Raw genomic sequence first — 72,089 nt, forward strand, 5'->3', positions numbered from 1 at the left:
CTGAGCGGCAGACCTGGGGGATTGGCTGGCTGGAGAAATCCACACCCAGCCAGCTCAATCAACCCTCACCTGTGGGGCTGCACTTCTGGAAACCCATGTAGAACAACAGATCCCAGTAGCACACCCTAACACCAAGGTCAGTAATCCAAAGTCACCCACTGAAGAAGCAGCAGACTTTATAAGACAGCACACTTAGAGTACAGCCACACTCACTCAGTTCGCACGTTCACTGAAGTTTGCTTTATATAGCCAACATAAGAGAAATATATTATCTGTAATGCTTCTGCCCCTCCTCTCCTGGGAAAGAACACAGGAAGTTCCACAGATGCAATTTATCACACCCTGATTAGGTAACCTGGCCTCTAAATAATCACCTGTGCAAAATAATGGAGACTGAAAACCACAAGCAGACTATATGTGCTTTTAAATGCAGCAATGTTTAACCCCTTAGTGACCAAGCCTGTTTGCGCCTAAATGACCAAGCCAAATTTTGAAAATCTGACATGTGTCCCTTTAACATAGAATAACTCAGTAAAGGTTTTGCATATCCAAGTGATTCTGACATTGTTTTTTCGCCACATATTTTATTTCATTTAGGCTGGATTCAGACGAACGTATATCGGCTGGGTTTTCATGCCGAGCCGATATACGTCATCTCTCTCTGCAGGGGGGGAGGCTGTAGGAGCCAGGAGCAGTGCTCTGAGCTCCCACCCCCTCTCTGCCTCCTCTCCGCCCCTCTGCACTATTTGCAATGAGGAGAGGTGGGACAGGGGTGGGGCTAATTCTCGTAACTTAGCCCCGCCCCTGTCCCATCTCCTTTCATTGCAAATAGTGCAGAGGGGCAGAGAGGGGGTGGAAAGGAGGCAGAGAGGGGGCGGGAGCTCAGTTCCTGCTCCTGGCTCTTCCATCCTCTCCCCCCCCCCCCTGCAGATGAGGACACCGTATATCGGCTCGGCGTGAAAGCTGAGCTGATGTACGGTCCTCTGAATCCAGCCTTAGATGGTAAAAATAGTACGATAGAATTTGTGTATATTTATTAAAAGCGCCAAAATTGGGAACATTTTTTAAACATTGTCATTTTTTTCACATTTTCAATTGCAATATCTCAAATATGTGCAAATATACTGTACACATTTTTGATCAGATATGTATTTCCATCTGTTTACTTTATTCTGGAAGCACATTTGAAAAACGTTAGTTTTTTTAACCATTTAGGAGACGTACAAATTTGACATTATCAACATTTTGAGGAACAATTTGTTTTCCTACACCAAGCCAAGATTGCAAAGGCTCATAGGTTTCAGAATAATAGATACCCCCACAAATGACCCTTTTTAAAAAACTACACCCCTTAATGTATTCACTGAGGGGAGTCATGAGTACTTTGACCCCATAATTTGTTTTTAGTAGTTAATGCAATTTAGAGGAGAAAAAATAAAATTTCATATTTTTGCAAATATGTCATTATAGAGGCAGGTTTCTTTTCTATTGTGCACATGAAAATGAGAATTTACACCCCAAAATGGATACCCCTGTTTGTTCCGTGTTCAAAAACATACCCAATGTGGCCCTAATCTACTTACAGGACACATGGTTAGGCCTATTATGGAGGGAACACCCGTTCGATTTCAGGGCACAAATGAATATATTCGAAGCCCTATTGCTCACTTGTGCAGGAAAAAATTGACTCCCTAAAAATACCCCCCCCCCCCTTTCCTTTTGGCATTCCCTAAATCTTAGATAAAAGTAATAATGTAAACTGTGTGATATGTCTGATAACAGAGGTAATTACGGAGGCTGGTTGGGATGGGTACATGAGGCAGTAAAACTGCCTTGCTTTTTTGGGGGGTATTTCCTGACCTCAGCGTCAGGGATGGGGTGTAAAGTGGCGCTCTGTGAGGCTTCGCAAGCTCGCTAAGGTGCGGCGGTCTCAAACAGAAGGCGCTCAACAAGCTGCTCCTGGAACTGCAGGAAGGCGAGAGCTCCCGGGGCTTCTTGTAAGTTACGTATTACAGGTAGCGGTCTGAATAACGCCAGGTTCACATGGCCATATGTGGAATATGTGGATCCCAGCTGTGAGCCCGGCCGTGGTGCTGCGTACGGCCGCGTAATGTACTGGGCATCACTGCAATACTCACACAGGTGTCATGCGCAGTACAGATTTTTTTGTTTGTATTTCCCGCGCCGTCGCTTAGCGATGACATGGGTACCAGGTACAATGTAGTTGCGTATGGGCTGCGGGTATATCCACCATCATGGTGCACGATGGGCTCTATGTCATGGATATCCACGGTAAAATAGAACCTGCTGTGCCTGCGTTCTGTTTTCTGCAAGTGGATTACGTAATTCCAACCCACTAATGTGAGCTGAATTCTGTAATACAATGCATTTGATTCATCCGCATTTTAAACACAGGTCAAACACATACAGAATCCGCAATTTCTCTCTGGTTGTGTGAGACCAGCCTTTTTTTCATGTGACTGCGGACCACTCAACGAGGCCACGGGTCACTGCTCCAGGCTCTCGGCAAACTTTGATTGCCAGGAGCAAGGAGATTAAAAATTTCCTGGCTGCCAGCTCCTGTGCATGTGTCTGGTATTTTGTTGGCATGGCATACACAGGAGCCAGGTAAGGTCTGTGGAGGATGACCACATTGGGGTTCAAATGCGGAGGCCTCTGGTAAGAAGTTTCATTTCCTCTCATCGAACGCATCGGTGAGGGGAAATGAAACTTCAACTTTTTAAAAACTTTTATGTGATCGCCATTATCTATTGTATAAAAGCGATCACGCTCCCGTGGACCGGACACCGTGGTCCCCGGTGACATCTCCTGCCTCCCAGCTACTTTCAATAGCCAGGAGATTTCAAACTTGCCGGGGTTCCCAGCCTTCTGCGCATGCGGCTGACGTAATGCCACCTGGCGCACAAATGCAGAAGAGCAGCGTCAGGTCCTGGAGGACCAGATCACCACGGGACATCACAGAGGACCGGGGTGAGTACTCTCAGCTGTCCCTATGGATCCAATCCATTAGGGCGGCTGAATCTTTAACCTTTTAAAAACTTTTTTACACTTCAGTGCGATCAGCACTATCCATTGGATACTTTCTTCAGTGACATCTAGAGTGCTCCCAGTGACAGCTAGTGGCCCCAGTGAAAGTTAGTTTCCCCTGTACCAACTACTTTCTCCAGTGACAGCTAGTTTCCCAGTGTCAGCTAGAGTGCCCCCAATGACAGAGTGCTCCCAGTGACATCTGGTTTTCTCAGTAGAATAAAGTAGAGGTGGCAGCATCAGTAGGTGCAAAAAATCCAAAAGAAGTTTATTCTCCCATCATGATCGACGTTTCGACCAGCAATTTGGTCTTCATCAAGCTTAGAAATGCATACAAACGTACGCATTAAATAGGAAATCATTAAAAGGTTTGCACCAATCACCATTTAAAAAACACACATATAGGTGATCAGTGCAGCTGTTCTTACTAACTACAATCATCATTAAAAGACATACTACATAGAAATAACATACATAACACTTTTGCTTGATCTTCCAATGATCCATCCGTCCAGGCTATGCTCAGCGTCTCTAAAAAGCAAAAGCGATGCGTTCCACAGTTATGTGCATGCGCGGCACCATAGCGACGCATCATAGTGACACGTAATGCAAAATGTTCCCCATTGGTTGAGCACCATACCCTTATTATCGAACGCGAAAAGATGAGAAAATATAATATATAGATCTCCAACAACCATCTTAGATAGCAGTAAACAAAAACCATGTAAATAACCTTACTGGGGCCATTTAGTGGTGTCATATCAGATACATAACACAGTCAGCCTAATGTGAAACAACATACAGCATATCTACATATATAAAGACGAAAGCCCTCACTGACTCACTGACTCACTGATTGACTCACTTACTGACTGACTGACTGACTCGCCACTATTTCTCCAACTTCCCGATGTCGTAGAAACATGAAATTTCGCACAAGCATAGATTATGTCCAAAATAGGAAAAGCTAATGGGTCCCAACTTGATTATTCAATTCTAGCGCAAAAGAATTAGCCTCCAAATTTTACGTACGAATCTAATTCTCTCACTTCCTGATGTCATTTTATATAAAGGAAACGTCGCATGGTTACCGCCACATGGTGTTTCCTGGGTAACGCAAAGAACTATGCAAAATGGTGAATATATTTTTTTCCTCGGTATCTCTAATGTAACCACGACTTCATAAGATTTTCCGTGTAAACACCAGATAAACACCAGTACCAAATTAACTCGGGCAAAGCCGGGTATATCAGCTAGTCCCTTTATAAGGTAAAAAAGGGGGAGGGAAGAGGGTTACCAGAGTATGGTAAAATAACCTCTCTATTTACATATAATCCCGCAGAGTACTATACTCATCAATTTACCTACCAGACTAGTAATTACGGACCCATAAAACATATATCAGACCAAACAATTAGATAAACACAACAAGATCACTTATATTTATTGGCACCAAAAAAAGGGGGGGGAGGGGTTCCTATATAGCGCATCAATGGGGAAAATGTTTTTTTCTTTATTTTCCTTTTTACTTTACACATAGATGAAGTGACCGGAAGGATGGATCTGGTCCCAGCCCTAAAGATGTATAATTGACCTGAGAAACAAGCAAAAAATAAACAAAAAGCAAACAAATATAGAATTACTCTAAAGACAATAAAAGCAAGAGGGTATATATCACATATCCCAATGTGTTTAGCAGCAAGGACCATACAGTATATTGCAAAAATGTAAATACGATTAGAGATTCGGGAGCGATATTCTTGTACTCCCAGTTATGGGATTTATCTCATCACGTGCCCTTGTGGCCTTGCATATGTGGGTGAAACCACGATGGAAGTACAATCGCGCATTATTAGCCCTTTCAGGGTTTCCTAGGGGGCTTTCTCTTTCTGCCATTATGCAACAGCGCCATCTGCTGGCTAGAACCAGTACTGTGGTATGAGAAATGCTGGAGAGGCCTCCTGACAACAGAGCGGCCAGTAATCTACAGTAAGAATACCCTACCGGATGTCTTCCGACATCGAAGCTGTACAGCCCTCAATCAGAATGTCTTTAGACGTCAGACAGTGGATTGGAAAGGGTTAAAAATAAAAGGACCACCCGAACCAATAATAATGTGTTACCCATACCTAGACACTTCAAAGAAAGAAACTATGCCATTTGCCAATTAAAATTTTTCATAATCAATCAATCATGTTCCAATTTTACCTAGAGGAGGTGATAGATTACTGCAACTTAAAAAGAAAGAACTCTACTGGATTTACGAGTTGGATACAGCGACCCCAAAGGGGCTTCATTTAGATTATGATTGTGTCCCTCATATCTGATCTTGTTTTCTCCCGGCATTTCTCTAATCGTATTTCGCCCCCAGTAATGCAAAAGAAAATCAGATATAGCGCAGCATGTGCTTGTTAGAGAGACTCAGGTAGTTTTTCACTCAACTTCATCTGTTGTGCTTGTCAAGGCACAAGGCTTGTATTAAACAGGAGTCCTGCTGCCGCCCCAGCGATGTTGATGCCACCGATTGGATCTGTTATATTGTTAACGGTGGCAGCACTGACCATCACTGAGGTGTCAGATATGTTATACAGAAAACTGCATTTATTTTGACAGGACACAGCCAACCACGGACAATGTGGTCATAATTGGTGAATTATCCACAGAGTGGCCACAGTGACAGCCAGAATTTGTCAATGACAACTAGAGTGTCCCTAGTGTCAACCAAAGTGCCCCAATGACAGCTAGCATGATGCCAGCATTAGCCAGAGTGCCCCCAGTGACAGTGTTCCCAGTGTCAGCAAGAGTGCCCCCAATGACTGCCAGAGTGCACCCAGTGACAACCAGAGTGCCCCCAATGACAACTAGAGTGCACCCAATGACAACCAGAGTGCACCCAGTGACAGCCAGAGTGCCCCCAATGACAACCAGAGTGCACCCAGTGACAGCCAGAATGCCCCCAATGATAACCAGATTGCCTCCACCAACAGCCAGAGTGCGTCAATGGCAACTAGAATGTCCTCAATATCAGCGAAAGTGCCCCAGTGACAGCCAGAGTTTGTCAATGACAATTAGAGTGTCCCCAGTGTCAACCAAAGTGCCCCAATGACAGCTAGCATGATCCCAGCATTAGCCAGAGTGCCCCCAGTGACAGTGTTCCCAGTGTCAGCAAGAGTGCCCCCCAATGACCGCCAGAGTGCCTCCACCGACGGCCAGAGAGCATCAATGGCAACTAGAATGTCCCTAATATCAGCAAAAGTGCCCCAGTGACAGACAGAGTGTTCCCAGCATCAGCCAGAGTGTGTCAATGATAACTAGAGTGTTCCCAGTGTCAACTAAAGTGCCACAATGACAGCCAGCATGATCCCAAATGTTAGCCAGGGTGCCCCCAGTGACAGTCAGTGTTGCCAGCATCTGCCATCAATTATAACTAAAGTGTCCTTAGTGTCAGCCAAAGTGCCCCCAATGACAGTCAGAATGCCCCCAGCATTAGCTAGAGTGCCTCAATGACAACTAGAGTCTCCCCAGTGTCAGCAAAAGTGCCCCACTGACAGCTAGAGTGCCCCCAGTGACAGTCAGAGTGCTCCTAGCATCAGCCATAGTACGTCAAAGACAACTATAGTGTCCCCGGTGTCAGGGAACTGCCCCAATGACCGCCAGTGTCCCTAGCGTCAGCCAAAGAGCCCCGGTGACAGCTATAGTGTCCCCATAATGTTAGTAAGAGAAGCTACAATGACAGCTAGAGTGACCCGAAAAACAGCTAGCGTCCCACTGACAGGCAGAGTGCCCCTAGTAATAGCCATGTTACTCCCGATGAGAGTCTGACTTCCTCAATGACAGCTGCAGTGCCCCTAGTGTCAGGGGCAGAGCGTTCCAATCAGCCATAAGACCACCACTCACAATGATCCCATTCAGCCATAGATTTCCCTGCTCTATGCCCATCCTGTTCTCATGTAGCTTCCTGTTCCTGGGTGAAGTGACCTGTGCTGACTTCTGCAGGAGAGGACTATGGTGTCCCGGACAGTATTTGTTACCTGGGACTGTCCTGCTGAGTCTGGGACCCTTATGAGTTCTGCACCGCACCCTCGGAGGGAGCACAGATTTCATATTGCCTTTCCTTGGGGATTACCTTTCTCCTGCACACAGTGTCGCCCCCTGTGGGTAATACCCTTTATGAGCGGTATCACTTCAGGCTGCATGCCCCATGTATACACACTATCTTCCCACTCTATTATAGACGGCAGCGTGAATTATTTACGTGCCCGTTCTTCCTAATGTCCTCAGGGGGCGAACACGCCATAAAGCGTAATTACACTGACAGGTACAAAATGTTCATGACGATCCCAGCTCATAATCTGCTTACTGGGCGGATGTTAACCCTTCATTACCCATGCCCCGAGAGCGCATATCTCTTACGTAGGGCTCCACCAACAAGTGCAAAGGAAGTACAAAGTGCGGACGCTGGAAGATCGTGCAACGAAAAAAGCCTAAAAATGGTGACATACCCCCCCTCCACGCAGTATGTGCGACCGGTCCGTACACATCAGGGATCCAAAAATATAAAGTCAGTTTGTCTACATTTTTCTGGCCCTTGTTACCATGGCAACAGAAGATAACGCATCCGTTTCTACAAGGATAGTAATTAGTCGCTGCCCCCTGAAAACTGATGTAGACAGCGCGCACTTAGGGCTCATTCACACGGGCGTATACAGATTCGGTTGAAGAAAAACGGACCGATTTCACCTTGTGCGCGGGTTGTATGCACGCCTGTTGCGCGTGCGCAGGTTTTTTTTTAATGCCTGTGTGTCATCCGTTTTTTACACACGCAAAAGAAGAACAAGAAGACCCAATTGATGTCACTTTTTGTTTCACTGTCCCCTGGCAACATGGGCAAAAAAACGCAGAACACGCATCGAACATCCTGCGCTTTTTATGCTCCCATAGATGTTTATAGGCGGTTTTGGTTTGTGAACGCACGCCAAAATGCGAGTATCAGTCTACATAAGAAACGCACATCTGAATGCAATGATTTACTTTAATGGGTCTGTGTGCCGCCCGTAGTCAGTAAACTACACACAGCACATGGACAGAAAACACCTGTGTGATTTTTGCGCACCAGGGCCAGTTCACACGCGTTCGCGACGCGCCTCTTCCGTGATTTAAAAAGCTATTTAGCCTAATGAGGTCACAGTGTTTTTTTCCCCGCGGTTTTGCACAGTGTTTCACGCATCCCTTTGCGTATTTGTTAACCCCCCATAAACTAATTGCGCGAATACGCTGGAAAATAGAGCAGGTGCTATTTTTTTGTGCACGCAAAAAACGCGCTTATTAGAACCAACCCATTGACATCAGTGGGTCTTCTTTCCTGCGTATAGCGTGCGTATATTTTACGTATTTAAAAATATGCGCAAGAAGTCCTAACGGTGCGCCCACACGAGCATTAAAGAAGCTTTGCTTGAAATTCTAGGGCTCAACCTCCCATGGTCATCCCGCCCGTGTGCCGTCTGATGTGCTGAACGACGCACGTTGACGTGCGCTATTCCTGTCTGAAAAGCGGATGAGAATAGGATACGCTGGGATTTTTTACTTGGAATATCAAACATTTGGGTGATTTTTTTGGTCTAAATATCAGACGTGAAAAATGACCGCGTGCGAGTGGTCTGGGCCGGAGGATTGTCACTATGCTTTCGCCTTTAAGTGCGTCGTGGATCCAGATACAGACTCAGCCTTTTGCAGTGGGCAAATCTACATGTGGATTTCCCGAGACGGATTTGCCATGGAATCGGCGTCAAGAAGTGACGTGTAACTCTTATTACAGTATGCGGGTTTGTCATTATGAGTGCAGAATGAATCCAAGATATTATGACTGCGGTGCGGGCTCACACTGATGGTAATGTCGCGGTGCGGGCTCACACTGGTGGGAATGGCATGGTGCAGGCTCACACTGGTGGGAATGGCATGGTGCAGGCTCACACTGATAGTAATGGCATGGTACAGGCTCACACTGATGGTAATGTCGCGGTGCGGGCTCACACTGGTGGGAATGGCATGGTGCAGGCTCACACTGATGGGAATGGCATGGTGCAGGCTCGCACTGATGGTAATGGCATGGTGCGGGCTCACACTGATGGTAATGGTATGGTGCAGGCTCACACTGATGGTAATGGCGCGGTGCGGGCTCACACTGATGGTAATGGCATGGTGCATGCTCACACTGATGGTAATGGCATGGTGCGGGCTCACACTGATGGTAATGGTATGGTGCAGGCTCACACAGATGGTAATGGCGCGGTGCGGGCTCACACTGATGGTAATGGCATGGTGCATGCTCACACTGATGGTAATGGCATGGTGCAGGCTCACACTGATGGTAATGGCGCGGTGTGGGCTCACACTGATGGTAATGGTGCAGTGCGGTCTCACGCTGATAGGAATGGTGCTGTGCGGGCTCACGCTGATGCTAATGGCACTGTGCAGACTCACGCTGACGGTAATGGCATGGTGCGGGCTCACACTGATGGCAATGGCGCAGTGCGGGCATTAACTGATGGGAATGGCGCAGAGCGGGCATTAACTGATAGGAATGGCGCAGTGCGGGCTCACACTGATGGGAATGGCATGGTGCGGGCTCACACTGATGGGAATGGCGCGGTGCGGGCTCACACTGATGGGAATTGCGCGGTGTAGGCTCACACTGATGGGAATGGCGCGGTGCGGGCTCAGACTGATGGGAATGGCGCGGTGTGGGCTCACACTGATGGGAATGGCATGGTGCGGGCTCACACTGATGGTAATGGCATGGTGCAGGCTCACACTGATGGTAATGGCATGGTGCAGGCTCACACTGATGGTAATGGCACGGTGTGGGCTCACACTGATGGTAATGGCGCGGTGCGGGCTCACACTGATGGGAATGGCGCGGTGCGGGCTCACACTGATGGTAATGGCATGGTGCAGGCTCACACTGATGGTAATGATGTGGTGCAGACTCACACTGATGGCAATGGCATGGTGCGGGCTCACACTGTTGGTAATGGCACGGTGCGGGCTCACACTGATGGGAATGGCGCGGAGCGGGCTCACACTGATGGGAATGGCGCAGACTCACACTGATGGTAATGGCATGGTGCAGGCTCACACTGATGGTAATGGTGTGGTGCAGACTCACACTGATGGTAATGGCATGGTGCAGGCTCACACCGATAGTAATGGCGCAGACTCACACTGATGGTAATGGCATGGTGCAGACTCACACTGATGGTAATGGCATGGTGCAGGCTCACACTGTTGGTAATGGCGCGGTGCGGGCTCACACTGATGGGAATGGCGCGGTGCGGGCTCACACTGTTGGGAATGGCGCGATGCGGGCTCACACTGATGGGAATGGCGCGATGCGGGCTCACACTGATGGGAATGGCATGGTGCGAGCTCACACTGATGGTAATGGCATGGTGCAGGCTCACACTAATGGTAATGGCGCAGTGCGGGCTCACACCGATGGTAATGGCGCAGACTCGCACTGATGGTAATGGCATGGCGCAGACCCACACTGATGGTAATGGCATGGTGCAGACTCACACTGATGGTAATGGCATTGTGCGGGCTCACGCTGATGGTAATGCCACGGTGCGGGCTCACATTGATGGTAATGGCATGGTGCAGGCTCACACTGATGGGAATGGCGCGGTGCGGGCTCACGCTGATGCTAATGGCGCTGTGCAGACTCACGCTGAAGGTAATGGCGCTGTGCGGGCTCACACTGATAGTAATGGCGTACTTCGGAGATGCGCATTTGCCTGCGCCAAATCTGTGAAAAAACCCACTGCGTGCATAGAAGTTTAACACAAGACGGGGGGTAAGTATCGGATCACCAACCGCAGAAACCCCACCCTGATCCTGAGAACGGGGGGCTCGTGTACCCCGAATGAATGGAACAGCTGTTGCATTCGTATTTATGAGTCTTGGGTCGGATTGACACGAGCGTATTTGTGAGCAAGAACGCAGAAAATAGAAGCCATTGATTTGATATGCACTTATTCGGCGTGTGGAATACTGTTGCGGAAAAAAAAACTTGCGCGGTGCGGTTTGCCTGCACATTTTCGCAGAGAAAGATCACGTCATGTACTCATTAAACTGCCCAGTGCGACGGCTGAGCGCAGCAGTACGCGGTCTTGCAACTTGCGTGCGCAAAATGTACTGTAAAAATAAAAAAGCGCGTGGAAGCACGCAACGTCCGATGCGCAAAATGAGGTGCAAATACGCATACGCTTGTGTTGAGATAGAGGAGTCCATATCCTTGTTTATCTCCAACAGTCCCATACAGATGAATGGAGCACACACGCACTCATTCTGGGGTACAGGGGACCCCGTTCTCATGAGTGGTGGCAGGTCAAGAGGTCAGTCCCCCAATGCTCATACATCCCCCATCCTGCCTGCTCAGTTGTGTATCTAATCCTGTCATGTGTGATACTGTCTCCTGAGCTGTGTATCTAATCTCGTCACGTTCTGTCCTGGATGAGGTGGCTATCCTTGGTGTCACATGTGAATATTGTTCTGCCCTAATCAAAGATGGCGGGCGTAGAGCACGCCTTATATCACGTGACTCTCGCCGCCGGAAGTGACGTGTAACGTCCGCTCTCGGACACAAGGGGCATTCCCAAGGTGTGATAGGCTGCTGAGCACTCGGCGTCTCCATGGCAGCCCCTCCTCGCTCCGCCTACTCGGCCAAGATGGCGAAGGGACCGATTAACGTATGAGACGGAGGAGGAGCTGCGGGGAGATCGCCGGGAGCAGCATCGGCCGAGGTCTCAGCCCAGCGCAGAAGTCGGAGACCCCGGTATCCTCCATCCTTCCGCCACCTGCGGCCTGATCATAGCCATATCCCCCTTCCTACACGGGAATACGGGCCCCAAACCTCGTCACCTCAGCCCGGGAGGCATCGCAGGCCGTGCCCGGGGCTCTGCTGGCAGGAGGAAGCACACCGCTGGAACTGGTCACCTGACACATATCAATGAGGGGGCACAGCTGGCACTGGATATTTGGTGCAGTTGGCACGCCTTGGCACTGAAGGGGCACAGCTGACTTTGGATATCTGGAGCATCTATCAGTAAGGGGCACAGCTGGCACTGGATGCCTGGCGTACATGTCAGGGAAGGGGCACAGCTGGAGCTGAATACCAGGTGTACCTGTCAGTAAGGAGGCACCGCTGGCACCGGATACCTGGCACAGCTGGCTTCCAATACCAGTCCCACCTGGCAGCTGGCCCTATATACCTCTCAGTGAGGGGCATCAGATACTTGGCACATCTTTTAGTGAGCGTGCAGAGCTGGCATCAGATACTGATCAGTGAGTGGCATAGTTGGCACTGATATCTAGCACATCCGTCAGTGAGTTGGCACTGGTCTACCTGACTTTGAGGGGCACAGCTGGCACCCCTGTTATTGAGGAGGCACCACATACCTGGCACACCTGTTGGTGAGGTGGTACAGCTGGCACTGACTATCTGGTACACCTGACCTGCCAGGATCTTGCTTGTTCTGGCATCACTCGTCGGGTGCCCAGGTGTGACGCCTGGCAGGACCTCTCTGGCAGTTGCCGGGCCGGGCAGGATACTCCCTCAATGCATTGTACGTTTGGCATCACCTGATACCCGCTCTTCACGGCCGCTGCAGACATGACCACCCCGGCTCTGCTCCCTCTGTCTGGGCGCAGGATCCCACCGCTCAGCCTGGGCACGTCGTCCATCCCTCACCACCGCGCCACCCTGAGGCTCTCGGAGAAGTTCATCCTGCTCCTCATCCTCAGTGCCTTCATCACGCTCTGCTTCGGGGCCTTCTTCTTCCTGCCGGACTCCTCCAAGCACAAGCGCTTCGACCTGGGCCTGGAGGACGTGCTCATCCCCCACATAGACTCCGAGAAAGGAGACAAGAACGCCGGCGGCTTCCTGATCCACGGCCTGGGCCACGACGAGCACCGACACAGGTAGGAGCCCATAGCTGGTAGTGGGTGACCCCACTGATGGCGGTGCGAGCAGTAGGGGGCATCATGATGTTCTAGGTCACACAGGCTGGAAAGTGTTTGGTCTGGTCAACCCAGGCAGGGTGATTGGTAGTCATTCCTGACTACCCAGAGAAGGTCACTTACTGAACTCTCATCTGCAGGAGCACCACGACTGCCCTCATACAGTCTAGAACCTTGAGCAAACCCCAACTGCCCTCCTGCAATCTAGAACATTGGGTGAACTCCGTTGCCATCATACAATGTAGAACCTTGAGTGCCCTCCGGCTCTTATACAGAACCTCAAGCGAACCCCTGGTGGCAATCATGTAATCTAGAACCTTGAGTGAACTCCAAATGGCCATCATACAATCAAGAACCTTGTACAGCCCGACGACCCTCATATGATCTAGAACCTTGAGCACCTGACAACCCTCATACAATCCATGCAATATAGAACCTTGAACTAACCCTTACTGACCTCATGCAATCTAGAACTGGGAGCGCCTTGACTGCCCTCATGCAATCTAGAACTGGGAGCGCCTTGACTGCCCTCATGCAATCTAGATCTGGGAGCGTCTTGACACCCCTCATGCAATCCATGCAATATAAAACCTTGAACAAACCCCGACTGCCCTCATACAGTCTAGAACCTTGAGCAAACCCCGACTGCCCTCCTGCAATCTAGAACATTGGGTGAACTCCATTGCCATCATACAATGTAGAACCTCGAGTGCCCTCCGGCTCGTATACAGAACCTCAAGCGAACCCCAATGGCCCTCATGCAATCTAGAACTCCTGGTGGCAATCATGTAATCTAGAACCTTGAGTGAACTCCAAATGCCATCATACAATCTAGAACCTTGTACAGTCCGACGTCCCTCATATGATCTAGAACCTTGAGCACCCAATACCCCTCATACAATCCATGCAATATAGAACCTTGAACAAACCCTGACTGCCCTCATACAATCTAGAACCTCGGGTGAACTCAAAATGCCATCATACAATGTAGAACCTCAGAAGCGTACACACTGCTGCCTTCTAGTCCAGAGCCGCACGAGCCTGCTTGCCGTCATTGTAGGGTCCAGAAGCTCCTGATGCGGCATGTGAGACGCGGGACTTTCGGCAGCCTTGTGATGCGTCCAGCTGGGATCTGGTTGTGCCCCCTTTGCTCGGATTCTTCCATGTCAGAACCGCGTGGCGCTTTGTGCCCATCACATCTCCAGTAATCTCTGCCGCCCACATGGCTTTGATATGGGAATCTCCCAGTGAAGGGCCACAGTGCTCTGGGGCCCTTCATAATCTGATTCTGTGCAGGGGCCCAGCTTATGGTCTCCCAACAATGTTATCTGTTGGCGCCTGGCAGCGGTATCCCAAGGTGTTGTGTGCCCGCTGGCATCTCACTGCTGGCACTGTGCTTTTGGTTGCTTTCTTCTGAGGTTTATTTCTAACGTCTTTAGTATTTTGTCCCCTTCTGCCTTAAAGGGGTTGTCTCAGTTAAGGAACCCCCTGTTAGCGGGACCCCCATGCATTACAATAACAGATCAGCGGTTACTTCTCCCGTCCTCCGGTCTGCGCTGTCTTCGTTTACAGGTCGCTGCGACGTCCCGTAAACCTGCTGCAGCAGCCAATGGCAGCGCTCCGCCATGATAACCGAGTGCTGTCATTGGCTGCTGCAGCTTGTAAAGTTACGCCATGGGGGGGAGGGGGTCTACCACTGACTTGTTGTTTTAGCCCATGGGGGACAAGGGGTTTCCTTAACTCTGACAACCCCTTTAACGGGAATAAGAAGAGCAACACGGATCTTCTCGCCCCCGTCCTCCCGCGGCTGGTGATCTTGCGGTTGGTGTTTTCTCCCCGGCAGTGAAGTGGTTAATGTAGTTAGAGGCGTCGGGGAGCCCCTCGCCGCCGCTGATCTCTTCCCATCACATCTGCTCAGTTGATAATAGCAGACAGATCAATGCTGAAAGCAGCAGAGCACAACCGCCCCCAAATACCCTGCGGTCCGGGGGTCCGGTGTCAGGGTGCCCCCTGGGATCCCATAACTAAGTGGTGTCAGGTTTTTGGGAAGTGAGTCATATCCCCATCATCCACCACACAGACCCCCCTAAGAGGAAAACTAGAAATTGGCCTGTTTGAAAGCACCAAAAGTGTGACATGTCTGGTACAAAGTAATGGAGGATCGGGGGCTGTTGGGTGGGCACTGGTGCCCTGCAGCCTCACTATTAGGGCATATTATATTAAAGGGCCAGGCGCCCTTTAAATGTGCACTATTGTTATAAAGCTTAGGTCTCTGGCACACCAGCGCGGAGATTCACGGACGGCACACTCTGCATTTTGGGATTTCTGCTTGCTGCCAGTGAAAGGCTAAAACCTGTACAGAAAGGATTTCTCACAACTGAGGGGTCGTTACAGTGTAACAGTGCAGACAGTATGCGGTCCGTGAAACCCATCAGCAGCATAAATCTCTCTGCTGTCCTGGTAGTTTGTTACAGTGTGTCGGTTCAGAGTCACAGCGCGGTATAGTAGGTTTCCTACAGAATCTCTGCCCATTCCACCGGAGCTAGCGCCGCCCTTCAGTGGGGTAGAGGCAGAATACTGTGCCATGTCAGTGACTCCTCGTATAGCAGGAAGTGTTGTCATGGGGGCATCTTGTCCACATGTACAGCAGCAGTAAGTGATCTGTTTGCTTGTAGCTCAGTGGCTCCTGGTCTTCCTTCTGGCACGTAGCGCCATTTAGAGAGTGCAGGATCCGTGCCAAGAGCCGATCTCTGCTGCCATGTAAGCACTTTTTGGGAGGGGTTTGGTGAATGGGGGGTATCACTATGTATCTGTTCATGGCCTCTTCTGAGTGCAGCTCTGGAGTATAATACAGGATGTAACTCAGGATCAGTACAGGATAAGTAATGTATGTACACAGTGACTCCACCAACAGAATAGTGAGTGCAGCTCTGGAGTATAATACAGGATGTAACTCAGGGTCAGTACAGGATAAGTAATGTATGTACACAGTGACTCCACCAGCAGAATAGTGAGTGCAGCTCTGGAGTATAATACAGGATGTAACTCAGGATCAGTACAGGATAAGTAATGTATGTACACAGTGACTCCACCAGCAGAACAGTGAGTGCAGCTCTGGAGTATAATACAGGATGTAACTCCTCTCTCTTTGGAGATTAATTCTCTTTGGAGGGGTTTGGAGGTGACCGTCTTTGTGAGGCCTCGTGAGGGGATGAGAGGATGGAGTCATCATCTACTACTAATATCACAGTTAGCTTCCGATAGTCCGGCTGACCAGTCTGGTAATCTGGAATGTGATGACTAGTAGCTGTGGTGATGATGATGATGATGATGACGACGCTGCTGACTGTCAGCATTAGATATGCGCTCACTCCTGCAGGTTTTCTACCTTCTATCAAGTGAGTGTTCTGTAGTTTCTGGGGCCGTCTGATAATGCAGAATATCTGATGATCCGGCACCTGCCACGTCTACGCTGGCCAGCTAACGAGGATTCACCTCCAGCAGTCACTTAAAATAAAAGTTCCCTAAGCTTCTGGATTAGTGCGCGCCTTCACTATCACCGGGTGATCTGCAGGGGGGCGTACTGCGGTGTAACAAGTGTCGGCTGTCACCCGCAGTCGCCTCCAGTCATGCAGAACCCGCTGTGATAGGTGAGGTGAGCAGGAAACGCCCCGTGTGTAATGTATCACCCAGCACTCCTCTGACCTGTTTGTTCAGGATCTGGGCCGGAGGTGAAGCTGATAGTTCCTTGTGGAGCCTCAGGATCCGCCATGTTTACTACTTAAGGGGCCGTCCAAGACGTCTGGGATTTTATTTTCTATTGATGACCTACTGTCGATAGAGGATCATCAGGGTCCGCCGCTGTCGGTATGGACAGCGCAGTGCTGTCCGTCTGCAGCGGGCTGCTTGGTATTACAGTAAAGTCAATGAGAGCTGCGGCTGCAATACTGACCGAGGCGCTGCAGTACGGACACCGCGATCTGCTTCCATCGCTGTCCGTGCTGACGGCGGTGCCGAGAATCGGCTGCTTGGAGGGGATCCCAGGCAGTAGACCCCACCGATCCCCTATTGATAAACTATCCTCAGACTTCTGGCTAATCCTTCCACAATATAAGTCAATTAGGGCCACCGATCTGTCCGGTTGGACCTCCCTCACACTGGCATCTTTGTACAGCGTTTAGCGCTAACACCTGCCCATTGAGATGACTGGGCAGAGTTTTCAACGCTGCTGAAAACGCGGCACAATTTGGTACCATGTTTTTGACAGCGCTAAATGCAAGCGCTAGCTACACTACCTTAAAAAAGAAAAAAAAAGCAATACCTAGCTGGTGCGCTCCAGGTCCCTCCCATTGCTCTCTGGCGCTCCGGGCAGGCTTCCAGGCACTTGGCAGCGCCAACAGAGCATCTTTTGCTTGTAACGGGGTTTGAAAACCCCGCCTCCAGCAAGAGATTGCTCTGATTAGTTCCTTGAGCCTGGCTCAGCCAATCGCAGCCATTCAATGAATGGCTCTGATTGGTGCATCCAGCGCTAGCGCTGATTGGCTGAGCCAATCAGAGCAATCTCTTGCTGGAGGTGGGGGTCTTCAAACCCAGTTACTAGCAAAAGATGCGCTGACAAGTACCCGGAGCGCTGGAGAGCAGCAGGAGGGACCCAGACAGCGCCAGCCAGGTGAGTATTTATTTTTTTTTAGCCTCTTTGGCTACGTTTTCAGCTGTGCTGAAAATGCTGGCAAAGCGCATGCCAGCACTGCTGAAACTGCAGTAAACGCTGCATTTCTGCAAACACCTGTGTGAGGACACGTGGTTTCCCAATAATTGCTGCACTCCAAGTTCAGGTGCAACTTGTCAATTACACAAGCTTTAAAGGGGTTGAAACAGCAGCTGGTTCCGTGGGGAGTATATTTATTTCACTTCACTGATATGAAGTGAAAGCCACAGCCCCGACCACTGTGTAGTGGCCAGCACTTGTAACTACAGGTTCAGCTCCCATGGATTTTACTGCAATTACAAGCACCGGACACTACTGGGGTGGGAGCCAACTGCTTCTGCTGTAACCCACCCTATGTATTGCGGTGCTGATGGGCAGGGATCCCAAGCGACGGATCCCAGTCGATCAACTATTGATGACCCATCCACCCAAGAATTCCTAATCCGTATACAGAAAAATCCGTGCCCCGACGAGGCTTAAGTGTGTGGACCGTTTTTGTCAGTATTCTCTTTAAGGGGTTGTTCCAGGATTACAAGTTGCCCTCTATCCACAGGAGCGGAGATAGGTTGACCAGTGGGGTCTTCCCCATCCTCATCACTGTAGGCTTACTGCACCCCCACAGTGAGAAGGCGACTGAGCGGTGCGACTTTAGCGCGAATGCGCTGCCGCTCCCCTCGCTTTCAGTGGGACTGCTGGAGATAGCCGAGTGGCAGCACTCAGGTCCATTCTGACATCGCTACAGGGGGAGAAGCGACCCCTGTAGTGATATAAAGGGGGACACATTCTTGAGATGAGACCCCCACCAACCAGCAAGTTAACCCCTATTCTTTGGATAGAGGATAACTCGTGATCCTGGTAAACCCCTTTAACGATTCCATTCAAAAACGGGGACATTTAGGACGAACAGAGCGAAAGCGTCATCCCGAATCATCAAGAGCCGCAGCGCATTGCATTATGGGGAGGACAGAAAAGGGTTAATATTGCAGGCTGAGAGTTGTAGTGTCGTAGCAGGTTACTTCATCCCTGTAATGTTCCTGCTCTCTGTAGGGCATCGCTGGTTATAGCGGGGGGCTGGCAGATGCCCCGGCTCTGGTTGGCGCTGATGTAACCCACCGCCGCAGAATTGGATGCAGCCGGCATATCATTGGATTCCCTGGTCAAATCCCCTTTGGGGAGGGGGTCTGTGTGGTTGGCCTGGATCGGTGCCCACCCTGCATTAAGCCATAACCGGCCTCTTGTCATTAGTGGTAGTAATTATCTCTGTAATCAGAGTCCATTAATGATCCATCTGGGCTCCTACGAGGGAGGGGGTGTAATGGAGATCACGCACCGAGCGCTTCTCGCACAGGTCATGTATGTAGCTGACGTGGAACATGTAACAGGGATATGCAGAGGGAAGATAGATGCTGGAGGGGAGATTATAGGTGCCGGATTACTACAAAGTCTGTGAGAGTCCATATTATAACAACTGCCAGATTATCAGACTTTCCAGATTAAAGGAATCTCCTCATATCTGAGCTGCTACATGTGTAATTTCTCCATATTAGGGTTAACCCCTTCTTCTACAGCACAGGACCCCAGGTCTTAAAGTCAGGGCCAGCCCCCCCCCCCCCCCCCTTCCCCATCCCAGCTAGTTCATGGGGTGTTCAGTGGTGGCCAGTCTGTATTCATTGATAACAAGCAGAGATCTTGGAGAGTCTGAGTAATTGTAGAGCAGATGGGAAAGCTGGAGAACCCTTCATTTCCATCAGACTGGACCGGCCCTTTAAAGAGGTTGTTCCATCAATGATGCTTATCTCCGGGGGTCTGTGTGAGAGTGCAGGGACCCCCAGCGAGCCCGACATGTGAACGGAGCAGCAACGGGCGTACCTCCCCTTGCGTCAGAAATCCATGGCTACCACAATCTGTCTTGGAACGATCGGACATTGATTCACCTGTGTTCACACAAGGGTGCACAGGTTTCCCAATCTCTTGGGGTCCCAGCAGTTGGACCCCCTGAGTGTTCATACACTAACCCCCTATGTCTTTAATAGGAAACCCCCTTTAAGGCGGGGGCTGGACTCCGGCGCCTGAGGTGACCGCTGGCATTGTACAGCGCTGTGGCATACGTTGGTGCTATGTATAAAGGACTGTGTTTGAGCCGTGCACCACAGACGTGAATGAGAAGTCCTGGGGTGGTTGTCCCTGCGCCCGTCTGGGGGAGGGGCTGATGCGTAGAATCACCTGCAGCTGAGGTGTAGACAGGGAGCAGCCTGCGCCCCCGGGCGCCCCTCATCTCTGTCTCTCACCCAGGTGATGCTGTTGCTGCCACGTCTCTTAGACCTGTGTGCCAGCAGGGAGGGGCGCCCTGTGCCTCCGCTCTATAGACGGACGTCTACTCTGATTGTCACTAATTCTTAAAGTTTTGCAAATATTATTAAATAGGCCATAGCACAAAGATCTGGCGGAGCCCATAATGTGTGAGAGCGGTGAGCACTGTCTTATGTAACTTCAAAACTTTTTACGTTTCTTCTGATTTTGTAAGTTAGTTAATTTTTACATTATATTGTTCGAGGAGATCCCAGAACTTATGGAATCAGCAATTGTAACTTTTTCCGTTGCCTGATCTACTGTAGTTATTAGAATTAGAGATAACGAAGCATCCAGGAGAACATCCTGAAGGGAGCTGCTGTCTTGGTTCCAGATTGTAACATAATTATATTGGAGCATGTGATACAGGCAGCATGGAGGCTTTAGTATCCTGTTGTACCGCCTCTAGCTTGGATACAAGATGTGATACGGGCAGCATGGAGGCTCTAGTACCCTGTTGTACCACCTCTAGCTTGGATACAAGATGTGATACAGGTGGGCATGGCTCTAGTACCCTGTTGTAGCGCCTCTAGCTTGGATACAAGATGTAATACGGATGGGCAGGAAGGCTCTAGTACCCTGTTGTATCGCCTATAGCTTGGATACAAGATGTGATACGGGCAGGCATGGAGGCTCTAGTACCCTGTTGTACCGCCTCCAGCTTAGATACAAGATGTGATACGGATGGGCAGGGAAGCTCTAGTATCCTGTTGTACCGCCTCTAGCTTGGATACAAGATGTGATACGGGGTGCATGGAGGCTCTAGTACCCTGTTGTACCGCCTCCAGCTTAGATACAAGATGTGATACGGATGGGCAGGGAGGCTCTAGTATCCTGTTGTACCGCCTCTAGCTTGGATACAAGATGTGATACGGGGTGCATGGAGGCTCTAGTACCCTGTTGTACCGCCTCCAGCTTAGATACAAGATGTGATACGGATGGGCAGGGAGGCTCTAGTATCCTGTTGTACCGCCTCTAGCTTGGATACAAGATGTGATACGGGCGGGTATGGAGGCTCTAGTACCCTATTGTACCACCTCCAGCTTGGATACAAGATGTGATACAGGAGGCATGAAGGCTCTAGTACCCTGTTGTACTGCCTCTAGCTTGGATACAAGATGTGATACGGGGGGTATGGAGGCTCTCCCTGTTGTGCCACCTCCAGCTTGGATACAAGATGTGATACAGGAGGCATGAAGGCTCTAGTACCCTGTTGTACTGCCTCTAGCTTGGATACAAGATGTGATACGGGTGGGCATGGAGGCTCTAGTACCCTGTTGTACCGCCTATAGCTTGGATACAAGATGTGATACGGGCGGGCATGGAGGCTCTAGTACCCTGTTGTACCACCTCCAGCTTGGATACAAGATGTGATACAGGAGGCATGGAGGCTCTAGTACCCTGTTGTACTGCCTCTAGCTTGGATACAAGATGTGATACGGGGGGTATGGAGGCTCTCCCTGTTGTGCCACCTCCAGCTTGGATACAAGATGTGATAGTGTGGGCATGGAGGTTCTATGTTGTACCACGTCTAGCTTGGATATGAGATGTGATACAGGCAGGCATGAAGGCTCTAGTACCATGGTGTACCACCTCTAGCTTGGATACAAGATGTGATACAGGATGTCCTGAACATATCGCTGAGCTGTCATTGGCCCTCGTACCACTACTAGGGGGGACAGACTGTCGTATGTGATGGCCCACCAGTCCATCACACCAGCAGGGGGCAGTGTCTCCAGACATGAACACTGCGATCATCCGCACCCAAACTAAACCTGGATTTGTCGCTGAAGACAACCCGCTTGCACTCTGTAGCGTCCAGTTTCATCGTCCATGACATCCCTGCAAACTGAGGTGATGGTGGGTGTCAGAGGCCATACATGTAATGGGGGCAAAACGTCCTTCGGCCAATTATCTGGAAATGGTTCCAACAGACACAGGAGCCTGTAACAATGTAACAGTTGCGGGGCGATACAGGTGTTGGCGCAATGGGCACTACTTTTATATTCTTGCTGTTCCAGATTAGTATTTAAAATCCAAACTGCTGGAAGAACTCCAGGTCCCACAGAGGGGTGTAATCCGCGGACGGCCTCCATTCATAAAACGGGAGTATTTATAGTTCCCAAACAAAGAACAAACTCAGGTGACACCTTCCTCATAAATTTGCATAACTTCTTACAACCCTGTCATTAGTGGCGGTCATTAAACCGGAGCGGCAGTAGTGACGGAAGTCCTTAGGTAGGAATTCCTTCCTCCCAGGTCGCACCCGGCCGGCTCACTGCCCGTTAGTTGGGTTACCTAAACTTCCCTCTCATTGTTAACTAATTGCCAGCTGGCCTATATTATATCTATAGATCTAATGGATATATATTATATAGGCGGGTGTATTTCTTGAACAAACTAAGACCAGCTTCTAGTCTCTCGCCTCCTTCCTGGAAGCCGCATGCAGTTCCCTCTGTATGTAGGAGAGGACTAACTGGAGCTCCTTCCTCGGTGACCACAAAAGATCTCCTCGCCTTCAGGCTCAGAATGATACAATGTTGCTTCTCTCACAGATGTGATCTTATGTTACAAGGACACATTAGGTTGCATTTTAAAGGATGAATTTGGCAGTACAGACATTATTCAGTGGCTGTCTATCTCTCCAGTGGAGGTGGCTTTACCCCATTCCAGCAGCTACCTGACATTGTGCAGTATGCCTCAGGAATTGAAGCTCTGGATAAGCAGTCCTGGTGCAGATGGTATTTCAGGGGGCAGTTTATCCTCTTGTAGCCCCCCACCCGTGTGTCTTAGCGCTCCGACTGTACGGTATTGGCTCCTACATTTAAGCGAGCGGCTCCTAACTGCGATTGTTCTGAATGGGAAGTGCAGAATTTCCGGTATAAAGGCTTCAGTGCGAGCGCCGATAGAGCAAGTTGTTAGATGTGTAACACTGGCACTCCTAGGTTCCAGTAATGGTGTGCGCTTCCCATTACCGCCATCGCTTTCCTCTCATGCTGTTACAGACAGGCGGGTTCCAGTTTGCACATCATGCGGGCGCGCTGCTGGCAGGCCGGGGTTTTAGTGTCTGCGGAAGCCTATTTTTTGTTCCTAAAACGCAATTTTTTTGGTGGATTTTGCGCTGGTGTTATTTTTTTTTTGCTGCTGTTTTTATGACCCCGCAGTCCGCCAGTGTAAAGGCTGGCGGACTGCGGCGTCTCATTCCCAAAACTCAGGGGCACGAGAGGTTACCTGTCCCCGGTGTTGGTCTCCATGGGGTAAGCCTGAAATCATCCTCTCGTCTCCTGCGGGCTCCCCGGTCTCTGGAGCTTATAAAGGTGAAAGCGCTTTCTCAGCCTCATGGCGTTCGTCCTTCTCTGGATAGACCCCACTGACTATAATGGGGTCTGTTGGGTTTCCGCCCGGCTTTTGGGTAGAAGGAAAAGCGTTGCACGCAGCACTTTTTTCTGGTATTTTGAGCCAGATCTGCAACGGAACCTCCAAGATGGGAAACCGACCTGAATGTGTTTTTCCTGAGAATTGTACCTTTTTTTTTTTTAATCAAAATGCTAGGAAACGAAGTGAGTTCTATAGTCCGGCCGGCGGTAATGGATAAACCAGCACAATAGGGGCCGGTCGCATCTTGGGGGCTAATATATATTCTGTAGACTCGGGCTGTCCAACACTGCAAGTCCGCTCTTGAGTTTGACTCCTACTTGGGGGGATTGCCCCCGCCAGCGAGCTGTTGGCCGTCAGTAGCCGTACGTCAGGGTGGTTGGTGATCTAGTGGGATCTCTCAAATGCATTTGCGGATGCACTGCGGATCGTAAGCTCCCATAGAGCTGAATGGCGCACATCCGTGCGTCATCCGCGGTAAAATAGAGCATGCTGCGATATTCCCCCCCCCCCCCCCCCCCCGAGTGTGTGATCCACAAATCGGAAAAAAACACCTCCGCAGGAAATAAATGAAGTGCGGATGCCCAATGCTTCTCTACGGGCTGATTGAACTGCGGATCACACATGCAGGTGACATGCGCGGATTCCTCGGTTCAGTTATGCCCGTGAGGCCTCAGAGTTGATTCAATCCTCTTTGGTCGTCCATGTTTACACTAGACAGTGATTAGGAACGATTATTGCCCCATTTGAACCGCCCGTGGATAATGGCGTACAGACGCACAGAGCAGGCTTTCATCTGCTGAAACTTCTGCAGCCGCGTGCAATAGTCGTGGGTGTTAGAGGAGTCCCCAGAGCTGCAGCACACAAAGGGTTACTGCAGCACATCTGCTGATTGTGTACAGCCATTATCAATTAATGATTATTACAGCGGACCTGTCACATGATCTGAGGTGGCATGGTGCCCACACATCACTACTACCCCCACCCTGTCCGACTGCACCAGTGTTGGTGCCACTGCCTTTTCTATGCGTTTACATTTGTCCTCTACTCTAGTCACATCCAAAGCTTCATTCATAATTCTGCCAGGTTATATGACAGTGATGCATTTATCTGCCTGTGCCCATCACCCTCTGAGTCACAGCTGATGCCCCCTGTTGAGGTCTCAGATAAGCTGCCCGCAGGCACTATGTGGGGTGTTCTAGGTTTGGGCAGTGATGGGGATTGGGCCGCTGCTGCCACACATGACTGCTGCGCTCACAGGCGGCTGGGCATTCATTAGGTGAACATCACCATTCCGTGCTCCGCCATCAGTCAATGTCCAAACAGTGTCCTGCAGGGGCTTCTGTATAAATTATACCGCCCCCTGGATGTCGACTCTTAAATTACAAGAGCGTTCTGAAAAGTCAGCAACTCTGACACACCTCTATCCGCTATTGTATCCTCTATGTATGATGGGGCTCGGATACACCTCCGTTATTGTATCCTCTATGTATAATGGGGCTCGGACACACCTCTATCCGCTATTGTATCCTCTATGTATGATTGGGCTTGGATACACCTCCGTTATTGTATCCTCTATGTATAATGGGGCTCGGACACACCTCTATCCGCTATTGTATCCTCTATGTATGATGGGGCTCGGATACACCTCTGCTCCTGTTTCCTGTACTGTATGTATGATGGGGTTTGGATACACTTCCGGTACTATATGTATAACAGGGCTTGGATACACTTTTGCTGTTATATCCTAAACTGTATGTATGATGAGGCTCAGATACATTTCTGCTACTGTATCCCATATTATATCTATGATGGGGCTTGGTTACATCTCTGCTCCAGTTCCCTGTACTATAGGTATGATGGGGCTCGGATACACTTCCGGTACTGTATGCTGTACTATATGTATGATGGGGCTTGGATACTCTTCTGGTACTGTATCCTATAATGTATGTATGATGGGGCTCGGATACACTTCCGGTACTGTATGCTGTACTATATGTATGATGGGGCTTGGATACTCTTCTGGTACTGTATCCTATAATGTATGATGGGGCTCGGATACTCTTTCGGTACTGTATGCTGTACTATATGTATGATGGGGCTTGGATACTCTTCTGGTACTGTATGCTGTACTATATGTATGATGGGGCTTGGATACTCTTCTGGTACTGTATGCTGTACTATATGTATGATGGGGCTTGGATACTCTTCTGGTACTGTATGCTGTACTATATGTATGATGGGGCTTGGATACTCTTTCGGTACTGTGTGCTGTACTATATGTATGATGGGGCTTGGATACACTTCCGGTACTGTATGCTGTACTATATGTATGATGGGGCTTGGATACTCTTCTGGTACTGTATCCTATAATGTATGATGGGGCTCGGATACTCTTTCGGTACTGTATCATGGTATTGTGTAAAATATATAGAATATGAATGTATTACTCTTCCAGTACTATATTTATGATGTGGTTCGGATATAGTTCCACCATTGTATCCTATACTGTATGTATGATGGTTTCTGGATACACTTCTGTACTGTATGAATGGAGCGGCTTGGATACAGCTGTGGTGCTCTGTCCTGTACTATATGTATGATGTGGTCGGTTCCACCGCTGGTACTGTATGCTGTTCTGTAAGTATAGTATAATGCAGCTCAGATACACTTCTATTGTATTCTGTACTGCATGTATGGTGGGGTTCGGATACGCTAGCGGTATGTGTGTGATGGTGCTCAGATATACTGTATATGTGTGATGATCACCTCCGGTATATCAGTGTTTCCTCACGTCTGGAGGATCTGAAGAGCTTCTCCTCTCATTAGCTGTTTTTGCTGTCCTCTCTGCAGCAGATGCCAGGCGCTGGCACGTGGGTGGCATCTCGCTGTTCTATGGTACAGAGGTTACAGCTAAGCAGTGACTTCCGTAGCTTTGTGCAGAGTCTGATGACGCCCCCATTGGATGCAGTAATGGTGGGTGTCCAGCGGCTGTCCGTAGCCCAGACTGTACCATTGTAACAAACCTTCAGCATTGTGTCAGCACTCAGTTTTTTTTTGTTTGTTTGTTTTTTGTTTATGCATGTTGCCAGCAGGCAGTGAAAACAAAAACGTGACCCCGTTGGGCTCCATTGTGTTTGTGTAGGACACAACAAACCTGCGCGCAGCATGTACTTAAATACAGTGAAATCAGCATGACACATGTCAACTAGACAGTTTTCTCATTGGGCTGCCACTGGTCATCCTGGCAGAGATGGGCACGTGCCAGCCACAGACCGGCTGCTGTCCAGGTCTCGTCCACAATATCTTGCCTTAAAGGGAACCCGTCGATTCCCTACAGCACCGTGAACTAAGTTATGGGCGGATGTATAATTCATTTATACTTGCCCGCTCCCCGGTTCCTGCGCTGTCACCCAGTGAGTCTGACTCCTCTCAGAAGGCCATGCGCACGCTCTGCCATAGACTTGTATGGGAGGATGAGCGCACCACGTCACCTTCACCGGGTTACAGTGCAGGAACTGGGCGAGTATAACCTAAAAACACATCCGCCACCCGGCTCCCTGTCACCTCCCCAAAGAGCACCATAAATCAGTTTACGATGCTCTTGCATGCTGACTGATTCAAGAATAGAATGCCAGAAATGCAGTAAAGACTGACCCAGATGAAGCAGTGGAAGTAGTCACTCTACAGAAGTAGGCCATTCAGGGGGTGTGGGAAGCTCAGCAGCCGCCGGAACAGTGCAGCAGATATGTTCAAGACTTTCTTTTGATTAAAAAGGCACTGACGTCACGGAAAACAATCCCTAGCAAACTCCGCACCAAAAATCTGCGTGCCGATCCTGAGGCGGTTGTCAGCGCAGAATTCACTCACTACAGTGCCATAAATGAATTCTGTGGTGATAATCCCCGACATCGCTCCACCCAATAGAGCGCGACGGGCGTTAAAATGCGTATCGTTCTTCTATCACGCTGCGGTGGTTTCTGCTGTAAGCCTTCACTTGCTGTACATTGCTGCAGAATTTCAGCATGAAACCCTTAGGGCTCCGGCGCACGAGCGGATGCGTGATTGTGCTCTGAATGGAGCGCTAGCACGTGCCTTCACACTTGTGCCCACATATTTTACTCTACTTTTTTGCGCTGCCGGGCCCATTGACATTGGCGCGGGACACGCCCGCTTTGGTTTGGATCCGGCTCAGTAGCCTGATTAGTCCCCTGTGTCATCAGTTAACACAGCGAAATCATGCGTTACGTTATATAGTGCAGAAGGGGTGCGTGTTAGCACATCGCCATAGACTCTGATGGCGCCTTTGGTGCGCAAATGTGCATAAAAATACAACATGTCGCGTTTTTCGGTTTTTTTTGTCCGACGGAAATGCAGACGCAAAAAGCTGAATGTGGGGAAACCCATTGAAATCGATGAGTTTGGTTGTCTGCACTTTGCGCATGGAGAACCGCCGGGGCGCTCCCGCGATGACGTTACATAGCGGCTCCGTGATGCGTGACTCCATCATGTTTCAGGTCGTTAAACAGACAGTCTGCGGGCACCGCCGCCATCTTCTAGGATCCTCGTGTGACATTACTAACGCCAGCCGCAGCGCAGCTTTCGTTTCCTACACTGCTGAGGTAACATGAAGGCTGTGCTGTAATTGGTTGCCATTTCTTATACAGCTGAGGTAAACTGAAAGCTGCGCTGCGATTGGTTGCCATGGGCAAGATTTTCTTTTAGCCTGCTATCCTTGTGGGCCATAGCAACCAATCACAGCGCAGCTTTCAGTTTACCTCAGCTGTATAAGAAATAACAACCAATCACAGCGCAGCTTTCATCTTACCTCAGCTGTATAAGAAATAACAACCAATCACTGCGCAGCTTTCATTTTACCTCAGCTGTTTAAGAAATAGCAGCCAATCACAGCGCAGCTTTCAGTTTACCTCAGCAATATAAGAAGTAACCAATCACAGCGCAGCTTTCAGTTTACCTCAGCTGTATAAGAAATAACTAATCACAGCGCAGCTTTCATTTCTTATACGGCTGAGGTAAAATGTAAGCTGCGCTGTGATTGGTTGCTATGGGCAACACAGATTTTCTTTTCGACAGCGTTAATTGTGTGGTGTCGCAATACCTTTCCTTGTCCGACCCTGTAGTATGCCTGTATTCTACCAGCATTTATGGGTCTATATTGTACCGCCACGTATGGATGTGGGTCTATATTGTACCGCCACGTATGGATGTGGGTCTATATTGTACCGCCACGTATGGATGTGGGTCTATATTGTACCGCCACGTATGGATGTGGGTCTATATTGTACCGCCACGTATGGATGGGGGTCTATATTGTACCGCCACGTATGGATGGGGGTCTATATTGTACCGCTACGTATGTGTGGTGAGCTGCCCCTCAGCCAGGTATTCGGCTTCTCGTGGCGTCGCTGCCTGTTATTGACAGGAGGTTTTATCTGCGCTCAGGGAAGACTCAGGACGTGAAATAATAATGCCTCTCCTGTAGCGCCGGCCGATAAGAAATCTTAAGTGAATTTATAGCCGCCCGGCGATCTGTGGGAGCCGTCCATCACCGCGAGCACAGCGCAGATTTACAGCCATGAACGTGAGCCGAAATAGTGCCGCCATACTGCTGCAGCCATGTGTTTATTACCTATAGGTTACACTGGTGTGTGTGATGTGGCGGCGCTCCGTGTGACGCGCTGCTCTAGTGTTCCAGAATGGGTCAGCGATGACGATGGACTCGGCGTGGCGTCATTCCTGCGGAGCCAGGTCATGGCGGCACAATAGCTAATAATTTTCTGTCATACAAAAGATTATCAGGGTGAGCAATGAGGCGTTATATGCTGCAGAGCTGAAATCACACAGGTAAATTGTTATATACTGCGATCTGGGTGGGCAGCCGTACAACCGTAAACAGTGCAGTGCAAAAGTATTTACCCCCCCCCCAGTCCTGATGTCTCCTATCGGTGTGTATTTGTGAAGGCCCTGGCTACAGCGAAACCCGCTGAGGTGACTAAACCAAGAGCTCGTGCACACAGCATGATGTTCCTTTATAGCACAGTAGGGCGGTGGACATATTCTTTTGTGGAAGCCATGCTATGAGAGCCATAATGTTGTGGACTGTCACTGTGTGGTACCTTATGGCGGTGGATTCTCTCCTGCTACTACGAAGCCGTAATACGGTGAAGGTCTCTGTATGGCACCTTATGGCGGTGGTATTCTCTCCTGCTACTACTGAGCCATAATACGGTGAAGGTTTCTGTATGGCACCTTATGGCGGTGGTATTCTCTTCTGCTACTACAGAACCATAATACGGTGAAGGTCTCTGTATGGCACCTTATGGCGGAGGTATTCTCTCCTGCTACTACGGAGCCATAATACGGTGAAGGTCTCTGTATGGCACCTTATGGCGGAGGTATTATCTCCTGCTACTACAGAACCATAATACGGTGAAGGTCTCTGTATGGCACCTTATGGCGGAGGTATTATCTCCTGCTACTACAGAACCATAATACGGTGATGGTCTCTGTATGGCACCTTATGGCGGAGGTATTATCTCCTGCTACTACTGAGCCATAATACGGTGAAGGTCTCTGTATGGCACCTTATGGCGGAGGTATTCTTTCCTGCTACTATGGAGCCATAATACGGTGAAGGTTTCTGTATGGCACCTTATGGCGGAGGTATTCTCTCCTGCTACTACTGAGCCATAATACGGTGAAGGTCTCTGTATGGCACCTTATGGCGGAGGTATTCTCTCATGCTACTACGGAGCCATAATACGGTGGAATGTCTCTGTATGGCACCTTATGGCGGAGGTATTCTCTCCTGCTACTATGGAACCATAATACGGTGAAGGTCTCTGTATGGCACCTTACGGCGGAGGTATTCTCTCCTGCTACTACGTAGCCATAATACGGTGGAATGTCTCTGTATGGCACCTTATGGCGCAGGTATTCTCTCCTGCTACTACGGAACCATAATACGGTGAAGGTCTCTGTATGGCACCTTATGGCGGAGGTATTCTCTCCTGCTACTACGGAGCCATAATACGGTGAAGGTCTCTGTATGGCACCTTATGGCGGAGGTATTCTCTCCTGCTACTATGAAACCATAATGCGGTGAATGTCTCTGTATGGCACCTTATGGCGCAGGTATTCTCTCCTGCTACTATGAAACCATAATGCTGTGAATGTCTCTGTATGGCACCTTATGGCGGAGGTATTCTCTCCTGCTACTACGGAACCATAATACGGTGGAATGTCTCTGTATGGCACCTTATGGCAGAGGTATTCTCTCCTACTACTATGAAACCATAATGCGGTGAATGTCTCTGTATGGCACCTTATGGCGGAGGTATTCTCTCCTGCTACTACGGAACCATAATACGGTGGAATGTCTCTGTATGGCACCTTATGGTGGAGGTATTCTCTCCTGCTACTACGGAACCATAATACGGTGAAGGTTTCTGTATGGCACCTTATGGCGGAGGTATTCTCTCCTGCTACTACGGAACCATAATACGGTGGAATGTCTCTGTATGGCACCTTATGGCAGAGGTATTCTCTCATGCTACTACGGAGCCATAATACGGTGAAGGTTTCTGCATGGCACCTTATGGCGGAGGTATTCTCTCCTGCTACTACTGAGCCATAATACGGTGAAGGTCTCTGTATATCACCATATGGCGAAGGTATTCTGTCCTGCTACTACGGAACCATAATACGGTGGAATGTCTTTGTATGGCACCTTATGGCGGAGGTATTCTCTCCTGCTACTACTGAGCCATAATACGGTGAAGGTCTCTGTATATCACCATATGGCGGAGTTATTCTCTCCTGCTACTACGGAACCATAATAGGGTGAAGGTCTCTGTATGGCACCTTATGGCGGAGGTATTCTCTCCCGCTATTAAATAGCCATAATATTGCTGAGTTCCTGAGGCGTAACTGGAGAAAACACTCAACATAGAAGACCAAGGTCATATTGTAGGGAACGTTTGGTTGTAAATATGGAGTCCAAAGGTGAAGGAAGGCGCCATTCCTTATAAACAGGGGGAGGGCGCCATTCCTCAGACATACGGGCAGGGCGCCATTCCTCAGACATACGGGCAGGGCGCCATTCCTCAGACATACGGGCAGGGCGCCATTCCTCAGACATACGGGCAGGGCGCCATTCCTCAGACATACGGGCAGGGCGCCATTCCTTATACATACGGGCAGGGCGCCATTCCTCAGACATACGGGCAGGGCGCCATTCCTTATACATACGGGCAGGGCGCCATTCCTTATACATACGGGCAGGGCGCCATTCCTTATACATACGGGCAGGGCGCCATTCCTCAGCCACACGAGCAGGGCGCCATTTCTTATACATACGGGCAGGGGCGCCACTCCTCAGACACACGGGCAGGGGCGCCATTCCTCAGACTCACGGGGAGGGCGCCATTACTTCTGCGCACGGTAGTATCGATGTTCCTGCAGTTACTCCGGGTTCTTTTGTCTAAAATTAAATTGTGTTTAAAGTATCAGCAGGATAAATATCTGCGGGAACAGGAAGGGGTTAATACTTTACAGCAGCGATCCCTACTATGGGCCATGAAGTCATGTGACTGATGACCACCGCTCACCTGGATGTTTGGCGGGATGGGTACATTTCCGCACTCCTAGGGTGCCCACCCCGGGCAGTATCTGTGGCATGGTGATAAGCGAGGGGCGCAGCTCCTGGTTTGTGTTCTCGGCTCTACATTACCATTCAGTTAGTCCCTGGCGGGTCAGGCGTGGTACATACCGCCGCTGCCAGGAGCCACAATAATGGACTTGTCCCCATGACACCCTGTAGATCCCGGCCTTCATTATATTGTGAGCTGGAAGCCCCCCGCTGATTATAAGAAGGGACTACAGCTAGGTTTATTCTCTGCTTTCTGGGGCATGAATAGAATGCCAGAATTACAGTGAAGACTGACACACAGGCGGAGCAGTCCCAGGGCTGCCCTTGTATGGTGCATCTTCTTTAGTTGGCTCTTTGGCATTGAAGCCTTCTCAGCATTGGTCCGGACTCGGCGTAATTAGCCGTGCGCTGACGCATACACCAATCCGCATTGATAGGATGGGCCGCCATTTTTTTCCGCATGCGCATCCTGTGAGCGGTGCAGTTAAACTTCACGGGATGTTGTTACTGTGTATTACATGTGATACGCGGTGAGCATCCGCTCGTGTGAGCCCGGCCTCATAGTCTAGGTCTTTAACACGGTCCTTTCCTAGTCCTGCTCACACAGCTGGGGGTTTGTTACAGTGTATCAGTGTCGGTAATCCTCAAGCTTTACGGTCTCGGGGACTTTTCTTTGCTCTTCCTCCACCATTTCTAAAAGGTTTCTTGCCTCTCGCTAACGTCTTCACGTGACGACTTAATGCTTTTGTCCGACTCGCACTCTGTCCGCCCCAGCCGGCCGCACGCGGGAATTGTCACTCCATTCGCACGTTTTCCACTTAATGAGAAGTGTTTCCGAGCCGCAGGGCATTGGACTTCTTCACGACTAATTACAGGCGTCCGCCAATTACCGTCACATCGTATCCCTCCACTCCTCGGAGCCAGTCGGGCCCCTGGACTATATTTAGAGGATCCCACTAGCCACTGCAGAATCTCTGTAAGACGCATCTCCACCGTCGTACTCCAGTCTCATCCGGAGCTGCGCTCACAATTCTGTTTCCTGACACTCAAGACCCATCAGCACTGTGCTGGTAGACCTCACCTTGGAGTTACTTCCTTCATCAGTGCAGTGGCTGGGGGGCACACCTCCCACAATGCACTGCAGTAGAGCATGCTGTGTACAGATGTGGAACCCCCATGTGAAGTCCAGGGAGCTAACCTGCAGAATTGTGAATGCAGCTCTGGATGTAAGTGGAGTAAGCAGCTCCGGATGTAACTTTGATAATTCACTGGAGCAGAGCCACCTCTGTACAACTGTTGAATCCCTAAGGAGATGTGAGGTCCTTAGAGTAAACTGGAGAATTGTAACTGCAGCTCTGGATGTGACTAGAGTCTATTATCTGTTTCTCAGCAGCTCTGGTTGTGAGTGGAGTATGTGTTTCTCAGCAGCTCTAGATGTGACTTTGAGTGCACTGTAGCAGAGCCACCTCTGTACAACTGTTGAGGTCCTTAGAGTACCGGCTGCACACGACTGGATTTGAATTGTGGAATCCGCAATCGTCACCCGCGGCGACGATCCGTGATATTCCGCAGCCATTTAAAAAATGGAAAGTTTGCATGTCCACTCAGATGAGCGAATAGCGGTTGCGATTTCTGCGAGTGAGCGGAAGTCAATGGAAGCCGTCCGACCCGCAGCCCATCCGCAATTGATATTTGTATTTTCCTAGCGACGGCACGGGAAAAACTAATATTTAAAAAAAATCTGTACTGCGCAAAACCGTCGGCGAGCGGATGTGGTCACTGACAATACAGAGAAACGGAAGATGTGCGCGGTCAGAGCCAGATTCCACTGCGGGCTCCTGCATGCGGAATCCAGATCGCCCTTGTGCAGCTGGCCTGTCGAATTGTGATTGCAGCTCTGGATGTGACTAGAGTATATTACGTGCTTCTTAGCAGCTCTGGATGTCACTTGCACTATGCACTGCAGCAGTCGCCTCCTTAAGACTATTCAGACCCCAAGCAGGAAGATGAGCACTAAACTGCAAAACTATGAATGCAGCTCTGGATGTGAGGGGGGAGCATGTAATGTGTTTCTCAGCTGCTCTTGATGTGAGTGGAGTATGTGACCCATTTCTCTGCAGCTCTGGTTGCGTGTGGAGTATGGGACCCATTTCTCTGCAGCTCTGGTTGCGTGTGGAGTATGGGACCCATTTCTCTGCAGCTCTGGTTGCGTGTGGAGTATGGGACCCATTTCTCTGCAGCTCTGGTTGCGTGTGGAGTATGGGACCCATTTCTCTGCAGCTCTGGTTGCGTGTGGAGTATGCGACCCATTTCTCTGCAGCTCTGGTTGCGTGTGGAGAATGCGACCCATTTCTCTGCAGCTCTGGTTGCGTGTGGAGTATGCGACCCGTTTCTCGGCAGTTCTGGATGTGAGTGGATTATGCAGCCCGATTCTTCGCAGCTTTGGATGTAACTGGAGTATGAACCACCATTACAGCCTAGTTTGCTCTGGCTTCTGATTAGCGGACGTCAAGAAATAATCTGCGGCGCCCGCTGATGTGCTTCTGTCACCGGCGGGGTCCCAGGGATTATTCTCCTCCAGTGAAGCAGCTTTTACTTGGTGAAGTATTCCTGTAAGTGCCGGTGTCCGGGGGTATGAGGCGCAGCAGGACCTCGCGCCTCCCTCGCAGAGATGCTGGACCGTACTCCGTGACATTAGGACGTCCGTGAAGCTCGTCAGCTCTTCTGCTTATGAAGCGTTACATAACTCTTCCATCCCATTACTGCTCCGCGGGAAGGGGGGGTCTGTGTGCGGCACACGTGGGCGGCCATGTTTTCCCGGGGTCCTGGGCGCTCGTGATTGGAGATTAGAGGTTTATCCACCACCTGCTGCTCGGATACATTGTCCTCCATATATCAAAGCATAATCATTGTGACGCCCCTTCTCTGCTTGCGGTCAGTGAATAGGAACATTCAGAATCTCATCTTCACCTTTATATTCCGATTGGATCCATTTATAACAAGTCCTTAGACTGCGATTTAGTACAGTACATTCGACACCAAACCTATCTATAGGGCCCAGCGACCCAACGGGTGACAGGTGCTATGCCGGTATGCATCGGCCTTTTATACTCTGACTCCATACAGAGGTATACCATGTGATCTGTATACCATTCACAATGGGACGCTGGAGGCGACGTACGCTCTTGTACGCCTGTGACGTGGCATTCGTATGCGAGATGTAAATGCACCTTTGCTGTCAGGATGGATTCTTTACCTGTCGATGTATCGGAACTAAATGTTCCAATATGCTAACAGCAAGCAGAGATCTTAACAAGCGATCAGTCAGAATACAGCCTGTTAGACGACAACCTCCTTCTGCAATGACTAACCCCTTAGTGATGGCCATTATGTCTTTACTGACCTCACTAATGGGCTTTAACCCCACACATACATCTTTCTAGGGCGGTGACTTGGCTGACTACTGACAGCCAGGCTCCTGCTCTAACAGCCAGTAGTGGAGAAACCTCAGCGCTTAACCCCTTACATGCCACAATCCATAGCAAATGCAGCATGTAAGCAGATGATAGGGAGGGGGCTGCTTGCAATACATGTCTGCCATGTAAAGCCGTGTTCAGACGTGGCGTTTTTTTGTTGCGGTTCTCGGCCGCCATTAAAAACCACATCCTAAAACCGCATTCATTTTCTAAGGAACATGCGGTTTTTAATTGTGCCATTTGTGAACTCCGCCTCCGGCAGAGTCTAATAGGCTGCTGTTATAGGCATAGTAGAATGCATTACCTAAGTAATGCAGTGTACTATTCTAGCAATTTCAATAGATCGCATCTTCAAGTCTCGTCAAAGGACTAAATGTTCCTGTACACGGGGTGATTATCGCCCAAATTCTTGCTGGAAGTAGCAAATTTGGACGATAATCGTCCAACGGGGCTCACCTGTGTACATAAGACTGGTGATCCCCTAAGGAAATGCCTCGTATCACAGAGGTGGTGGGTCGCTCTGGACAGGTCGGGGTCACACGTGGGGTTTCTATGTTGCGCCTTATATTACGTGGTTTTCCTGACATGTTAGCATTTCTGACGTCGTTCTTGTTTTTGCAGGGAGGAGGAGGAGCAGCTGAGGAACAAGATCCGAGCGGACCATGAGCGAGCCCTAGAGGAAGCCAAGGAGAAGCTCAAGAAGTCCCGAGACGAAATCAGGGCCGAGATCCAGACAGAGAAGAGCAAGCTGCTGGAGGAGCTGAAGAAGAAGGAGAACCCGCCTGTGCCTCTCGCCCCGGTGCCCAACCTGACCGAACTCAAGAATGGAGACCCCGGGGACCCCGACATCCGAGAGAAACGTGAGAAGATCAAAGAGGTGAGAAATGGGGAACATGACAGCTCTGCCTGTCCACTCAACCTACGGGAAGTGCCTGAAAATACACTTTCATCGCTGTATAATGAAAGGTTTTGCAACAAACTTTGGAGGGAGTATATCAAAACTGGTGCAAAGGAAAAGTGAGGTAGTTCCCATGGCAGCCAATCAGATCCCAGCTCATTCTTTATTTTTTTTGGAAAATTTAAATGGGGTTGTACCAAGATTACACATGATGGCGAATGACTTGCTGATTGTTTGGGTCTAACTGCTGAAATTGCCCCACCATACCCGAAAACTGAGGTCCTGTGTCTCCTGTCCTCCTCACTGCGGGGTTACTGCTCCTCCCGCAGCGAGGAGGAGACTGGAGCGTTCGTGCGACCAGCGCGCCCTTCACTTTCTATGGGACTGCAGGGATAGCGGAGCGGCCAGCCCCGGTGCTTCCATCAGCCCCATTGAAATGAATGGAGGACCGACCCCACATGCTCGGCAAGTGCTGCATTCATTCTGACATCACTGTGGAGGGAGAGACGACCCCCGCAGTGATAGACGGAGTGGAACATGGGGCACCTGTTCTGGAGATCACTGGGGGTCTTGGCAGTGAGACCCCCACCCATCAGCAAGTTATTCCCTATCCTGTATACAGGGGCTAACGTGTAATCTTGGTACAAACTCTGTATTTTTGTCTTAATCTTTATTTTTCATTATTATAACGCAGCAGAGCAGAATGTGCGCGATAACAGGCGATCAGATACGGCATAACCTTCCAACAGTCATATAACCCGTATCGTACATTAATTAGGTGATGCAATAAAAATAACTATTTGGTTTAACAATTAAGTAAGATAAATGGGTAGATGGATAACCAGTACCAGGAAAGAGGGGAAAAGTACAAACTGATATTATCAACCACCACGGCCTCTCGCACACCAGCGTTTTTTTGCTGCATATTGCGCAGCTCTGAACCTCCATATGCTTTTATTGGGGCTTCTCACACTACAGATTTTGCATATTTTATGCATAAATCGCCCATTAAAATGAATGGGGTGCGTTAAAAATGCAGTAAATACACAATTGCATGCACATTGCTGTTTTTTACGCAGGCGGCTGCGCCACCGGGAGGGGGGGGGGAATCATCAGCTTGCTTGTCTGCGTCTTTACTGCGCAAAAATACGCAATAAAAACGCAGCGTTTATGCATCCGGTCGCGTGAAAGGGACTTAATAGAAGCGCGAGAGTCTACAGAAGTAGGAAAATGCAGCCCCTCCTCGTGTGCCCCGACAGCGGGACGTCCCGCCGCTCCATATATGGCGTGTAGATGTATTACATACAAGTATTTCTTCATGCATGTCTGCTGGGGGAAGAAAAAAAAGCTGCTTCCTTAAGGGGTTAATCAAAGTTGGTAAGAAAGTTCCCCAAATGTTTTTGATATCCGTATTTAAGAATATAAGAGGCTGAAAACTCCGGGGGCTTCTGGTTGTTTCCGCGGTTTAGGAAGACTATGAAGGCTTGTTGGTTTAGTCTAGGAAAGGAGCCCTCTGTAACCGATGGCCGGGCGGCCTTGTACAAGTGGGGGAAAGCCTTGTAATGACTCTAAGGCCAGCCGGGCCCGGCGACTCACCTGTTGGCAGGTGTTGATGTGTTTGAGCACATTGGGGAGTCGCGACCTTCTCTCTGCGATTCGGAGAGGAAGGAGATTAATATTGTATAGAATCTTTTTGGAATCTGTTGTGTTGGGAACGTAGAGGCGTCATTTACGTTATACAAGGCCGGATCATCATCCCGAAAGCTATTTCCTATTTCTATGGGGTTCGTACTTTCTTCCTTTTATTTTTGCCAATTAAATTTGGAATCCGCGATTTAATTTAAGATGTTTGGGGCGAGAAGCCAAGTAGGTGGCTTGGAAGTCTGTCTACATTGAGAGCGTTTCTGCCTGCTGAGTCGGCCGCTGCTGTTTGTTTTGTGTTTCAAGCAATTCCTTTAAGGTTTTCGTCTTTATTTCGCATGGTGGCATGCTCTAATACAAGCGCCTCTCGTGTGCTTCCTGGACATGAGGGTTCTTATCGGGGGTGCATGATGAGGAAAATAGTCCTTCAAATCCATCTCCAAATGACTCCTGTGTTCCACCTGTGATGATAAATAACACCGAGCAACACAATTTTTTATAACAGATAAACAGATTGGCGCTTCTAGTAACTTTAGTGCGCTAAATTCAAATCTGATATCCGTTTTTTTTTCTGCCACGTAAGGTTTTCCAGTTATGGGGAATAATGTCATCCAATTGTTGTATTGTTTTTTTTGGAATCTGCCGATAAAATTAATCCAGTCGGCTCGCCATTAACCTGTTTAATAAAAAGAATAATAAAAGTGATTGTGCAACTATTTTCCAATCACTATTGCACACCACATCCTGACTGACCACTATAAGGGTAGGTTTATGTAACATATAGGGTACACACCACGTGCTGACAACACTATAAAGGTAGGCTTATGTAACATATATGGTACACACCGCATGCTGACTGAACACTGATAAGGATAGGTTTATGTAACATAAAGGTTATGTTTCCACGTGGCGGAAACACTGCGGATCATCCACCAGTAAGTTGTAATTAATGTACTGTGTTTTTACAGGTCATTGGTTAGACTAAATAAAAGGATCAAAATCCTAAAACAAAAATACATGTTTAGTATCGCTGCGTCCGTAAAAGTCAGATCTATAAAAGTAACGCATTATTTACCCCACACGGTGAACAGCGTCCGAAAAAAAAATAAAAAATTAAGAACGCCAAAAATGCGCTTTCTTGGTCATTCTGTCTCCAAGAAAAAATGCAATAAAAAGCGATCAAAGAGTTGTATGTATTCCAAAATGGAACTAATGCAAAGTACAGGCCATCCCGCAAGAAATGAGCCCTTGCACAACTATGTTGGTGCAAAAATAAAAAAGTTGTTGCGCGCCGAAGATGGCGGCAGAAAATAATTTTAAAAAACGAATTATTGCGCACCAAAAGATGGCAGAATTTCTTTTTATTTTTTTCATTTTACTCCACTTAGAACTTTTTTAAGTTTTTCAGTACATTATATTGTACATTAAATAGCACCATTGAAAAACACAACTCAACCTGCAAAAAACAAGTCCTCATACAGCGACGGCGATGGGTAAATAAAGGAGTTACGAATTTTAAAAAAAATGATCTGGCCAGGCGACCGCCGTAGGATCTGGCCAGGCGACCGCCGTAGGATCTGGCCGGGCGACCGCCGTAGGATCTGGCCGGGCGACCGCCGTAGGATCTGGCCGGGCGACCGCCGTAGGATCTGGCCGGGCGACCGCCGTAGGATCTGGCCGGGCGACCGCCGTAGGATCTGGCCGGGCGATCCCCTAAATTGTTGATTCTTGAGAAAGCAATAGTACATTTCTACTTAGTATGAACATGGCAATCCTGGAGTAACTGTTATGAGCAGTCTAGTAGTAGCTGAACATTGAAAAGTTCTTCCTTCCACCCCGCGTCACCTTAGAATTGGGCCTATTGGAGGCGGTGTCAGCGCTATTTGAGACCCCATTGAAATTGACGCAGAGAATAATTCACCTTGTTTACATTTTGAAGGAATATGTAGGATTTTATGCATAAAACCCCCTTAATAGTCTGATCTATAAACCATATAATGTAACATATCTGCTTTCTGGAGCTGTTTTTCTCTTGAATAAGCTGAAATGCTACAGAAGTTTTCATCATCATTAGAACTCCTCTCGATTTTAGTAGCGAAATGGGTCTGAAAGCTTGTGGGGTATTTGGGATGTTTTATCTGGAAGGCATCCTCTGATACGATGTGTCTCTGGTGCACAAAAAGTATCCGGGGATAACTTCTTAATCTTTTTTCCTCCATTTTGGGGAGGGGGGGGGGGCGCTGTGGAGCCCTTCAACCCCTTAGTGACCACCCTATCGTGTTTTTACGTTCTGCTGTTGCAAGACGTGTGTATTGAGCTGCGCTCTCCCTCCATGCATCATGGTTTCTTACAGCTGACACCCTCGGGCAACAGCCCCGACAAGCAACGCAGCCGATTGGGGCTGTTAACCCTTTAAATGCCGCTGTCAAATCTGACGGCGGCATTTAAATCCCCCGATGTTCGGGGGGTCCGGTACGGCCCCCCGCGATGAAATCAGGAGAGCCGTGCGGTTGTCGTGGCAGCCGGGGTCCTTCTGAAAGGCCCCAGGGCTGTCATGGCAGAATGCCTATCAAGCCATCCCCATGGGGTGGCTTGATAGACTGCCTGTTAGAATGCAGTATGATGTAGCATTACATCATACTGCAGGAGCGATCAAAGCATCACTAGTTGTGGTCCCCTAGGGGACTAAAATGTAAAAATAAGAACAATAAAGTTTTAATTTTTTATTTTTTTTTAAGTTATCGTATAAAAAAAAAACCTTTTGCCATTTTTACAATTAAAAAATTCTAAATGATAAAACAAAAATACATATTTGGTATCGCTGCATCCTTAATAGTGCAGTCTATCAAAGCAAAGCATTATTTATCCCGCACAGTGAACATCGTCCGGAAAAAAAATACAGAACGCCAGAATTGCGCTTTTTTTTTGGTCACCATGTTGCCGAGAAAAAAATCTAATAAAAAGCGATCAAAAAGTCGTATTTATTCAAAAATGGTACCAACGGAAGCAACAGGACGTCCCGCAAGAAATGAGCCCTCGCACAGCTATGTCGACTGAAACATAAAACATTATGGTGCGCAGAAGATGGAGACATATTTTTTTTAAGATATTTCATTTTTTAAAATTATTTTCTAAGTAGTGCAGCAAAAAAAAAACAACTATATGTTTGGTATCGTAGTAATCGTACTGACCCACAGAATAAAGTTATCAGGCTGTTTTTGTTGCAGTTTGTGTGCCGTAGAAACAAGACGCACCGAAAGATGGCGGAATGTCGTGTTTTTTTTCCATTTTTATCCACTTAGTTTTTTTTGTTTTTTTTTTTTAAAGTTTTTCAGTACATTATATGGCACCATTAAAAAATACAACTCAACTCACAAAAAACAAGCCCTCATACAACGACGTTGATGGATAAATAAAGGAGTTACGGTATAATTGGTTATACCTATAAACACAACAGAAGTGCCACATGTGGCGGGAAAAGGGCTCCAGTGTTTCCGAATTCTGCGTGTTCCATAATGTCTCAGCAGATTTGGCACTTAGGAAGGAGCTTGTTTGTGAGACTTCGCGACTTGTCATGGCGCTGGCCGGATCGTCCAGAATCTTCAGTAGGCGAGAGGCTGATCCCTTCATCCAACGACTTGACAACAAAGGTGTTGTTTTAGGACGGGGAAGTCTGTGGGCCTGTCTGCATTGGGTTAGTTACATTCACACGGACGAGTGGGTTATCGAGCAAAGAAGCTCTGCCCGATATCACGCTTCCCAGTGTACCATCTTGCTTATTTGCATAAATTACCCAGAGGAGCATGCATGGCCTTATAAGTCTCCTCACTCACCTCCCAGGGATCTTCTCACACCCCTTCTGGGTGCTCTCCTTGGGCAGAGACTATGCCATCCCTCGGCCCCCCTCCCCCAGGGGTCTCCACACACTTCTTGGGTGCTCTCCTTAAGAAGAGACGACACCCCTCTTGACCCATGCCACTGTACTGTGGTACAAATGAAAAACAGCGGGATTGTCAATCTTCTACGAAGTTCCTCAGCTGCTTGTTTGTTTACCCGCTGCAGTCCCGCCCAGTTTACGGGACCTCACAGGTGCTGCAGCCAATAACAGCTTAGCACTACATCGCTGAGCTCTGCTATTGGCTACAGAGCCTGTGATGATCCGTAAACAGGCAGGGGGCGGCCTATAAATGTGATGTCAGATAGGAGACCCGCAGCGGCACGGGAGAGGTAAGTAGAAGTCTGTTATGTTACTGCTTGGGGAGTGGATTTTATACAGAACCAAGGACGCAAACATCCCCTTTAAGGTACCTTTTACACAGCGTGACTGTTGGCCGAATTCAAACAGCAGTCTTTCAGTGTAAATGAGGCCAACAACAAGGTTTCCAGTGATAATTCGCTCGCTAGTCGTTTCCTTTCAGCTTACCAAAAATAGTTGGTGGTTGAGCAAAAATTGCCTCCTGTGAAGTCTGTTGTTCGGCTCTGAATGACTTGTGACCGAATCAGCATGGAGACCCCCTCTGTGTACAGCATGTCGGCAAACCACTAACAGACCATGAGCTCGCTGTTCGCGCGCTTCAGTGACTCCCTGAATGATAGTCGCTCTGTGTAGAAGTACCTTTAGGCTCAGCATGATAGGCTCACGCCCATGGCAGACCTGGGATGGTTGTTGGGCCCCTGGCTGACATGGCTACTCATCAGCACCCATCTGTCTAACCACTTAAATGCCGTGATCACCGTTGCCTGGAGCATCTAAGTGGTTAAACAGCAGGAAAGGAACTCATGGCTGTTAGAGCAGGGTGTCAGCTTAGACGGCATAGCTTCTATGCCCACAGCGTCACTACGACAGGCTACACAACAACTAGCATTAAGTGCTTAGTTGTCACAATGTAATAGTAGCTCACGGGGAGGGAAGGGAGTTTAAAGTTTCTATTCACTGGCAGTAAGCAGAGATCTTGAAAATTGTGAGGAATAGAAGCACACAGCCTATTAGAAAGTTTCCTGATACGACCGGGATGCACAAGTGCGTTAAGCCACACCGTGACGGTCAGCGCTGAGCTCCTATTTGGTGGCTGCTCTGCTTCCAGGCTCATGAATAGAATGACACTTAAAGAGGGAGGTATGAAGGGCTTATTGGAAGACTAGTAGGAAGCTGGAGGCACCCTCCACCGGTACGACTTGTGGACTCTGCGGTGAGGTTTTTAGAATAATTTCTTGGCTTCTGAAGGGAATGCTGCGGAGTTGCTCCAGTGATTCGCCGCCATCTCTCCCTGCTGCCCCCTGTGGCCGTCCAGCATCATCCGTGCCAGTGGCTCACGGCTCTGTCTTATGGCAATTATAAGCTTTTTTTTTTTTTTTTCCCCTTTTAATGAGGCTTCAGGCTCGGCGGGAGGTCTGCGCTGCTGCTGCCAGCTGCTGGCCATTAGATGCATGTGAGGAGGGGGCTGCCAGCAGCAGAGAAGGCAGGGAGCTGACAGGACCGCGTAATCTACAGAGCGGATAACCTGTCAGTGGCCGCTCCACGTAATGTGTATGATAACGGGCGAGGAGGAGAGACTGATCACTCCTAGATCAATGTACATTGTCATTATAGGATATCACAGCACAGGGTGGCGCTGTATGATGACGATATAGCGCAGTGGAGGTGCTGTATGATGACGATGTAGCGCAGTGGGGGTGCTGTATGATGACGATATAGCGCAGTGGAGGTGCTGTATGATGACGATATAGCGCAGTGGGGGCGCTGTATGATGACGATATAGCGCAGTGGGGGCGCTGTATGATGACGATATAGCGCAGTGGGGGCGCTGTATGATGACGATATAGCGCAGTGGGGGCGCTGTATGATGACGATATAGCGCAGTGGGGGCGCTGTATGATGACGATATAGCGCAGTGGGGGCGCTGTATGATGACGATATAGCGCAGTGGTGGCGCTGTATGATGACGATATAGCACAGTGGGGGCGCTGTATGATAACAATATAGTGCAGGGGGGAGTTGTATGATGACGATATAGCGCAGTGGGGGGCGCTGTATGATGACAATATAGCACGGGGGGGGGGTGTTGTATGATGACGATATAGCGTGTGGGGGCGCCGTGTGATGACGGATGTGGCCCTGGGGGGTCATCGTGTGATATAATTATAATGGTGATGTCTTCTGTCCCCAGATGATGAAGCACGCCTGGGATAACTACAGGCAGTACGGCTGGGGACACAACGAGCTCAAGCCCATCGCCAGGAAGGGACACTCCACTAATATCTTCGGTGAGTTGTGCTCATTATCACACCGTTCACACAGCTGGGGATTCTGGGTAATGTTGTTGACCCCATCATGTGACATGGTGGAGGCCAAACACTCTTCAGAGGAGGAGACGATGTAGTCATGTGTGTCTGTTTATATTGAGAGGCTAACAGCATGCTGCTCACACAGCTGAGGGTTTGTTACTGTGTATCAGTCTGGACAGCCCTCCGTGTGGTAAACACAGCAGGACACACATCTCTCCTGCCTGATTGTTACATTGTATCAGTTGAGTGTCATTTCAGGCTGATACATTGTAAGAAGCTCTTGGGGCTCCTTCTACGTTGTGGACTCCGTTTTTTGGTTCTGTCATTGGAGTCAATGAAACAAACCCGTCTTATGATGGCTTGAACGGCCCCAAAGGGACCTCCTTGGCTGTAATGGAATCCGTTCAGCTTCCTTTATGCCCTCCAGCGTTCTCCACAATGAAATGGCGCGGCTTGCAGCGCTGTTTCGTCTTGGATGCGAATAGAAATCTGTGACCATGGCTCCGAATGGGAATAAAGTATTTTCTATGAGAGATGTTTTGGGGGTTTTTTGGGGGCCTTTGGATATAAACATAAGTGTTCTCTTCCACTGAAAGCAAGCAGAGATTTTGAAAATGGTGAGGTAACAAATGCATCAGAATGATCTACACAAATCTACATATAATAAGCAGTTTGGGCTTTTGTAAATTAGTACATAGTGGGCCATAATGGTATACAGGTCATGTGACCTGCTCCACCGCGCCAAATTGCACTGCCCATGTGGCACCATCTGGTAATGCACCACTACAGTGAGGGCATCTCCTCAGAACCTGTTGCATTAAGCCGATTGTCAGCTCTGGGGGAAGCTCATTTGCACAGCCTGGTGAGACCAATCCCTTTATCTGCCAACATCGCAGGTTGTCTCTTACCAACATCAACAACTTAACTTAAGGCCCATTTATACGCAACGATTATCGCTCAAAATTCGGTCAAACGACCACAAATGAGCGATAATCGTTGCATGTAAACGCGCCCATCGTGCACTTTTCAGCTAAAGGATGAATTTAAGGTGAGCTTAAAATCCATTGCTCAGCCGCAAAGAGATAACACAGACCGCACGCTGTGTTCTCAGCGGGTGTCGGGAGATTACATTGTATTCTGCCGACAGTCCGTGTGAGAACAATGCAGCTGTGAGCAGAGCCCAGCCCACATGCTGTGCTCTGCAAACTACTGGAGGCCCTTTTACATGCAAATGAAGATGATAAAGTGTTAATGGACATTAGTGTCCATTAACACCTTATGCAAAATGATCACTTATACTTTCAATCGTTTCAAAGATTGTCTTTGCGTGTAAATGGGCCTTTAATATTTAACCCTTCATTATCATTGCAACAGGAAACTCTCAGATGGGAGCCACCATCGTGGACGCTCTGGACACCCTGTACATCATGGGGCTCCTGGATGAATTCCGGGATGGACAAGAATGGGTAGCCAACAATCTGGACTTTGGCGTGGTAAGTGTCCTGCTGCTGCCAGCACCCCAGGATGTGTGGATCTAATGTCTACAACGCTGCAGCGCCTCCTGCTGGTGACTCTTTTTTTTTTTTTTGTCATGGCTCCCATCCGTTAATAGATTTCTTTCATTGTTTTCCAGAACGCGGAGGTGTCCGTATTTGAGGTGAATATCCGGTTTATTGGCGGTCTGCTGGCAGCATACTACCTGTCCGGACAACCGGTGAGAACCCCAGCTCAGCCGCTAGCTCTCTCTGGTGTCTTCTCTTTCTCTTGCTGGGATTGTGTTACTTGCACCACCTTTGTATATGGAGTAAGTGAGGTTATGCGGTCAATTTGCTACACCCGCTGGTGTGAGAGCATCCGACCACAGCCACTTCCTGTAAATCAGAACGGACATGTTTGCAAGCATCGCTGAGTGGTCTGCGCTCCCTGAGGGATCTGTGGTCAGTGTGTATTTTAATGGTACATGGCTCAGAGCCGCCATATATACGAAGGATGATGATGGTGGTGGTAGTTCTGAAATAACTCACTAGAGCATTGTTTCCTCTTATCAGAATCATGATTTTTTTTTTTTTACTGTGAGGTCACATGTGACGAGGGTTTTGCTGCAGATTTCTTGCAGTGGAAAATCCTCATGGCTTGGTGCAGAATCATCGCAGATTTCAATTCTTCAATTGAGAGGGTTAAATCTGCGGCAAAATCCACCACATATGAACATACCCTAAAGGGAATGCATGTTGTCTGCAGTCAGGAATAGGTATGGTCCATAAGTCCCCTAACCCTATAGATAAGGTCTATAGCTCTTGATTCTATTAACTTGTCCTATAGTCAGCCTGAAATGGCTGATAACAGGGGACAATTGATTGTATTCCCCTTAGCTACAGTCAGACTGAGAACTACAGGTGTAACAAACGTAAAGGTGTAACGAACTTGCCAAGCTTTTAAGTTATTCCCCATTTATGGGATAAGGGCTAACTTTATGATTCTGGGGTTCCAACTCTTGGGACCTCCAGTGATCTCGAGAATGGGGGTCCTGACGGTCCCCGCATGAATGCAGGGGAGGTCACACATGCACCGCCACTCTATCCATTTCACTGACCGCACAAGAGATTTCCAAGCACTCATACTCTCCAGTTCTGTCATTAAAATGAACCTAGCAGCAGCAGGTTTGCACAACCTGCACTCCATGCATGCAGGGACTGCGGGGACCCCCGTTCTCCATATCGGTGAGGGTCTCAGCAGTCGAACCCCTGTGGATCATAAAGTTATACCCTGCTCTGTGGATAGAGGATAACTATAGATCTTGGAACAACCCTTATCCATGTCCTGTCCTGGTGGTCAGCTTAGAGCCCCCAGAACCCAACGGGGTCAATCTGTGAACCCCCACTCAGGCACACACTCCCCTGACCTCAGGGCTACTGTAAAGTAACCAAGGGTTAACTCTGACTGAATATCTAGCGTCCATTACTCCCTCCCTCACGTGTAGGTAATGGCGGGCCGGCTGCACGCACATACTAAGAGGCTTTTAGCACCTCACTGCATAGGAGGCGAGCGCTATATTCCTCAGTAAGCGGTCGATTCCATCCCGCTAAAAGGGGAAGAGCGGGCTGCAGATCGTGGCTGTGACGTCATCATGTGTGCCGCACATTAACCCTTCACATGCAGATGCCAGACGGGGTATCATCATTATTACTTCTGATCCATGGGACTTGGATTGCGTTATAATATTTTCCATGTCTCTCACAGCTGGAAGTTTCTTCCATATTTATTTACCCCTTCTGCGTTTGTTCTTGTTCCAGGTTTTTAAGGACAAGGCCGTGATGCTGGCGGATAAACTGCTCCCAGCATTTAACACCCCGACTGGCATCCCCTGGGCTATGGTCAATCTCAAGAGGTAAGTCACAACAACCTAGTCATTAAAGGGATTGTACCAAATCGCAAGTTATCCCCTATCCACGGGATAGGGAAAAATTTGCTGATCAGTGGGGATCAGACTCTTGAGATACCCCCTCCCCGATCCCAAGGATGGGAGTCCCGTTATCTCCATCCTCCTCACGGTGGTCTCGCTGCACCCCTGCATTGATGAGATAGCTGTACAGAGTGCTGGTTGCGCTGGCACTCCCAATTATTTTCAATGCAAATACCAGAGATACCAGAGTGGTGAGCGCTCAGATTTTTCCGCCAGCACCATTGAAATGAATGCAGAGCCGACCGTGCATATTCAGACAGTGCTCTGTTCTGACATCACTGTGGGGGATGAAACGACCCTGCAGCGAAAGGCAAAGAGGGACACAGGATCCCCTTTTCTTGAGATCGGTGGGGTTGTCAGTGGTGAGACCCCCACAATCGGCAAGATATTCCCTATCCTGTAGGTAGGCGATAACCATTGATTCTGGTACAACCCCTTTAATACAAGCTTGGATAGGGGTGAATGGATATTATTAGGCCGCCTAGTCCTATAACTGGGCTCCAGTTGTCATACGGTGCAGAGTGCTATGTCTTATACCCACTCCTCTTTTCTTCTAGTGGCGTTGGCAGGAACTGGGGTTGGGCATCTGCTGGCAGTAGTATCCTGGCAGAATTTGGGACGCTTCACATGGAGTTTGTGCACTTGACCTACTTGACGGGAAATCCTGTGTATTATAACAAGGTGAGCAGTTTTTCCACCAGTGGTTATACAGATACAGACTGGGGGGTGCAGGGTCTTCTGTGCCCCTCTCTAGCTCAGCTCTACAACTGCTTCCTTTCTCCACTATTCTCCACCCTCTTTCCACTGTCCCTTTTTATCACACACATGCCCAAAAAGTGGTCATATATATAGAGCAGGACACATCCGTACGTCACACCAAGTGTCCCCAAGTCTGAATTACTCTGATTTGTAGGTTATGCACATCAGAAGACTTCTGCAGAAAATGGATCGTCCCAACGGGCTTTACCCAAATTACCTCAATCCCAGGACTGGGCGCTGGGGGCAACGTAAGTGTTGGATTACACTCATGTGGTGTGGGTGCGTGTTTGACGGCGACCTGCATGCTACAGGTGCATGTGTGAGGATGCACTGCATTTGTGTGCATGTATGAGTGAGGATGTACTGCAGGTGTGTGCATGTCTGAGAGAGCATGCCCTGCAGGTGTGCGCATGTATGAGAGCATGCCCTGCAGGTGTGCGCATGTATGAGAGAGCATGCCCTGCAGGTGTGCGCATGTATGAGAGAGCATGCCCTGCAGGTGTGCGCATGTATGAGAGAGCATGCCCTGCAGGTGTGCGCATGTATGAGAGAGCATGCCCTGCAGGTGTGCGCATGTATGAGTGAGCATGCCCTGCAGGTGTGCGCATGTATGAGTGAGCATGCCCTGCAGGTGTGCGCATGTATGAGTGAGCATGCCCTGCAGGTGTGCGCATGTATGAGTGAGCATGCCCTGCAGGTGTGCGCATGTATGAGTGAGCATGCCCTGCAGGTGTGCGCATGTATGAGTGAGCATGCCCTGCAGGTGTGCGCATGTATGAGTGAGCATGCCCTGCAGGTGTGCGCATGTATGAGGGAGGATGCCCTGCGGGGGGGGTGCGTGCGTGTATGAGGGAGGATGCCCTGCGGGGGGGTGCGTGTATGAGGGAGGATGCCCTGCGGGGGGGTGCGTGTATGAGGGAGGATGCCCTGCGGGGGGTGCGTGTATGAGGGAGGATGCCCTGCGGGGGGGTGCGTGTATGAGGGAGGATGCCCTGCGGGGGGGTGCGTGTATGAGGGAGGATGCCCTGCGGGGGGGTGCGTGTATGAGGGAGGATGCCCTGCGGGGGGGTGCGTGCGTGTATGAGGGAGGATGCCCTGCGGGGGGGGTGCGCGCGTGTATGAGGGAGGATGCCCTGCGGGGGGGGTGCGCGCGTGTATGAGGGAGGATGCCCTGCGGGGGGGTGCGCGCGTGTATGAGGGAGGATGCCCTGCGGGGGGGTGCGCGCGTGTATGAGGGAGGATGCCCTGCGCGGGTGCGCGCGTGTATGAGGGAGGATGCCCTTGCAGGGGTGTGCGCGTGTATGAGGGGGGGTGTAACTGTAGGTGTATGGTATGTGAGATCCACCCACATGTTGCAGGCGTGTGGGGATGACCTGCATGTTGTGTATAGATGACTCATGTTAATTAACCTTCTTTTCCATCCAGACCACACATCCGTGGGAGGTTTAGGAGACAGTTTTTATGAGTATCTCCTGAAGGCCTGGCTTGTGTCGGACAAGACCGACACCGAGGCTCGGAGCATATATGACAACGCAATAGAAGTGAGTACCTTATATTTTTTACTGTCCTCTGGCGCCATCTCCTGGTAATATGTGATTTTCATCCCGGGTTTCTCTATGATGTGAGTAGTAGTCCTGTTAACTGTCCTTTCACCTCATTCTCGCCCTGCTCTGTTCAAGGCCATTGAGAAGCATCTCATCCGCAAGTCAAATGGCGGTCTGACCTTTATTGGTGAGTGGAAGAACGGTCACCTTGAAAGAAAAATGGGTCACCTGACCTGTTTCGCCGGTGGTATGTTGGCACTGGGAGCAGACGGATCCCCAGGGGACAAAGCTGGACACTACTTACAACTGGGGGCGGAGATCGCTCACACGTGTCACGAGTCCTACGACCGGACAGGTGAATTACGGGGGTAGGAGGGACAGATGTTGTGAGGCTGAATGATGCCATAACTGCGGGCTCTAATGGGGGTGCCAGTCAATAAGGAAATGAGTGCTGAATTCTTCATTCTTTTGTCTTTACAGTGTTGAAGTTAGGTCCTGAGGCATTTAAGTTTGACGGGGGCGCAGAAGCCATAGCCGTACGGCAGAACGAGAAATATTACATCCTGAGGCCGGAGGTGATTGAGACGTACTGGTACATGTGGCGCTTCACCCACGATCCCAAATACAGAAACTGGGGCTGGGAAGCTGCTCAGGTACGTCCCCACCACCACCAACATGACATGCACACTGTTTCTCTACTCCCATGCTAATTCTCTTTGGCTATGTCTCCCTCTACAGGCCATTGATAAGTACTGCAGAGTTAGCGGTGGTTTCTCGGGTCTGAAGGACGTGTATTCGTCTGCCCCTGCATATGATGACGTCCAGCAGAGCTTCTTCTTAGCTGAGACACTGAAGTGAGTGGAATGTCAGAAGATGATTGTTTAGTTCTGCGGTATAACGGAAAGTTCTCCAACCTTCTAAACTATTATGTGTATCAGTTTCTCACTATTTTTAATATCTCCTTTGGCTGTCAATGAATGGGAACATTTTTGCTTGCCTGCAAAGGCTGAAAACCCTTCCTGACCTAATACTCCTCACAGCTGGGGGTTTGCTACAATGTTGTGTTATAACCCAGTTATGACAATCCTCTGTATGTTCAACGGGTCTTATTCATTGACAGCGGGCAGAGATCTTTTTTGGAATGAAAACAGACAAGCCTAACAGAAAGTTGGAGAAGTTTTCATTATATAGTGATCAAGCTTTCTGCTAACGTATCAGGAGAACCCCTCTAAAGGGACTATCCAGGACCTTACCATTGATGACCTATCCTCAGGATAGGTCATCAATAATTGATCAGGTATAGAGATGAGCGAACGTACTCGGTAAGGGCGATTTCGCAATCGAGCACCGCGATTTTCGAGTACTTCACTACTCGGGTGAAAAGTACTCGGGGGCGCTGTGGGTGAGCGGGGGGGGTTGCAGCGGGGAGTGGGGGGGAGAGGGAGAGGGCTCCCCCCTGTTCCCCGCTGCAACCCCCCGCCCCACAGCGCACCCGAGTACTTTTCACCCAAGTAGTGAAGTACTCGAAAACCGCGGTGCTCGATTGCGAAATCGCCCTTAACGAGTACGTTCGCTCATCTCTAATCAGGTATCCCCACTTGGCCTGCTGACAGTGCAGACAGCGCTATCTGTATTGCATGGCCTTGGTTGATACTGCATGAACATCAACCTGGGCCACTGCAATGTGGACAGAGCTGTCTGCACTAATAGCAGTGAATAGCCGAGCCGCAGGAATCCTGAGCGGTGGACTGGCACCAGTCATCTGTTGGTGACGTATCCTGAGGATAGGTGATCAATAGTAAATTCCCAAACATCACCTTTAATATTTGCGGCATCGGAGCAGATAGACACTGCCTCACCACCCCCCGACCAAAGGTAAGTCAGAAGAATATAGGATGTGGCCAGACATACTGACACTGGCCCTTTTAAGGGGGGGTATGACACATGTAGCAGAAAACCTGCAACTAAGTGTCAATACCTGCGCCATTGTTTTTGTTGTGGATCTGCAACAGATTTCACCCTTTCAATTGAAGATGCAAACCTGCTGCAGATTTACATCAAAAACGCATTAAAATCCCCACCAGTAGTGCAGATTTTGATGCAGTTTTGGGGCGGATCTTTCACTGTGGAAAATCTGCCCCATTTTCTGCTACGTGTGACTGAACCCCAGTAATAGGAGTTGGGGCCCTTTTACACGGAACAATTATCATTCAGATTCTCGGTGGATCGTGCAAAACTGAACGATAATTGTTCAGTGTGGACCCTGCCAGCTTAGGCCTCATGTCCACGGGGAAAATCAGATCCGCTGCAGATTCTCCATGGAGAATCCATAGCGGGTCCCTCCTGCCCCGCGGACATGAGCGCCGAAAATAACAATAAATCAGAATTAACTCACCTCCGTTTCTTCTCTTCACCGCGGCGTCATCTTCTCTGCCTCGCGGCCGGATCTTCTTTCTTCGGCTCGGCGGAAGCGCATGATGACGTCGGTGACGTGCCCCGCGCATGCGCCGTCCCGAAGCAAAATGATCCAGCCGCGGCTGAGTGAAGATGGCGCCGCGGAGAAGAGAAGAAACGGAGCGGGTGAGTAAATCCCGATTTTTGTCTCCCGCGGATCCGGACGGCTTCCATAGGCTGCAATAGAAGCCCGCGGGAGCCGTCCCCGCGGGAGACCCGCATGAAAATGGAGCATGGTCCGGATTTTTTCATGCTCCATTTTTTTTTAAATCCCTTTTATTGACCATCCGCGGGTATTTATCTACCCCGCGGGTGGTCAATGCATCCCTATGGGGTGCGGATCTGCGGGCAGAAGAAGAGTTAAAATCCGCTGCGGATTTTAATTCTTATTTTGCCCGTGGACATGAGCCCTAAGTGTTCATCATACAGTTTAGGCTGGCATAAAACTCAATCGGCCCATGTAAACAGGCAGTCGTTGATCTATGAAAGACGGCCTGTTTACTGTGACCAGAAGAGATCTCCAGCCGCTCCCACCACCTCTCACTGAGCAAAAGCACAGGAGCAGTAACTACCGGGATGGCTGTCGGGCATCAATCGTTCCATGTGAAGGACCCTCTGTAAAGAGGGCACCTTATTAGGGACCCCCATCAATTAGCTAGGCAGAGAACAGCTGCGCCTCTCTTAGGAGAATTCAGCCTGTCCCTCAGTTACACAGACAAGCCATTGATGTGAATGGACACAGTGTAATACCTCATTTTCCCTGCAGCGAAGATGAACAGTTACTGCTAGATTCCCTTAAAGGATACAGCTGATCGCTGGGGATCTTATCTATGCCATCAAGTTATTTTGAGGGGTTCTTCCCAAAGTGGGCAACCATTTTTAACTACTTGCAAATAAGGATTCAGATCTGGGTGGGAGTGTCTGGATCCAGCTATGTGTAAAGATTAGGTCATCTTCTAGTTTTACAGCTACTACCATCCTCATTCAGACCTTATCCTATTAACCCTCTCCTTCCCCCAGGTACCTGTATCTGCTCTTCTCCAGTGACGACCTCCTGCCATTCGACAACTGGGTGTTCAACACGGAGGCGCACCCGTTACCGGTCATCCGCATGGCCAATAGCACGCTGCCCGGGAACCACGTGGCACGATAGGACCATTATCCTGGGACCACTTCTTCAGACTTGCGGGGATATGTGGGGCCTTTTGAGGAGACCCCTTCTTACAGGACTGGGGCGATCCATCGTTCCCGGGCACAATTCCATTTACCTTCATTTATTTTATTTTTTTTCTCTGTTGCCTCCGTTTGCCGCCAGCGACAGAACAACCCGTTGGAAGGAGGCCGATCACCGACCAAACTGCTCTGCTTGATGAGGCTGCTACTGCAGGGGATTACTATGGGGCCAAAAATCCAGGGTTGGGGCTTTTATGGGGGATGGGGGGGGAAAGCGGAGATAGTTTCAGGACGAGACATTTTAACTGCACTTTGCGGCAGATTTGCACTGTCTGGTTTTTATCCTGCGCCATTGCCAAAGTTTACTTCTATCCCGGCGGCCATGGAGAAGAGCACGTCTGGGCGCCCCCCACTGGAATTGACTGGAAAGGCTTTAGAAAACTAAGGACGGGTCTTCATGTCAACCACCGCCAGTCATCAGGGACATTAAGGGGGGATCTGTGTGAACCTGTCCCCTCCTCTTACCCCGCACCCCAGGGGTTCCCACCTACTCCTTTTTAATTTCACTTTTTTGGGGTTTTAGCGGCATGAGCAACACAACAAGCAGGAGATTAAAGACATTGTACATACACCGCTTTGTGGCGTCTTCATGCAGCTTGAGGGCCACGGCTAACCAAGGGCCTTTCACGATTAGACAGACACCCCATCGTTTACCTGATCCCACAACCACACCACAAGGAGGAGAGAAATGGTCATATATATGCAGTGTTTTTGCAGCTGTGGAAGCAGGAATATCGTACCGCATGTAATTATTTCTGCAGGTGCCAGAATTGGGGCTTCTAGGCTGTTAAGCTCCTCTGCCATTCCATAAAATTACATTCACTGCAGTGTAAAATCTGATGAGAGGATCAACTAGAGACCCGGCCGGCTGTGGGTGACCTGCATATCACAGGTGTAATAACTCAGCTGATCCACTAGATTTCGGTGATGAAGCTACGGTTATTTTAGGGGTGATTGCAGGGTTTAAAAGGTATGCAAAGTTTTGCACAGTTATTTTTTTTTATTGCTTTAAAATGGAAGAAAAAATTGAAGCAACTTTGTATTTTATTGTAATTTAAAAATAACTCCATTTTGTGTATTCAGCGCGTATGCGACCTGTGTGTTTCCATGGTTACAGACTACAAACAAACCCTGTGTAGTCTGATTCTGCAGTCAAGTGTTACTCTCTTGCCTTTCTCTGTTTTCCTCTACTGTCTATATTATCAAGAAGCGGAAGAACATGACTGCAGGATCAGGCGATGGATTTGTTTGGTCGGAGGTTACAGACTGCATATTTGTGATTTCAGCCGCACTTAAGCAGCGCTGCTGATTAGAGCCACCTGATTGGCTCTTCGGCACCACGTGACTACACAGCGTGCACGTGGATTGCCTTCAGCAGACGTGCACTACACACTACAGTTAAGCAGCACGGGGTTGGGGTTGGGGTTGGGGTTAGGGTTAGGGTTAGGTTTAGGTAACCCTAAACCTAACCCCGTGCTGCTTAAGTGTAGTGTGTAGTGCACGTCTGCTTAAGTGTAGTGTGTAGTGCACGTCTGCTGAAGGCAATCCGCGTGCACGCAGTGTAGTCATGTGGTGCCGAAGAGCCAATCAGGTGGCTCTAATCAGCAGCGCTGCTTAAGTGCGGCTGAAATCCCAAATATGCTTACAGACTACAGTGTATCTCCATGGTTGCAAATAACAAACAAACCCTGTGTAGTCTGATCCTGCAGTCGTGCTACTCTGTCTTCCCACTGTCGTGTCTGTAGTATCAAAAAGCAAAATGACATACGATTGCAGACTCGGGCCTCCTGCACATGGGCGGGTCAGACCCCACATGCAGGATTCACGCAGCTGAGTTCGACCCAGTACCTGGCCGGTGACCTGCGTACCTGTCCGATGTCTTCTGTCAGCGCTGCGGATGTGCCGGACGGCGCTCTGTCGCGCATGTGCAGTAGCCACCGGCGCTAGGCGATGATTCGGATGCCGCGATACTTCCACAGTGCTCACTGCAGAAGTGCCACAGGACAGATGGCTTTCCATTGACTTTAATGGAAGCTGTCTGTGCGTAGTCCGCACAGAATTGTAGCATGCTGCGATTTCTTCGCGAGCGGAAAATTGCAATCTATTTCCGCTCATGGAGATGAAATTGCGATTTTCCATAGCATGCTATTGGGCAGTATTTGCTGCAGAGGCCCACCGCGGACTCCGCAATGCAAATCCACCCGTGTGCAGAAGGCCTTAGACTACAGAGTTTGTAGTATGCAGACCTATGTATCTCCATGGTTACAGACTACAAACAAACTCTGTGTAGTCTGATCTTGCAGTCATGTGTTCTTTTGATACTACGGACAGTAGAGGAGGAGAGTAATGCCCGATTTACACGGGACGACGGTTGGCTAAACTATCTGCACGAGGGGGTGACGTTACCGCTAGTTGTTAGCGCTCATGCAGATCAGCTCTGAGTATCGCTCACTTCTCGCTCAGCGCTTTACATTCTATGTTATTACACTGAGCGGGGAGCGTTAAGACGCAGCGAGAAGTGAGCGAGCCAGCAATGATATTTTATGCTTGCTGAAAGTGAAAAGTAAACGATGGCTTTGCGTTTAGACGTAACGACTGTCACACTTTTTGTTCCTTTGAATACATTTTTTCGTGATAATCATCCCGTGTAAATGGCCCTTTACACACGGCTGTAGGATCAGACTACACAGGGTGTGTTTGTAGTCTGTAACCATGGAAACCAAATTCTATAGATACAGATTTTATTTTTTTTAAATCCAGATTCTACATAAATTTGCAATCCATAAGAGCAATAAATACATTTACTGTAATGTTAAGTCCACTGCGGAAAATCCTTGTGTCCCATGCACATTTGCCATGGACTTCGCCCTGCGCATTGCAAAGTGTGAAAATCCACAGCATGATGCGGAGCATGTATTTTCTGCAGCAGAAAATAATCTCATCCACTTTACAGCTATTTGTGATACAAGGAGAATCTTTTTATGCAATGCTGCAGCAGAAAATCCACAAGGTGTCCCCTCTGTGTGACTAAACCCTTAGGTTATGTCTACAAGGTGTCCCCTCTGTGTGAATACACCCTTAGGCTATGTCTGCAAAGTGTACCCTCTGTGTGACTAAACCCTTAGGCTACGTCTACAAGGCGTCCCCTCTGTGTGACTAAACCCTTAGGCTACGTCTACAAGGCGTCCCCTCTGTGTGGATATACCTTTAGGCTACGTCTACAAGGCGTCCCCTCTGTGTGACTAAACCCTTAGGCTATGTCTACAAGGTGTCCCCTCTGTGTGAATACACCCTTAGGCTACGTCTACAAGGCGTCCCCTCTGTGTGACTAAACCCTTAGGCTACGTCTACAAGGCGTCCCCTTTGTGTGAATACACCCTTAGGCTATGTCTGCAAGGTGTCCCCTCTGTGTGACTAAACCCTTAGGCTACGTCTACAAGGCGTCCCCTTTGTGTGAATACACCCTTAGGCTATGTCTGCAAGGTGTCCCCTCTGTGTGACTAAACCCTTAGGCTACGTCTACAAGGTGTCCCCTTTGTGTGAACTTAGGCTATGTCTACAGGGCGTCCCCTCTGTGTGAATACACCCTTAGGCTACGTCTACAAGGCGTCCCCTCTGTGTGAATACACCCTTAGGCTACGTCTACAAGGTGTCCCGTCCGTGTGACTACACCCTTAGGCTACGGCTACAAGGTGTCCCGTCTGTGTGACTACACCCTTAGGCTACGGCTACGAGGTGTCCCGTCCGTGTGACTACACCCTTAGGCTACGGCTACAAGGTGTCCCGTCCATGTGACTACACCCTTAGGCTACGTCTACGAAGTGTCCCGTCCGTGTGACTACACCCTTAGGCTACGTCTGCGAGGTCTCCCCTTCGTGTGACTACACCCTTAGGCTACGTCTGCAAGGTCTCCCCTTCGTGTGACTACACCCTTAGGCTACGTCTGCGAGGTGTCCCGTCCGTGTGACTACACCCTTAGGCTAAGTCTACGAGGTCTCCCCTTCGTGTGACTACACCCTTAGGCTACGTCTGCGAGGTCTCCCCTTCGTGTGACTACACCCTTAGGCTACGTCTGCGAGGTCTCCCCTTCGTGTGACTACACCCTTAGGCTACGTCTGCGAGGTCTCCCCTTCGTGTGACTACACCCTTAGGCTACGTCTACGAGGTCTCCCCTTCGTGTGACTACACCCTTAGGCTACGTCTGCGAGGTCTCCCGTCCGTGTGACTACACCCTTAGGCTACGTCTACGAGGTCTCCCGTCCGTGTGACTACACCCTTAGGCTACGTCTGCGAGTCTCCCCTTCGTGTGACTACACCCTTAGGCTACGTCTGCGAGGTCTCCCCTTCGTGTGACTACACCCTTAGGCTACGTCTACGAGGTCTCCCGTCCGTGTGACTACACCCTTAGGCTACGTCTACGAGGTCTCCCGTCCGTGTGACTACTCCCTTAGGCTACCTCCACAAGGTATAATCAGACCTGGATTTTTCTTCCTCTAAAACGGCAGCAGTAATCCGCAGCTCAGCCACATCTTTCTGCCCTGGAGCCACATGTGGATTTACTCCTGTCAGTGGGCAAGATCCACCTCCGGAATTTCCAATGCAATTTCTTGAAGATCCGCATTGGAAATTCAACAGGTGGGTTTTGCTCCCTGATTGGGGTAAATCCGCAGGCAGATCTGCAGTAGATATATGCGGCCCGGCCTCAGACTGCTGTCATGTTTCTAGAGGCAGAAGCAATGCGGAAAATTCTGTGTAGGATTCCTGTATGTGACTATATTCCTTCGTGTAATGAACCGTGCGGCTGTGTGTCCATCACAGGACCGGGACAGATTGTTATACCTGGCAGTAAGTAATGACTGTCCTATGGAATAACAGCAAGCAGAGATGTTGATGACTATGAAGCAATGATACAGAAATTATATTTGAGAGCTTTTCATTATACACAGAATAGCATTTATTTGCAGAAGCTGTGCTATTCCTTCAATATTGATATTTTACTTGTTCTCTTTAACCCCTTCTGTACATCTGCCGTACAAGTACAGTGGATGTTAGTTGCCTGACAATGGAGTGGGCTGAGGAGCCAAGATGGCTTTATCTATGGCAGACGTCTGCTATAAAATACTGCTGCTTGCGGCCTTTAAATTTCTTGATTTAGGGAAAGTGCCCCTCCCCCTTCCCGTTCCACGATTGACTCCTCCCGTTGCAAAGTAATCATGGCGATGCTGTTCGGCAGCTATGACAGCTTGGGACACTAGACCCTAGTGAAGTGTCCCAGACGGGCTATAGATTCCTTTCTGTGACAGCCCATAGCCTAATCAGATGATCGCTAGTTCAAGTGCGCTATAGGGGACTAAACAAATATCTAAAAATAAGCTAAATGACATTATTGGTAATATTACCCCACAAAAAAAAACTTTTTCCTTTTTTTTTTAATGTAATAAAATCAAAACAAAAAAAAAATAAGCATAATTGGTATCGCTGCATCCGTTAGTCCGATCTATTAAAACATTGCCTGATTTAGCCCCACAACTGCACTCTTATCACCTAGTCTTCAATAAAAAAAGTGAATAAAATGTTGGACGTACCCCAAAATGATACCAATAGAAGCCACAGGTTAACCTGAAAAAAACAACCGCCTAGCGACTAAAAAAATGTCAGAAAAAAAAAGTGTAGTAAAAGTTTTACAGGATATAAAAAAAAATAAATAAACTACACAAGTTTGCCATTGCTGTAATCATATTACCCAGAGACTAACTCTGTGGACTCAAACAAATGCCCCCGACCCCCAAAAAAAAAACCTTTTTTTTTTTTAAATAAATTTTACCTAATTTAGTAACTTTGTAAAAGTTTTTGAATTATTAAATTGTGCCATTGGGCAATATAATTTCTCACAAATAAGCAAGTCCTCGTTTGACTGTCGGCAGAAAAAAAAATGTGTTTTTTGTTTTTATCCTTTCTCCCTTGCAAAAAAAAATCGGAAAGGAAAAATGGTGCTCGCGGGGCTAATAAGATTATCTGCTCTACACAGCTCTATCCCCTCTCCATGGCTGGTGGATGCTCCTCAGTCGTCAGTACATCACATAGACCATTGATTCCAGTTGGCACTAGGCGAGGACTACTTGCTGGCATGCAGCTATTTGTGGGTGGAGCCACCCAGGAGACTCCGCCCGGTGATCAGCGTGTTTGGGAACATTTCATATGGGGTTTTCTGGTTTGATTAATCCCATGGCCGTATCTCAGTGCTTATCGCATAGAGTGGATGCCCCCATGGGATCAGGGGTCCCTGAGCACCACTAGTTACACACGTGTGACCTCCATGGGATGAAGCCTGGGACTTCCTATAATAGGTTTATCCTGCAGAAATGTTGGACGTGACACAAGTTCTCGATGTTCCTGGCCAGTTTCTGTTTGTTTGCCCAGCATTCACCCATCGCAGCTCCACAGCCATGAAGATGCAGCTGGGCAGAACATCTCTATCCTGTGGGGATCATTACTTCAACCAGAAGTGAACTTGTGTCTGTCGTCGGCTTTAGGAGAAGCTTAGAACGACCAGTGCTGACGCAGGTGGTTGCTGCTAGGGCTCAGCCAGCAGCGGATGCTCGGGATTAAGGAAAGGTAAAGGTGACTGATGCACGGTGACATTCATAGACCAGTAAGTAGGAAATGTTCTGCTCCATCTGCACCGTCTGTCTGCATCAGTCTAGGATCTTCTCAGGTCACCAAAATAGCCAGCGCTGCCTCAGAAGGTGAAATGATATAATAATCCCATCACTGCCTGTAATAATCGTTATATATAGTGCTAACGCATTGTGCAATACTTTACACATCAGAGGGTACTTGTACAGAAAACATCCCTGAGAAGTAAGAGCTATCACCTTGGATCGCAGGACAGGAGCAAAGGGATTGTGCTGCTGAATCGTTTCTATGTCTTGTGTTCTGTTTACATTCAATAATTGTTAATCATTGAGAATGCTGTCTCCATTCACCAGACAGCAGTGGTGACATCACTGAGAATGTAGCCTATCCAGGAGAGAGCAGTGACATCATTGATAATGCAGTCTATCATCTACAGAGCTGTGGTGACATCACCGAGTGTGCAGCCTATTAATACAATAGCAGTGATGACATCACAGAGAATTAAGCTTGTCCATGAGAGAGCAGTGACAGTAGCGTAAATGCAACCTATCCACTAGATATCAGTGACATCACTGAGCGTGCAACCTATTCATAAAATAGCAGTGAAGACATCATAGAGAATTTAAGCATCTCTATGAGAGAGCAGTGACATTATAGAGAATGCAGTCTATCCATTCACGGGTGAGCAGTGACATCACTGTGAATGCAACCTATCCACTGAAGAGCAGTGGCATCACTGAGAATGCAGCCTATTCATACAATAGCAGTGATGACATCACAGAGAATTGAGCCTGTCCATGAGAAAGCAGTGACATCACTGAGAATGCAGCCTATTCATACAGTAGCAGTGATGACATCACAGAGACTTGAGCCTGTCCATGAGAGCAGTGGCATCACTGTGAATGGAACCTATTCACTAGAGAGCAGTGACATCACAGAGAATTTAGCCTTTCCATGAGAGACCAGTGACATCACTGGGTAATGAAACCTATTCATAAAATAGCAGTGATGACATCACAGAGAATTAAGCCTCTCCACGAGAGAGCAGTGACATCACTGAGAATGCAGTCTATCAATTCATGAGAGAGCAGTGATATTACTGTGAATCTAACCTATCCACTAGAGAGCAGTGACATCACTGAGCATGAAGCCTATTTATACAATAGCAGTGATAACATCACAGAGAATTAAGCCTCTCTACGAGAGAGCAGTGACATCACTGATAATGCAGTCTATTCATTTACGAGAGAGAGGTGACATTAATGAGATTACAGCCTATCCTTTCACAGTGATGATGTCATTGAGAATGTAACCTATTCAAAGGCTAGAACCGAGATCCCCAACCTTTTGTACCTTGCGAGCCACATTCAGTTTTGAATAATGGTCAGGAGAGACTCAAAAAAGGAGAGAATTTTTTAGTTCCACATACGAAGTACACTGAAATTCTAAAGCCTCCTATATCTTTTTTTTCTAAAAAAAACTACCCAGAAATGTGAAAGTATTGTCACTTCTTTTCAACATAACCTCCTGCTCGATGTACACACTTTTCACAACCTCATGATTGTATGACTGTTGCATACGCTTCTTTAGGGGTCTGTTTTGCCCACTGGAAAATTGCTGTTGAAAGAGCAGCACGACTGGAAAATGTGTGACCATGAAGAGTGTCCTTCATCTTTGGGAAAAGCCCAAAATCGCTAGGTGCAAGTTCGGGTGAGCAGGGGGTATGAGGAAATTCCTCACTAAGTGCTGCCCGATGAGCAGGAATGTTGTCTTGATAGAAGAACACTTGCACATGTTCCCCAATTAATCGTCGGTCCTCCATAACCACTTGCACAATCATGTTCTTGGAGCGACTGGTACATAACCAAAGCTCCTTGGTTTCATTCTCACAACATTCTGCTTTTCTTAAACTGTCGTAACCACAAACGCACATTTTTCACATCTATGACACCTTTACTACATGTCTCCCTCAACTGATGATGAATGTTGCCGGGTGTCATTCCATGCAAGTGAAGAAAACGGATGATTACATGCTTCTTGGAACGTGATCGTTGACATCTTAAGTATTAAAAATGCTTTTAACTCCAGCCATTGTCATATGGGTTCTGTGAGCTGGACGATGCTGCCATCTGTCTCACTTATCCCCGAAGAATGCCCGCGTGCCCTTAAACATGTCCCATATCCCTATCTGCTCCTATTAAGAAAAATAGTTGTGAGACCTTAGAACTGTAATGCACCTCATAAAGAAATCCTAAATAAGTTAATCCTTTGCTAGTCCGGTGGATTTGCAGTTGGTTAAAAGACAGATATCAGTGTTGTAGATGATGAAGTGTATGCTGAACAGGGATGAGTTACCAGCGGTGACCACAAGGGTCTGCTGTTCAGTTTAATATGTTGGTTAGTGCCATAGAAGGTGGTTTAACAGGTGAGGTTTATCTGCTGATGATAGAAAAGCGTGCAATAGGGTTGATACTCCTGTTGGTGTCCTGAACATGGAGACAGATTTAGCTTTACTCGATAAATTGTCAAAACAATGGAAACTGCAGTTCAATGTTTCAAAATGTAAAATAATGCACTTTGGGGAGAAGAAATCCTCAGACTAAGTATCATATTAGCCATTCTGTCTTATGCAGGACTTCATAAGAGAAAGATTTAGGGTTCCTGATTTCTGACAGCTTCGGAAGGAGTCCGCAGTGCGGTCAGGCAGCAAAGAAAACATGTAAGATGCTCGGCTGCTTAGCTAGAGGTATAACCAGTAGAAAGAGAGAGATTGTGATCCCACTGTATAGAGCTCTGGTGAGACCACATCTGAAATACTATGGTCAGTTCTGGAGACCTCATCTACAGAAAGACATCGATAAAATAGAACAAGTCCGAATATGAGCTACAACAATGGTGGAAGGTCTCAAGAAGAAGCCTTATCAGGAAAGACTTACCTTAATTTGTATAGCCTAGGGGCAAGAAGAGAGAGTGGGGGACACGATGTAAAACTTTATATACGTAACAAGAAGGAAGTAGTGAAAGGGGGGCTATGATGGAATCCTTTTTATACTGTATGTTCTAAGAGGAAAGAAAGGAAATGGAGGCAAAGGTTTCTACTACCCTTCCAGACCCCAAAAATGTCATCTATATACCCTCATCATCAACCTCTGACCCACCACTAAAAACCTGAGGTGTACAAGAACTTGTGCTCCAGGACAGCCATATAGAGGTTGGCATATTTGAGGGCCACATTGGACCCCATGGCTGTCCCTTGATGCTGCCGGTAATTTTCATCTCCAAAAACAAAATAATTGTATCAGAGTATGAATTCCAGCAGTGTGAGGACAAGTGGTGGACATCCCAGACATAGAGCCGAGTTGGTAAGCTTCTCAATGACCTGCAGGCCATTGTCATGTACAGTGAAAGTCTACAGTGAGACAATATTCAATGAAGGAAGGACAACAAATTCACTTACCATCAATTTTACCTAAAAAAATCAGTTGGGTATCGTATATAGGCCTTATCAGAGGTAGTAAACCTGCATAAGATCCTCTCCAAGAAAATAGCCACATTATTAAATAAGGAGCCTAGCCCTGGGACTATAAGTCTCCCCGTGAGGTCGCCCAAGCTTTTGTGATTTTTTAGCAAAATATTATGCACTAGCTCAACAGTGGTGCTATCTACACATCAGCCAACGCGTCATCTATGATGCCATTATTTACAGCTTCCTCTACAATAATCTTTACAGCATAGCAGTAAAGCAACCCTCTGGGCCTGGAGAAAAAAAAATGGCCACAACAACTTCTCAGACTACCTGTATATTAGTATACATAATTAATCGTAAGACATTACACCTGCTTTGAGTAACCATTGCTGTCCACACCAGCAGTCTACACATTGTGCATAGTATGCAGTGGGAGACTATCAGGTAGAGAACCAGTTCATCCATCTCTGTTTCTCCAGGCCCGGAGGGTGGCTTTACTGCTACACTAGATCTATTAGTGGGATCACCATTCAGGTTTCCATAAACCTCACCATTTCTAAGCTGTCTGCGAACTTCAGCCATATATTGGGTGATGTCCGTCACCACTATAGCAGCCCCCTTATCAGCTGGGTTGATCGTAGTACGTTTATCATCACTCAGCTGCCTCGATTCCCCAGACTACGCGTGGCTGATATGCTCTTAGATCTCATCAGATATTCAGACTGTCTCAACTTATAAGTCTTGTGAACCAGCACGATGTATGTCTCAGTTGTGTAAGTAGTAAGCCGGGGTTGAAACTGACTCTTCGTATGCAAACCAAGGTTCTTCGTTGTTAGAACCTGATCATGTTCTTCACTCTCCATCCCTAATTGGGACTCCTTCTGTATATTCTTTGGTAGATCTGAGAAAAGTGACTTCACTCATGATCTCCACCGGACAAAAGAATAACCCCTTAAAGCAGAGGTGTCAAACTAATTTTCTATATTACCTATTTTCTATTCTCTTTACTATTGGCAAGGCAACAAAACAGGCAAACATTTGCGATGCCTTCACTGCACACTTGCAGCGCTAAGAAAAAGCAGAGCTATTGCCCATTGCTTTCAATGGGGCCGGCAACAGCAGCAGCGCTGGCCCCATTGAAAACATTGGCAGTACAGCGCGCTCCCCTGACACAGCTGTGACAGCTATGGCAGGAGATGCCTTCATCCCCGCTGCCTTTGATTGGCTGAGCGCTGTAACCAATCAGGGGCAGCACCCAGCCATGATTGATTGACAGATGAGCGCTGCCTGCGATTGGTCACAGCGCTCAGCCAATCAAAGGCAGCCCTCAGCAATGAATGAATGAAATACAGCAACCCATCCATCAGCCAAGGTATTTACATCTGGTTTCCTTTCCAAATCCTTTCCTATAACAAATGGCACCCAACAAGGGTGTCCGCTTTCTCCTTATATTTTTTCGCTAATTATGAAACCTTTAGCGGAAAAAATACAAATTTTTTCAAACTTTAAGGGGATTCAGGTGATTTGCAGGAGCATCGTATAAACCTTTTTCTGATGATATTATTCTGATCTGCTCCTCCCCAGAGGCTACAGTCCCGGCGGTCTCTAATATTATCTCAGCTTTTAGCGATACCTCTTACTATAAGGTCAATAACTCTACATCTTTGATACTAAACATGGGTTTACCAAAAACAGTAGAATCCCGCCTGAGGAATCACTTCTCTTAGAAGTAGGTAGACAAGACACTTCTTTATCTGGGAATTAATGTCACCTATCCATTGAATGATCTGTATGAAACAAACTTGTTATGATCGTGTGGGCAAACTAAGCACGGGCCCACACGATCGTACCCAAAGAGGGAATGGGATGCACACACACAGGTTGCACACGGTATTCACACGGGTATCAGGCAACTGACCCTGTGCTACAAGGGAGGATGACATGGCCCTACCTAAGCGGGGACATCGCCCCAATAAGAGGGCGGCCCAGCGGTCTTCGGAACTGGGCCCTAGCTGATCCTAGGAGCCACGCCACAGAACAGGAGACATACACATGCCACATGACAGGGACTGAACAACAGAATACACAGAGCCAGAAAACACCACATACAGCAGCCAAAATGCAACCACTAGTAACAGATGATAAGCTGAATATAAATACCAGGTATTAGTTGACATGTTGTACAAAACGTGAAAGCTAGCGGGCCACTTCATGGCTCCTGGTTATACCACTAGTCCCTACACTAACCAGGAGTCCAGCAGAACCAGACAGGGTTCACACAGAACACTGCAACAGGACAGGACACAGATCGCAGGTCATACAGCAAGCTAACACAAAACTGACAGAATTTAAACGGACATGAACCAGCTAGACACAGATCACACAGCAAGCTTGCATCAGGAACATGACAGAGCACAGGTCACAGATCACACAGCAAGCTTGCATCAGGAACATGACAGAGCACAGGGCACACAGCCAACTGCAACAGTACCAGGACAGAGCACAGGGCACACAGCCAACTGCAACAGGAACAGGACAGAGCACAGGGCACACAGCCTACTGCAACAGGAACAGGACAGAGCACAGGGCACACAGCCAACTGCAACAGGAACAGGACAGAGCACAGGGCACACAGCCAACTGCAACATATAGTGAAACCCAGACAGAACCCACCCAAAGCTCACATGTGCACAGATGGAACTCACAGCAAGTCTATGTGTCCTCATACCAGAGGGGAATAGACAGTCAGCTACACAAGCCGACATAGGGAACCGTGTCAGATTACACCAACTGACACACAGAGCAAGACATAAGACGTTTGAAGGCCGCACCTGTAAAGGGGAAGAAAAAGGGGAGCTGCATGTACTGCAGACTAGGACTACAGGTGTCCAAACCTTCTTTAGGGAAGCTGAGAAACACAGACCTACTTACAAACACAGGTCTGAGTGGGAACAAGGCAGATCCATCTAAACAGTACAAGACCAGCTTCAGACAAGGATTCATGACTGCTCACTCTGGAACCAGCCAGGGACTGACAGGAGCAGGGTTTATATGTGAGCACAGACCCAGGAGATTGGCTAGTAGGACATACCACACCTAGCCAGCTCAATCAATTAACCCTGTGAGGGCTGTGCTGCTAGGAAGCTTAGAACTACAGATCCCAGCAGCACAAGTAACAGAATTATCTGCAATTACTAAATAATCTTAAACAAGATCTTTCTAAGCTAAATGTCCAGGGACTTTAATAGTTGGGTAGAATAGCGACAATCAAAATGTTGTTTATCCTGGGGCGTGGCCTGGATGAAGACCGGAGGAGTTGCTCTTCTTTGAGCTCCGCACAAGAGGGCCTTTCAAAAGCAACCTCAAGCACAGGAAGGACTGGAACCAGCTAAAGATATCTAGCAGAGGATTGTCCAGCACAATGTCCAGCAGGAAAAAGGCAAAGGCTGTCACACAGCGGCTCACAAGCTTCTTCACTGCTCACACGAGTGGAGGAGGGATGGAGGAGCGGGCTGCCGGCGCATGCCGCACAGAGCAGAGACCCGTCGGAGCGGCGGCTTGGGAGGACACTACAAAAAAAGGAAGGGGTAAAAAAACTTCTCCTGATACCCCGCTCATAGGGGCCAACAAATCACCTCACCCTGCAGCAGCTGGGAGCCCACGAGCAGAGGGAAGCAGGGTGTCGCAACCAGAGACACCTAGGATGGCGCCTGCTCTTTCTCCCAGCAGTGTCTCTCACTCACTGCAGTGGCAGCAGGGCTCACTGGGGACTGCAAGACATGGACTCATACAGAGCTCATAGTCCCCTGACACAGAAGCTGGGACTTACAATACAGACACTCTGAACAAAGACACTGAAGACCCCTTAATGAATATTAACTGTTCAGAGCAAACTGTGTCAGAGCTATTTATTAAAGAAATGATCCTGGCTTTAAGGGGGGCTCTTCAGAGAGACCTATCAGCTCTTTCAACTTCCATGAATACATCCATGGCGGAAATAGGGAATAGAGTGGACCACCTAAAAAATAAAATGGAGGAAATTACGACATCACATAATGACCTCATAAATGTGCATTATAACACGGTGGATGAGGTCGATGCTCCAAAGTGTAAAGTGGCGGACATGGAGGATAGGATTAGGCGTAACAACATAAAAATCTGAGGGATAGCAGAGTCAGTCCCCCGGTCCGCATTAGAAGAGCACATTCAGCAATTAATTAAACACCTACTGCCAGAATCAACACAAGAAGAAAGAATAATAGACAGAGCGCATAGATTACTTCGACCTAAAGCGGTGCCAGAGCAGCTTCCCACAGATGTTATAGTGAGAATTCATTTTTTTCACACCAAGGAAGCCATGATGTACGCTGCTAGGAAAAACGCAACCCTCCCATAACCATATGAGCAAATTAAGCTATATACAGACCTCTCTCAGGTGACAAACAAGAAAAAAGTTTCAGAATATCACATTGGCATTGCGAGACAACGAGATTCTGTACAACTGGGGATTTCCACCTAAACTGATTATACCCAGGGTGACAGAGTCCATATCATACAGAACCCTGAAGAAGGCGAGAAGCTCTTAAAAAGTTGGAACATTCAAGTAGCCAGCCCAAAAGCTCCAACACGTCTGTCACCGGAATGGGCAACCATCTCTAATCGTTGAACGCTAGACTAAAATGATAAGTTCTTCCACCATATCACCTATTCTTCACTCAAAAGTGGCGAAATCTTCGTTTATACCATTAATGATCCTTGTCTTCCCTCTTTCACTACTATAAAAGGCCTAATACTTGCAACGGCCGACTGTTTTCCCCCCAATATAGGCATCCCTTCTGCGATGGACGGTCAAGTTCCTTGATGAAGGCAGATGATGCCGTGTTCTCCCTAAGTTCTTTCCTAACCCCTCAGGGTGTGCTCCAACCCCGGAACTCCCTGTTCCTATTAAACACTACATTACCTAACCCCATTTCTGCAAAGCCAAAATACAAATATGAGGACTTTGACTTAGAGAACTATCATTGCCAGAATATACATATCTATGCTGAGTCCTGGAACCAGGATATAGCCCCAATGCACGATTACAAGAATCCACCATGAGCACGTACCTTATGTCCTATAACGTTAAAGGACTAAATTCACCGGATAAACGGGCCTCCCTCTGGAGAGACGCATTAGCTGCACAGGCCGAAATAATATGTCTACAGGAGACCCATTTTGCAAAACTACACTGCCCAAGATTCACAACAATCTTCATGGCAAACATGGAGAAGAAGAAGGCGGGGGTCCTCATAGCAATCAGGGACTCTATAGACTTTAAGCGCTTTCTTTCTATATAAATAATAGCATTTTCTCAATAAAGTGATGAGGAGGGTCAGGAAAAAACAAAAGGGTTAGCTGCTAATATGTGGAGATTTTAATATCATCACGGATAGAGCACTTGACACTAACAACCAGGGCAGAACCTTAACACCTACGCTAGCACCATGGTTGATGAAGGAGGAGCTTCATGACTTGTTTACGAGGCATAGAACCTTTACTAGAATAGATATGTTTCTGGTGGACTTCTATCTTTTGCCAAGGGTGAAGGAGGCTTTGATTGGGACAGCCTCCTGGTTGGATCACACACCAGTGTTTCTGGCCCTGGGGCTGTCCCCTTTGGCATACAAACCAAAGGTTTGGTGCAATAACACTTCCTTAATGAAAATTGACCCTTTCAAGAAGAAATTGCAAAAAGCTATTCAAGAGTATTTTTTATATAACGATTTACCCAAAATGAAGCAATTTATGGTATGGAATGCACATAAAATGGTAAGGGCTCAGTCACACGGGCGCAACCGGGCACCGATGTGACGGTCATGTGTTCTTTCTTCCGGCCGTGCGGAGAGTCGTCCACACCTGCAGTGCGGCCGTCTTATCCTGCAGCAACACGGGCGCATCGGCGCCCGGATGTGCCAGTGTGACTGAGCCCTAATTAGAGGCACGATGATACAACAAGGAGCCAGGTATAAAAAAGAAAAAGCCCGTTCCCTAAACTCCCTACTACTGCAGATAAAAAACCTGGACCAAGTAGTTCAAATCACCCCAACTGATAAATCGCATAGAGAGCTGCTGAGTGCGAGACAAAAATTGAGAGATCATTTGCTTCTGGAACGCAAAAAACATTTGAAATCCCATAAAGCTACATAAAACATGGCTAACAACAAATTTAGTAGTCTTATGGCCCAAATAGTAAAGTAAAAAAGAATCAAATCTACAAATCCCATAAGTAATTGAGCCAGGGTCAGACTATAAGATTAGCAATCCATGGAAAATAGCAGAGGTTTTTAATTGGTTTTATGCCAAACTCTACAACCTACAAGAAGAGCCCCTAACAGCACAACCCAATGAAAACAAAATAAAAGAATTTTTTTAAATAGTATTAACCTCCCGACAACAAGTCAAAAACATCTAGAAGTCCTCAACGCCCCAATTACTGAGCAGGAAATTCTAAAAATAATAAAAACCCTCAAAAAAGACAAAACCCCAGGCCCAGACGGGTACTCAAATGAATATTACCAAATCTATTAAAGAACTGACCCAAAACCTAACTAAAATCTTTAACAAAGCAATGATCAAAGGAAGCCTCCCTACAGAAATGCTTCAGGCCACAATAGTGGCAATACCTAAACTGGATAAGGACTAGAGATAAGCGAGGAGGGGTCCGTATTAGAGATGAGCGAGTATACTCGCTAAGGCTAACTACTTGAGCAAGTAGTGCCTTAGTCGAGTATCTGCCCGCTCGTGTCTAAAGATTCGGATGCCGGCGGCGGGCGGGGGAGAGCGGGGAGGAACAGAGGGGGGATCCCTCTCTCACCCCGCTCCCACCTGCTCACCGCCGCAACTCACCTCTCACCCGCGCCGGCAGCAGCATCTTTAGACACGAGCGGACAGATACTCGACTAAGGCACTACTCGCTCGAGTAGTTAGCTTTAGTGAGTATACTCGCTCATCTCTAATAAGGACCCCCTCCTCTCCAGCAAATTTTAGACTCATCTCCCTGCTGAATAGTGACACAAAGATTTATGCAAAAATTTTAGCCCAACGACTATTGAAAATTATCCCATTATTGGTCCACACAGCGACCAGGTGGGTTTCACCCAAGGTCGACAAGCATCTGACGGAACAAGAAGGATTATAGACTTGGTGACTCGGGTGACGGATCTCCGGACGCCTTCTCTGCTCCTTACTTTGGACCCAGAGAAGATGTTCAATACTATTCATTGGGGCTATGCATTTTCGGTCCTAGAAAAATTGTGATTTTTTTTTTTTGTACATCAGTATTCTGTACATTAGGACCTCTTTCCATAGAGGACACAAATACTTTGGCAGCTCTCCTGATTATTCAGGATAGAGGATAGACTAAGAAATTCATCTACACATTTCTATACACCGACTGGGATGTGGAGGTGCTAGTAGAGTTTCTTCCATAGGAACCCCACTGGTCACCGGGTAAGTCCCGTTTCATTTCAATCTACTTCATGATCCTTTCATCTCATTTATATGGAGTGGAGCGCTGTCCTAACCTCTTCTATATAACTATATGCCTGCAACGAACTTAAACTCGTTGGACACATCACAAAAAGAATTAGCCAAATTTGACAAAATAGAACCTTCTTGGCCGGGGAGAATAGTGCTCTACAAAATGATGGTAAAGATTCTATATGTTCTTAGAAACATGACAATTCCTTGCCCTAAGAAATATTTTAAAACGCTTCAAAACCAGATGTTGGCTTTCATACGGAAGGGAAAAAGAGCTAGAGTAGCAGCCTCCATACTGTATTTATAGAGGGGAAGAGGAGGACTGGGTATCCCCAACCTCACAGTATATTATAATGCCAATTTAATACAGCTAATTAGACCTTGGGGCTTTCCTTTAGAATCTATAAGCTGGCCAACTACTGAAAAATATCTAGGAGAGATAATTGGACACCTGAGCAAGAATCAAAAGTATTTATTTCCATTTGTTACTACTTAGTGGGCCCTTTCGTCCTAATGACATTGGATACTCTTTGTTACATACTTTC

General features: G+C 48.3%; 1 protein-coding gene across 1 annotated transcript; it reads left to right on the top strand.

Annotated features, from left to right (window-relative positions):
• Window positions 1-11,731: 11,731 nt before the first annotated feature.
• On the top strand, window positions 11,732-54,492 carry MAN1A2 (mannosidase alpha class 1A member 2). Its single transcript, XM_066599222.1, has 13 exons — window positions 11,732-13,026; window positions 36,266-36,521; window positions 44,351-44,447; window positions 45,843-45,961; window positions 46,102-46,182; window positions 47,762-47,856; window positions 48,489-48,612; window positions 48,845-48,938; window positions 50,116-50,231; window positions 50,370-50,589; window positions 50,715-50,887; window positions 50,973-51,088; window positions 53,709-54,492. The coding sequence occupies exons 1-13, from the start codon at window positions 12,719-12,721 to the stop codon at window positions 53,839-53,841; spliced, it is 1,932 nt and encodes a 643-aa protein (XP_066455319.1). The 5' UTR covers window positions 11,732-12,718; the 3' UTR covers window positions 53,842-54,492.
• Window positions 54,493-72,089: the final 17,597 nt, after the last annotated feature.

Source organism: Eleutherodactylus coqui, chromosome 4 (assembly GCF_035609145.1).
Source record: "Eleutherodactylus coqui strain aEleCoq1 chromosome 4, aEleCoq1.hap1, whole genome shotgun sequence".
Taxonomy (NCBI): domain Eukaryota; kingdom Metazoa; phylum Chordata; class Amphibia; order Anura; family Eleutherodactylidae; genus Eleutherodactylus; species Eleutherodactylus coqui.

What these genes read in the sequence shown, in the direction of transcription:
- MAN1A2 (XM_066599222.1), top strand. Translation starts at nt 12,719, where the DNA reads ATGACCACCCCGGCTCTGCTCCCTCTGTCTGGGCGCAGGATCCCACCG. An exon ending in CACGACGAGCACCGACACAG is followed by an intron (nt 13,027 to 36,265) that starts GTAGGAGCCCAT and finishes TTGTTTTTGCAG; the next exon opens with GGAGGAGGAGGAGCAGCTGA. An exon ending in AACGTGAGAAGATCAAAGAG is followed by an intron (nt 36,522 to 44,350) that starts GTGAGAAATGGG and finishes TTCTGTCCCCAG; the next exon opens with ATGATGAAGCACGCCTGGGA.